General features: G+C 39.9%; 1 protein-coding gene across 1 annotated transcript; it reads right to left on the bottom strand.

Moving 5' to 3' along the window:
- Positions 1-5,588: 5,588 nt before the first annotated feature.
- Positions 5,589-25,537, bottom strand: LOC124052093 (fibroblast growth factor 5-like). The gene is made up of 5 exons (XM_046376004.1): positions 25,490-25,537; positions 25,195-25,222; positions 21,529-22,287; positions 8,508-8,611; positions 5,589-6,548 (listed from the first exon to the last, which is right to left on the bottom strand). Exons 1-5 carry the CDS (start codon positions 25,535-25,537, stop codon positions 6,348-6,350), a joined length of 1,140 nt encoding a protein of 379 aa, XP_046231960.1. The 3' UTR covers positions 5,589-6,347.
- Positions 25,538-52,328: the final 26,791 nt, after the last annotated feature.

The following is a 52,328-nucleotide window of genomic DNA, read 5'->3' as shown; positions in this document are numbered from 1 at the left end:
GCTTCTAGTGCTTTGTCTCAGAATCTTAACCCTTCAGTGTAGACATGACATTTGACCAAATCACCTTTTAAATCAAATAACTTCCAGTGGAGAAAAAAAAATTCTAGATGACAGTCATGTTGCCTTTAAATGAAATCAATATGATAAGTAAAATTATATATTATACAATTTTTAGTTTCTAAAGAGCTGTCTATGTTGCTAATCATTAACAAAACAAAATACAAAAACACTTTTTCCTTTTTGGTGTTTTGCTACGGCAAAAACAACTGCCCTTCTCGTTTGTTTCATTGACTCATTTAATCATTTCTGCTAATTCAACTCTTAAAAAACAAAACCGGGAAAGGGAATGGTTAATGTGGTTTTACTATACACAGACACACACTAAATTAGTCTTTATTTGATCCCATGTCAGGCCCTAATGCCCTGCATGTTGACTCTGCTGTCACACAGCCAATGATCAAGGACTAATAGAGGCTTTCTGCTGCCATAGCCGCTTCCAGCGACCCTGGGTCTAATGCTAAATCACGCCAGTGGAGAGAGAGGAGAGAAAGCCAACAAAAACAACAAATATATTTTAATTTAGACTCTGCAGGCATATTCCTCTGGAGAGGGTGAGAGAGGCTTGGGGGAGTAAAGGTGAGGAAAGAAGAGGAGAGGCAAAGCAGAGCAGAGGAGAGAAAAAAGAAACAAAATGAATTAAGTGAGGCAGAAAAGAGATGGGAAAAGTATTGCAAGAGGAGAGGAGACTAATTTGGGGGTTTTGGCCCTGTCCTGGCTCAGGCTCTGGAAAATGTTTCAAAGGTTTATCAAAACTTGACTAAAATATTAGTATAAAATACATGTTTACATTCTTGTTTTTATCTCTGTGTAGCAAATGCATTGAGATGAAACGCACTCACATTTTAGGATCATTGTGTCAGTGAGACTTTTCCTGAACATTTTTCTCTAATGTGCACACGCTATTAGTTTATCATATTTTTTTCATTTTTATTTCTGTCTTTCCTTCCCTCTCCTGACTCTCCTCTCTCTCTTTCCGAATCGATAAACAGAGGCCTCACCTCAGCGCAGGCCAAGGCAAATGTTTGAGCCACCTGTTGCAGGAAACTTGAAGCCCTCAGGAGATGTGAAGATGGAGCTGGAGCTGAGGCTGCGCTCCAGGTTCAGGTCACCCCTGAACCAGAACAGAAAGGGAGACGGAAAACGCAGAGCAGTGTGTGTTTGTGTCGAGGAGCAGGCGGGGGGTTAATGTGTTGATGTGTGTGTGTGTGTGTGTGTGTCTGTGAATGTACATTTACAAATGAGATGAAATGATCCTTATTTCTATATTTAAACTTCAAGGTGTTAAAGTTTGCTGACATCTCACTTGAAAAAAAGAAGGGAAGGTAGGGGGAAAAAACATTTGGACAAGTTTTTAAATTATTAATATGCCACTGCAGCTGCAAATAACTTCATTAAAGAGATTCTCATATGGTTTCCAACTAAAGCAGATTAAACTGGCAATAGAAAGGCTTTTTGCTTGAACATATCATTATGGAGTAAATGTAATGTAAAGCGTAATGGCTATAGAATAATGGCACCTTCTGCATTTAGACAGGTTGCCTATTAAATTTGTTTTCACAGTGCAATTTTGTCTGCCACCTGAAAAGAAATCTCCCGGGACAATGAGGCCTGACTGGCAGTCTAATCAATTTATTTGCTTTCATGTCTTAATTGTAGACGAAATTAATGAATAAAGTAATCTCATGCTTTGTGTGTTCTTGGTAGAAGCTCCTCTGAGAAAACACAAAGTGATCCAACTGTCCATACAACAGTGACATAATTGTAAATTGTAAATGTATCTATTTCCATCTAGCAACATTTCTAATTTTCCTTGTAATATAACAATGAGATGTATTTATCTCCAGGACAACAAATGGTTGCATGTGAGTGTGTGTGTGTACATAGTATAACACTAGAGTAATGAGAAGGCTGAGAGGCTAGATTACTTAAATGAAAGTACTGGTAGCTAAAGATGTAGATCGCTTTCCCGATCGCTTTCCCTTTTCAGATATCTACCGGGAGAACTTTAATAATGTGAGTACTCTGGAGCAGGTGAGATAATATTCATATATTTTATACTGTACTACTGTAGCATCGCTGTGTTCACTCTTATAACATTAGCTTGCAGCCAAGTACTCACTCAGCCCTGCTGTATTGGTTTTAAAACTCGCCTTGAGTGTTATCACTGTCTGTGGGACTACCTGAGCATATTGGCTCAGCATGAGAAGATGTTTGCGTTAGAGGTAAAAAGAAAAGAAATGACAGGCTGACTGACTGATTTATTGTGTGAGTTAACTAGAGTTTGGCATGGAACTGACAGACTGACAGCCATTAAGACACCAGTATTTCCACTTATTTTCCTCTCTGATTGGTCTTGCTTCAGTTCTGGTCACTTCAGTGTTAGATTTTGCAACGTTGCCATTAAATAAATTAAGTATTTCTAATTCTGATTCTCACAATAAATTAATATAAAACGGTCTCTGGGGCTATAACTCTGATGTCCAGGCCGGGTGACGCCCATAGTGTGACCTCTCCTGTTTAGTGGAAGCTGTTTATTTGGTTGTTTTGTAAAGGCTTATAAGTAGGCTACAGGCAATCCACGATCACTTTAGATCGTGGATTTTTGCTTTTACTTTTTAACACAATGAAAAACTACAAATTCCATTTTTGGCCACTAGAGGCAGAAATCGTAAAACAAGCTGTCAGACACACTGACCGAACATGAAGATGGATGGTGCGTCTCAACTTGGCCATCTTGCACTAGTGAATGCATTTGGAACCAGAGTTTGTGCAGTAGTAATTTCTACATTCAAAATATTGATTTATTCAGCTTTGATGGAAGGGCATGAATACTGACAAAAAAGACAATGACAAAGAGTTGAATTATGAAGGACAAAATGTCCAAAAAAAAGGAACTGAGTGAAAGGAACTGAACATGTGAGGAGGACTCCTGGACTCCTGGTTCAGTTCCTGGGTTCCAGGAACTCCCTTGGTCTGCTTCCAGCGATTGCCCCCATCTCTCTTTGCCTCTGCAAATACCCCTTCAAGACACACACCCCCACCCCTGCAACCTCAAATTTTCTGGCAAGTCCTTTAATCACCCCCATCACCCGTTCTTCCTCTCATCCACTCACCCCCTCCTTTCACCTTTTGGCATCCCGTCCAAACTGCTGCCCTCTCAGCAAACATCTCCCCTCCTCCTTCTTTGCGCCTCCCCCCCACGCCCTCAACTGCCGCAAATGCCCCCAGGACTGTGGTTCTTTTAGTTATTCACCTCTCCTCCCAGCCCACATGTCTCTCTCTCTCTCCCTGTCTCTCTCTCTCTCTCTCTCTCTCTCTCTCTCTCCCCGGGAAGTAAAATATTCACAGCTGCTGCTGCGGTCAGGTCGCACGGCCACAAGACTCTCTGAGCAAACAGAGGAGCTGTGAACGTGTGAAGCCAATGGTGTACGTTTCATTTGAGGTCCGACACAGGTCCGATAGATCCTGATGTAGTCAAAACAGAAACCGCATACTGAGCCTCGCCACATGCCTCAACAAACCAAACACTAACCAAACATACCCAAGCACAACACTGAAAAAAAAGACATTGGCAAACAGTTTTTAGAAACATGTTAGGAGCACTGTAGAAATAGGAGAAATGATGCGTGGCTTGGTGCCGCTGAACAGGCTAAGTCAGATGTCATTGGGGTTGATAATCAGTGTGGAACATCTGTCTTGGATAAATGCCCTGCTTTTAAAGTCTGGCCTCATTATGCATTACGGGTAAAGGCAAAAAGCACATTAAGTCATGTTGAAGTTGCAATAAAAATACATCAAACTTTTTCAAGAGGTCGACACATGATATGCAAACTTGACTCCAAGTACCATGAATGAAGTGATCAACTTTGCCTCAAATATCTAAGTCCACATTTCCATTTTCTAATAAGCACTTAAATGGGATGTTTTACATATGTCGATCTCTGAAGTTGTACCACCAAATAATAAAGACATCTTGACTTAGGAATGCCAGCCCTTGAACTTTATGAGGGTGGAGGAGGGAGGGAAGGCGGAGAGAGATCAGTGTCTTGAACACATTTCAAAGTAATTGTACTTGATATGTCGTTTACAGAACACCCAAGTAATCATATAAACAATGGACTAGATGCCCTGGGAGGATGAAAGGAAATCTGAATCTCCCTCTGATGCATCATACTTACTCACATTTTGACATGAGTGTTGGGCGCTGAGGATTCCTATGCACAAAACGAGGGTCTAGGACCTTTTTGTAATAAACACAGTGGGATGGACCGACTCCGGTGGATTCCATCATACTCGGAAATTAACTTTCACACACACACACTCACATACACACGCAGAAACAGATGGAAGAGAGTTGAAAGTGATGGATGCAATGAACAAATTACAACTGCTGCAGCCCTGGGCAGAGGAAACGTGTGTGCGTGTGTGTGTGTGTGTGTAAGTACACACGTGTGCATGTGATATAACCTTGTTCTGGATCTGATCCTGCTAATTGCTGCATTTTATCTGAACTTTACCGAGACATGACAAAAGTTTTGGACAACAATGAAAATAAACTGAATGTGAACGCAGCGCAGGACTCGGACGGCAGCAACATGACAGAGAAGGAGTTTAAGCAAAAGAAAGGAAAAGCATGAGAAGAATAAAGAAAACATGACATCATAGTTAATTAAAATCAGGTGATAAACAAGGGAGTGATATTTACATTACACCATATGCCCTGCTCCACGTGTCTTTCTGTCTCAGGGGGCGCAGCAACAGGTTTCAGGCAAGTAAGGTCAAGGAGGGAGGCTATCCCCAGCTGCTAGACCACACTGAGGCACACACGTCCTTACCCAGCCCGCCCGCCTTAGTGTGTGTGTGTGTGTGTGTGTGTGTGTGTCTCGGCCATTTCCAAAGCCTGTTTTGTCTTTGTTGTTATCACATAAAAGTCAGTGTTTATCCTCCAGGAAGCCATGTTTTCCATGTGTACTTGTAAGCTTTTTGCAGTGAGAAATGAAAACCCCTGAACTCATCAGCCAGGTTGTCTGTTGGACTTCATTCAAAAACTAATCTCTTACAGATTCCTGATTCACTTCTTTGTTTTTAAAAAATATCCCACTGACTTACCCACACTTTGTTACAGGCACTGATTACTTAGATAAAGATGTTTGTTTTGTTTTGTTTGTTTTTGATTTTGACAAAATATTTGAAAAATTTTGAAAATTTGAAAAGTCTTGGATAGAGTTCAGTCCATCCAGGTAACCTGAACAAAGTCCATAAGATGTAGTTGAAAGCTCCAGAAAAATCATAATAAAACCATGAATTAAAATTATTTTGTTGTGCTACTTTAAATGTCAAGAACGACATTTTTACGCCCAAAGAGTCAAATAATTTGCCAAATTAAAAGTATCACATGGTCCTCTGCAGATCTTTCATCTTTGATCTTTTAATTCCCAGCACTTTGCATGGTAATTATAAGAGAATACAACAAGACAATTAGCTAATTGAAGAATTTCCTTGAGTGATTTCTTTATATAGGTATTTATTTCTATCTCTTTGCCGTGGATTTACAGTATGAACAACCAATAATTGAACTGTGAAAAAAGGATTCAAAGTCAATCAAACAACTTAAAGACAAATATATATATTTTTATATTTATTTAGGTTTAAATGATTAGTATTCAAAAAGAGAAGCATAAATGGTAAAAAAGACAAGAATCTGTCTTTTTCGTGTTTTTGTTGGTTTTGTTAAATATTACACAAAATAAATAAATTTAAAGAAAACAAACATGATAGTGTTAGACTTGCTGTTGTGTTGGTGCTTCCTGACTCTCTTTGTCATCCTTTTCATTTTCTTCTTTTCTTGTCTTTTTTTCTCCTTTGTCTAACAGTAACCTTTCCACCAGTACTTCTTCTTTTCTCTTTGTTTTCCTCTCTTACATCTTCTGTCATTTCATTTCTTCCCAGTCAAGCATTTCACGTGTACACAAATCTAGAAATATGAGTTACTGATCACATTTTGGCACAGAAGTCATTTTCTTTCATATTTTCTACTGTGCCAATGTACTTGATAACTTAAAACTGAAAATAGTATATACATTGTATAGCAATATATCTTATTTTTTCTTTAAAAATAGAAATGTCTTTGTCCATCAGAGATAAAATTCCCATAGGTTTCCATTCTTTTCCTCCTCAGTGCATCATTCAGATCTGATTCAGATCTGTCCAATGTAGCCATCACTGTAACTCCAGAGAGGTCTGATGCACCGCAGTCTGCAGAGCTCCCTCATGGCTGATATGTCCATTCATCGTGGTTGTACCACAATGGGCAGGAAGTGAGTGGCTGTGTTTTTCCTCCGTGTCTTCTTCCCCCTCATTGGCTTGCCGTTGGCGTTCAGTCCCACAAACATGTGCTTCTTCTTGTTGCGCCACTCTGCTGAAGCATAGGTGTTGTACTTGTTCTCCTCGATGCGTTCGATCAGACGACAATCCGGACCAAAGTCCCTCTGTGGGGGAAAGATGAGGAGTGTAAATGACAGCTAGTCAATAAATGAATCAGAGCAGAGATTACATTACGTTACATTCAGTGTAAATGTCTGGCTGTGTGATTCAGATACGTGATGTGTGCTCGTGCAAAAGCTTTTCTTTCTGTGATCATGAAGGGAATATCTTTGGGTTTTTGACTAAACAAAGAGGAATCTGATGTTATCACCTTGGGCTTTAAGAAGTAAAAAAAAAAGGCAGTTATTTAAAATAATATTTCATTGCAAACCTTGCATGAGATAAACTTGATTTTCTAACCAAATTTCAGTCTTGCTGTTTTTTGTCTGGTTGTATTAGTGTTGTTCTAAGGGCCTGGTCTGAGAACAGCAACAGCGTATTTATATTTTACCACTTTTGACAACATGGATCAAAAATTGGTCAGCCATTGAGAGTCCGCAGCACAATCCCCAGTGTAATCATGGCAAAATCTTTAAAATTAGATGTGAAATTCAAATATTTGTAGATGTTTTATGTGTCAGCGGGCTGCAGGAGGGTAGGGGGAGGTGTTGCAGGGCACAGGGGGCGAAGAGGTTAGCATGAGATGTGGCGTCTCTAAGGATCGGGCTCTGTGCCAACAAAGAGCATCGTGACACCATGTTTGTGGCTTACGTTACCGCAGTGACCACCCACTGGTAAATAAAGAGAAAATGATCTGAGAGAGTAACATTTGTCAGTTTACTGGAAGCTGCCCTAATGCTTAAGGCTAACGTCGTTTAAACAGCCAGTTAACTGGATGCGGTTGATATTCACAAGAAAAAATGTACTTGCCCCCAACATGCGCACACAGATGCGTGCACACACACACACACACACACATACACACACATATGCACAATATAACTCAGTCTCTCTCTGTATTTGGCCACAGCTGTTCAAATTGGTTCCAGAAGTAAAACTGAATGTTCCCAAAGCAAAATGAGAATATTTTACAGACACTGTGCAGCTTTCTAAAGATTGCTGGGGTTTGGTACAACCAAATTGTGCGTGTGTGTGTGTATGCTGGCTGCCTTTCAATTAAAACAATTAAAAAGGCAGAGTTAAAAAAAAGAAAGAAACTGCAGTCATCAGTGACATCAGATTACAGTAATGAATCATGAAAAATAATAATGTCATTATAGTTTTACAACGCAACTTTCTACACAGATCTGAGAAAGTACATTTCAACATTAAATACAGAAATAGCTGTTGTACATGATTCATTTTTTCCGGACCACACGGTGAATGTTTCATCCATTCTTCCTTACTGGTTTTCTTTGAAACTTCTATCCAAATTCTGTCATGTTAAAACCTAAAGGCAGTCGTAATCACTTGTGTCATTCATATGTATTAATGGCAATATAATGAAACAATGATTCTATTTGATTAGCACTGGATAAAGAAGTCACTGTGTAAAAGCCCATCAAATGTAACCGAACACCAGCCTCTCACCGCCGCGTTACCATGGCTTGTGTTGCACCGAGCCGACGACGTCATGGGAATTCAGTTTCAGGCCATGCAACAGAATGCCTCTCTGTCTTTTTTTACCGTGTGTCATTTCATCTGCAGTGTGGCTCCACAGAGACGCTGAAAGTCGGGTCTTTCAAAGTCAGAAAAAGAGAGGAGAGAAAAAGGAGTGAGAGAATGAGATGAAGAAACAGACGGGGAGAGAGAGAAAGCGGATGAAACAAGGGGCTGCTCTCCCCAAAGGGACTGAAGCAGAATAGAGAAACTGAAGGATTGTGTTTCCTGTTCCTGAATGGAGGGGAGAGGATAGGTAGATAGAGCCGAGAGGAGAGCTCACATAGTGTCCATCGTTTTATCAGTGTATCTGAGGAAACTCAAAGCTGCAGAGTCACCAGTTCAAGGAAAAAATGTCTCTCTTGCAAGGCTTTGGCTCATTATGCCACATTAAAATGACAGATCGATGTGAAAGGATTACTCACCGCTCCGTATAGCTCCCCCTTCTTGTTGATTGCCAGGTAGTAGTTACTGCTGAGGCCCCTGATGGCCACCACTCCAACATCCACCGACTTGATCTCCAAAATACCTGGTGCAGCAGGGACAGAGACAAACATGTCAAAACTTTGGGTGGATTGGTCCCTCAGATACTGTTGCATCTATGTATATTGTGGTTATCTTTCTGTTGTGCTGACTGTTACATTTTGCTGATACCAGAAACGTATTAATGGCCCAGTGATGACATCTTCTAATTGTCAGCACAATCCAAAGACAAGTGATTATAAACCAGAGGAAAGCAAAACAAAGTTGTGACCAACAAATATCTTTCATTTTGCTTAAAATCCAAATTGTTGTTAAATATTTTTCAATCCATTTACTAATCAGTTGGCATATATTTACATTTACCCAAGAAAACATGAATAATTGTTCCAGAGATTATGTGGAAAAGTTCATAACGGAACAGAGGATTTTCTGTGTGCATTCATCGCCCTTAACTGTCTTCTTTAAATTTTGCAAAATAGCTTAAATGCAGTTTCTTCTTCACAAGTGAATCCCAGTCTTGTCAACTCCGCTCTTTTTTTCATCAGTATACGACAGACAGACCTCAGACCAGCCTCTTGCCCCGTGTTCGTTTGCTGGTTAGCTTGTGGGCAGCATGCTCTGGGACCAAGGTGCAAGCCAGGAAAAAAACATTTCTCCGTTCTATGTTTGTTTTTCTGATCAGGGGAGCTCGGGCGGGCACACGGACAGGATGGAGAGAGGCTCTGTGGTTGCCAGACTGGCGAGAGGTCAAGGTGTTCGTATGAGTTTTCAAACCTGAACCGATTACTGGTTGAAGCTGTGATCGACAACCTTTTCTTCTCTCATCCCAAAGTTAGTTACATGAAGGAATAACACTATCGGGGGTTTGAGAGGATTAGCCAAGTGGTCAGTAGGAAGGAGAGTCTGGCTGCAGGAATAGTAGGAAGCATTCAGTGTCCCTACAGGTCTGTTATTGTCATTTTTTAGATACTGTAAACGTTTTGTTGAAATATTTTTTTTCTTTTTACTGTTTATTTCAGTCAAATATCATTTATTTTGAGTTTAAAAAGTATCCAGATACTTTAAAACAACCAAGCGTGTTTGGTTTTAAGGGTCAGTCAATTACACTTGCTTCCATACTTAAGGTAACAGAGATAAATATTCATATACATAATTTTTGGACTTGTGTTTGTCATGGTGAGGCTCTAGCAGCCCTGAGTAAGTGGAGATACTTCCACCTGAAAGGGTATGCAGTCTTTATGCAAATACATCTCCTGCTTTCTTTCTCCTGCACGATTAGTTTCAGTTCTTTAACACTGCCCGGACACTGCAGATTGATCAGCTTGCCAGACCACAGCGAACTCTCCTGGTGCTCCTGATGGCCAGTCCAAATCTGAACTTGTGCCATGCTGCACTGCCAGCACACAATTTTATCTGTCCAGCCTCTGAACTGATTGGATATAATATAAGGTTTAAAGTGTAAGGCTTTCTTTCAAGACTATGCGCATATTTTCATATTTTCCTCAGGGAGGAATTTAAAGAAATCCTGGAAGAAAACACAACCAGTGTAAGCAAGTGACAAACAGATACAGTATGAGAGGAAGGGTAAGAGTTTAAATAAATGACTCTCACTTTGTTCTTTAAGCTTCAAATATCATAAAAATAATAGCTTTCTTTTCACCAGATGACCCTTTCCTGCCCTCATTCTCTCTCTCGCATCCTAAGACAGAGATTTGCAAAGTCCTCCACCCCGGTTTGATTTTACGTTGGTCGGAGAGATGAGAGGATGAGGAGGCTTGTTGCAGATATAGACATCTGAGACGTCAAATTGTTGTGTTATACAGCTGCAAATCCTCACGCTGAACCTTTTTATTTGTTGAGATATCTTTCTTTCTTGAACTTTTTCTCGCTGTGAAATGTGTCACTCTTGTGTCTGCCATTGTCTATTTCACATAACTTTGCAATAGCAAATAGAATGTTTTGCATTTGGTAATGTATAAAAAAAGGGCATAAAAATTAACTAAAAGTTTTGCAGTGATCAGTAATTTCCTCTTATATATGTTGCCTTGTTTTCTTTATAGTTTGGTTTTCTTGCTTTTCATGAAACGTAATCCTTGGTTGACATAAATTGGCATCAGTCTACGACTCCCCAGTTTGGTCAATAAATAATTGTTAAACTTCAAGAAGATTTTTTGTAGCTCACAGTGCATCATGGTGGCTTGCTATGTTAAGTCCATTACTCACACAGACATGTACATGACACAACACTGATCCATCCGGTTCAAAATGTTCCATCTCGCTACACCACAGCTGACAGTTCTGAGCTGTGATCTGGCTGTGCTGCGCTACAGGCCGGTCCACCTGTTCAAACCCTTTTCCCTCCTCCTGTTTGATGTGGTTTGTCAAAAACCAAAGCACAGGACTCTTTTATGGCCCCTTTACCAGTTACCAGAAGCCGCCCGTCTGCCTGCGAGTTAAAAGGCCAAGCTGCAACAAAAGGCTTCGATTGCAACAGCAGAGTTTATGGCAAGGAGACAGAGAAAAACAGGACCAGAGTTTCTAACACAGACCCATACATCAGGTTTCTACACTAAACACACACACACACACACACAGATGCAGTCATGCACATACATATGGTTCAAACTCTGTTCTAATTTTCCTCTTTCAACACCCAGTCTTTTGGGTGTCTTACCTTCTTTTTTCAAAGGAGGGAAAACAGTTTTTATCTCTCCCTGTGCCCCCTGCATCTCAGCACCACAGTTTAATTATGAATTTATGTTTTTAAGTGCAAAGGAAAAAACAGTTTTATGACCCAGCACTGAAAACACAAATAGCAACGGGTTCACTTAATATGAAAGGCATGGACATTTTCCGCTATCAACATTTTTTCAAGAGTCTACCAAGGGCAAACACCTGTGTATAGCAGGGCAACACTGCAACTTTCATAAAAACAAGCCAAGTCAAACCCAAACCATAACACATAACGGAGCTGCAAGTACAAATAAACACAACCTGGCCTTCTAACAGTAAGAAACTGTTCATTAACCACTTCATAAGGAGCAATGTGATCTTTAATAGGTTTTATAGCCAAAAGTAAACTCCAGCGTGATCCTGTCAAATCCATAAACTTGTATGTAAAGCTGCCCATATACTGCAATACAAACTCACACACATTTAAGCAGGCTGCATATACACAACAGCAGCTTCAATAAAGTCAAGTCATTCTTGATCTACAGCTTTCACTAACCATTGGACGGTTGCAATCCGAGGACATATTTCAATTCAAAACAGCTAGCATTAGACAACTTACTTCCAGCCTGGAAGCATAATACACTTACAGGCCCTCTTCAGGCCACAAAAAACACTCACTGCTGAAGTGATTGGAACACATTTTTATGTCGCATGTGATCTATATGAACATTTGGCAGAAATATGTTTTTCCTTGAGCATAATGTCACATAAAGTTACTGACTTAACCAGAATCTTTCTGAGTTCAGGTGAAGAGACAGCAACATTTTGCAAGCTTGATTACATCCAGCGTGTTTCACGTTATGTCACCCTGAGTGTGACGTCCGAGGAAAAACGCACACATATATACCCAGACCTGCCATTGACCTCCACCAGGCTCGCTTGAAAAGCCAGTCACTGGAGTGCAGCTGAACCTAAAGGTTACAGGAGGTCATGAAAATGTCTGCACTGTTTATCCAGGAGGTTTTTTGAAGATTATACCGCGGTTGTTGACAATTTGACCTCCGCAGGGTGACCAGCTGTGAGTGGGTCTACTGCGTGCCTGCAGCTCGGAGAGGTCTCGCCCTGTATTGTGAAAGATTGTCACTTGTGGACTATTTTGTGTCATGAACTCCCCTAAGTGAGAAGAGTGGAAATGGTTTTGTTCTTTTATTCTGGCTCCAATACTAGTACTATTTGGCTGAACCCCCGTGTTACTCTGCAGCGGCTAGTTCTCTCACTCTTTTTAGATATGAATTAGGAATGTGACATCCAAGAAACAAACTTTTTACAAAGCATAATTGACCCTATTATGTGTACCTTTTAATATCTGATTTGCATGAGTTGAGGTCAGAGCACTTAAGATCATTTTTCTCTTTGAAATGACGGCAGCAATGTGACTGACGACTTCTCATATTCAACGTGACACGAGAGGTTACATTCGTACAGCTGCCAGAGACGAAAAAAAGACAAAAGAAAGAAAAAAGCCACACCAGTGAAAGAAAAATCAAAGAATTAATATAAAAAAAATGGACCACCAATGTTCTTAAATCAGATATCTATTGAAAATATGAATCTGTCCTGCTGTATTTGGCAAAACAGACACAAGAAACAAAAAGTGAAATGCATACAAAACTTCTTGGCCACAAACCCGTCATTTTAACGGGATTAAACTATTTCCTTTACTTGCTCTTTGAGTTTGGTTGAATATTTCAGGCTCTTCACAAAGTCTGAGAAAGAGCAAACACTTGTGGGGTTTGCTTGGTGAGTGCTGGTGAACGTATTGAGTTGGTCTGGAAGCGGCTGTATATTATGTGTTCTGTGGAGAGTTGAGGTATTGGTTTAGACTGATGTGGTTGACAACAGTATCATCCTGCACTAAGTGGCCACATCAAAGCCTGCCCGGCCAACAGTTTAGACCCAAACTGAAAAAAACGGAAGTCTGTTCCTGATTTTCAACATGGTTAAAACTTTCTTTGCAAATAGAATTTTTTGAAAAGTTTTTTTTTGTTTGTTTGTTTGTTTTTTTGCTCATCAGTCAAATTAAACAAATCTGGTGTACAGTTTTTTGAACTACATTCACTGGGTTTCTTAAGTATTTTTTCCGTTCTTTCCGTTGTTCTACTTAACCTGCACTCACTTATTATTCTTCTTATTCTTGCCCTCATAATGGTTTTATTTCCTTCCCTGACAGGAACACTCACATCACTGTATCACTTGTTGGACAGAAATAGCCGAAACAGCACACCATTCGAGCTGCGCGTGATTTCAAAAGTGGCCAATGTTACGAAAAGGAAAACAAACTGAGATTTTTAAAAATCAAACCAAAAAAAAAAAAAGGTATCACCTGAATGAAAACCTTAGATTCAGCTGACAGATAGCGTTAAGTTTCCTGCCTGCGCTGCTCATCGTTGAAATTGCTTTGCTGGGTGCGGCAAGACCACAGCAAGTTATGTCACACACGTTTAAGAGCAGGCAGGAGGAAACCAGAAAGAAATCCGCATTGATGTTAATGGTGATTTCACTGAGAGGAGGAGAAAAAAAAAAACCTGAATCCTTTAACACAGTTGACTTTGTAACATGATAAAGTGCCAAAGCTGCCAGTTTCTGTCAAAATATTTCACAGGCCTGACACTGCAGGAGTTAAGTTTACAGGCACAGAGCTGTGATGGTCGTCTGCATTTCACACATTTTTCATTTACAGTTCAGCTGCCAGTGTGATGTTGCCCAACTGTTGTGGTTTGAGTTGTTGGCACCGGACTTTCAGTTTTAGAAATCTTGTTATTTTGCACCACAAATATTATGCAGGGACATGCACACATATTATTCAGTTTGTCGCATGGATCGCTGCGTCGTTCTTACTTTCTTTGTCTTTCTTTTGTCTCTCACACACGCATTTATGTTTGTACACCTACAGTACAGTGCACGTACGCATACACACACACACACACACACACACAGTAATTAGCTGGCATTCCTGGCTGTGCTGTTTAAACGACCAGGCTGTCCAGATGCCCCTCTGGACTCAACTCTCAGCTCTACCTTTGATGACTCCATTAAGAGCCTCACTTTCATGCAGTGTGTGTTACAGGGTTAGGGGTGAGCGTGGAGGAGGAGTAACATGCAGTGTGTGTGTATGTGTGCGTATTTAGCGAGGGGCTTTTCATGAAGCACGTGGTGTCTATATGGCAGCAGCCCTGGATGTTATCTGTCACAGATGCTGTTCTTCACCTCCCACTGCTTTACTGGCCATGAATTCTGCCCGTTCACATGCACTGGAACAACACCAAGATGTCACTTTCAGTATTGAGCTCCCAGTGCATTTTTCAGTTGCTGGTAGAGAAAGTCTGATAGAAAAAATTACTAGAATGCAGTTAAGGATCATTTGTTTTGTTTTGGTTTTTTTTTTTGGAAAGAAGTTTGTTAGGGACTATCATTTTTGCTGTCAACAGATATTCAGTTTATGAAGATATAAAACGGAAAAGTTTCTCAGTCCATTAATCTGCTGATTGTTTCGACTCTTAAAAGGACTGGATGAAATTTACACCTTTATGTTAATTTAACATGTGTCAAATAGTTGTTCTGTTTCTTGCTACAAGAGGTCACTGTTCAGCCCAGTTTCCAGCATAAAGAGACATTTCACAAGCTTAAAAGAGCTTCTAGCTGGCTCCAACCTTGATAAGATTGCACAAGCTTACAACATTAAGCCATGGAAAAAAAAAAGTGTCTTACAGACATGGCCATTGCTGCTGTAAATAATGCTAACAATTTTCCCATCACTGTTTACTCCAAAGGGATTCTGTTTTGCAGTCTGTTGCCAAATGTAGCGATTTGTTATTTAGACAACAACTGTTGGATTATTGTTACTCTTAATGGAGTCATCAAAGGTAGTACTACCAGATGTATCTAAAACGTTCACGCAAGGTTCATGCAAGTGTATCTGTAAAGCACTAGTTTGTATACATACCAGCTACACGGAGATGATGATTCACACCAAATCTTGTTGGAAATCTGTTTAATTACAGAGATCTAGCTGTAAATCCAAGTTCCTCTCCCCTTCTCTCCCTCTCTCCTGGATATTCATGATTGTGCTCCGCAAGAATCCTCCACATAACATAAACAATGAAAAAGTCCGTCCATCAAAAACAAAGATGTCCAACTTAAGATTCTTTGTGGACAGTAATTGACTCTTGATGTTTGGAGCGATTTTCTCTTCAGAGAGTCGAAGTGCTCCAATGCAGCAGAAGATCTTACAGAAACATAATTTGCTGCTGAAAGACTTTTGTTTAAGGTGGTGCCTGACTGGTGGGGTTTGTGGCAGGGCTGCCTCGGTTTGCCTACAGAAATCTGGCTCTTATTTCAGCCTTGTTTTAGCTGACACATTAATGGACAGGGGAGTGAACTGATGGCAAAATATCAAGTGGCGACGATAGGAAATATGTAAACGGTGATGGAAAAATGAGAGTTATCCTGTCACTGTCCTCAGTGACTCTTGGCAGGAACACCGAGCCTTCAAAAGCAGAAAAACTGCACTTTGACAGTGTAGAAATATCTCAACCAGTTATCTTGAAACTTTTATTAACTGTGGAGAGTTGTCCGGATCATTGTTGGGACTGCACATCCAGACACATCCAAAGCATGAGCACACAAATATGCTCTGTAAAGTACCCCGTCCGCGTTGTTATGGGGGTTAAAGGGCGCTCGTACATCTGGATCTCAGACTTTCACATGAAATATGTGGGGAGGGTGAGGAGAGAAGTTGCATAAAGGGTAATTGTTTTTATTTCTTCTGATGATGCAACGCCTTAGCCATAAATACGAATACTGAACTGTACTGTACTGTACAGTCAGCAGATGAAAATGCCAAAGACTGATATCTCACCCCGATAGATGCAACAGATTTATTTTTTGCATTCTGGAGCCCATTAATTTTTTTTTTTTTTATGTTCTAATATTCATTAAAAGACAGCAAGCTATAAACTTCTAAAGTATGAAAATTCATGACTCATCTGCTTTTTTAGACTACAACAGCCTGATTTCTGGAGTTAAGTTTTGTCCCAGAACTGAAACTAAGCATCAAAAAATATATAAACGTCCAGTAAATATCAGTTAAAGGCTTAAGTTTACAGCATTATTAGTGGGTTGGTTTGGTTTAACATCCTATTAAATAATTTCTGAGTGTTAAAGGCAAAGCTGTCAGTCAGTTATCGTGAAATAACATTGCTCTTACGTAAGCTAACAATCAATATTATGTAATGTTTCTGCAGGACACTGACAACGTTTGTTCCGTGGTTTCCAGTAAAGGAGTCATGAATCAGAACTGACATGATTTGATCCAGACTCTCTCTCTATTAACAAAACATCACCATGAAGAATGCCATATGAAAGTGAAAAGTACTGCATTTGTTCGTCCAAACAATCAGATTGTAGTCTATAATAGCTTAACCAATTTCACTCATTACCTTGAATGGTTTTGCTTGATTTTTTTTGTTTACAACCTATCAGGAGCACTTCCCATTTGTTTCAACCACGAGCACAATTAACAAAGTTGGAGGGAGGTCAGGAGGAGCATGCAGGTAGTATATGTTTACTGTAGATTTTCAGAGAACAGCTGAATGTAATTGTTGATTTTTGGCTCTGGCAGCTTTAGGTCCAGTATTTCTTCAACAAGCTCACACGTTGATATTTGCACACCACTTTTATTTATGGTTGTTGGAGAGAAGAGTCCATGAAGATGTCAAAGTAACTTTGCATGAAAGGCAATGCTGACACTAACCTCTGGTCCATCCAGTACCTCCTCATAACTCTCTTTTATAGGCCACACTGTTACCTTTTCCCACGAGAACCCTAAAGACGCCCATCAAGCGGAGAGCAGGGAGAAAGGCAGCAAACTAAAGGCATACAGAGAAGGGGAAAAGACTGGGACTAATTTCAAGAAGATGTTAAAAATGTTCGAGAAGAGCAAACACTTCTAAAAATCTTGTTTTGCATTAACTTTGCTGAGTCATTGGAGGCTTATGGACACAGAGGAGAAAGATGAGAAGAAGTGGTTTTGAGGACATTATTCAAATGTTTCATTTCACATGTTTTAAAAGAGAAACAAGTTGTCATTACTTGGTGCATTTTGCTTTTGAGTGTAGCTGCAAAAATCTCTATTTCACCGAGTAATATTTATTGTCCCATTTTTTTTTTCAAAACAAGTGGGAAAAATCTGCAGTGAAATAACCGTAACATTTTCAGTACAAACCAAGTAGTGTCTTTTGTTTCTCGCAGAACTTTGCCTGATTTTGTCTCTTTTCAAGCTACTTACTTGTAAGCACATAACAAACAAGTTGATTTGCATCGGAAAAACAGTATTACAGCAATGACAGATTTTTTTTTTCTTGTTTAAAGAAAACTTTTTAGACTAAATAATAGACGCAATGACTTTGAACACTGGAGAGTATGGATAACAATGTATCTCTAGAAATATAAATATATTATCGTCTTGCAAACCGCAATGATTCGTCTCAGCATAGAATATGAAATGTGCATCACCCTATACACATAACTAACTGTGGCAGAGTACCAGAATAGAAAAGAGTGATACACTATGTGTCGGGTTGACCTTTCCATTGAAGCTTCTTGACGTGGGTCAATGGCTAGAGGTCAAACCAGAGTGGGCAGACCTGTGTAATTACCCTGGACATGAAAAACCAGCACAAAATCAGAATAATGTCCAGTGCATTAGAGCCTCCATAAATTACGATGTGCTAGATTAATTCGTGTCAGTGGGTAATGTGTCCACTGTGATTAATGTTAGCAATTAAGCGTGTGTGGCAGCTTTTACAGTCCTGGCGGCTGCAGCAAGAATCAAAGCTCTGGCTGTGGTCAAGTTGGCACCATTCAATGCTAATTGAGCTACGCATGACCACAAGTCTGTGGTCCAACTGCAAACACATGTCCATTTGTTTCATTGCTTTATTCGTTTGTTTGTAAACAAGATGTGACAGTGGCTGGACGGCATGGAGAGGAGGAAACAAGGAAAGCTCTGTTGTTTATGGTCAGTGGTGGGATCAACGCTAATCACGTGACAGCCCGGCAGGATTTCCATATTCAGGCTAGGAGCGCCTTACTTTTAGGGCCTTATGAGGTGAAATCGGATAGATGGGTGTTGATCACATGAACACAGATAAACACTGACATGCATCATTGAGCACATGTTCACAACACAGGCCCTAATCCCTGAATGATGTACTGCTTTGACAAGATGATTAGAAAGGCTCGTCTATGGAGGAGAGCCTCGACCCCGGAGCTGCAGCTGAAACTTCTTCATCACCTCTGACACCATTTTAATGACACTCATTTGCAATTTGACCTCCGGAACATTACCAGGCTACTAGACCATGATAGTAACACCAACAACTGGCTCCTCTCTGATTTTCAGTTGATCTTTTCCTTGGTGCGTAGTCCATTTTTGGCAAATAAACTCAACTTGTAGATGTGCAATGCCTGAGGTTTGTTTGATATGTTGAAGCAATTTTAGTACTCTGTGTTAAGGTTAAGTAGGTACATTATATAATATAGTATGTAATATGTGTAGAGAAGCATGTAGCTTTACATTTTCTCACAGAGCCATGTGTTTTTAATAGAGTACATAAAGCTCAGAAACCTGGTCAAGAAGTAGTCAATCCAAAGTCTGTGTGCAGCTTTGAAGATGTTGTTTTCAGCTTGTTATCAGCTCTAAAACTATGATTTATAAATGAATAGTATTATAATCTGTAGCATATTAACTTATTAAAAATGATGGAAAACTTGCAAAGAAAAAAGCATGATGTCTAGCACATCAAATGCCACATCCATGTTCTCAGTTAGTGGAGGAGAATTTAATTATGTTGTGTTTGTACAGTTTGTTCTCTTCTGACTTCAGAGCACATGCAAAATAGTAGGAGGTGACGATACTACTACGCATGCAGGTTTGTGCACAGATGCGTATACTGTCAGTGCACAGGTGCCTAAACATATAACAGTGTGCACACACACACCCACACACACACACATTATTTAGTCATTAGTTCATCAAAGCCAAATCTCTCCAGTTTATCACCCAATTTCCACCCATTGTCTTTCAATCTAAAACACATTAAACATCTGCTCTTGTTATCAGGTAGATACTCGATAAAATGCCCACTGAAAAGACGAAATGTGACCTGAAAGCTTTGGCCCTCACGGGCGAGTCCTCACATTTAAAAAGATAACTATTTCTCAACACAATCAAGTGGAAGGAGCATTTGAAACTGAAGGATTGCGCTTCTAATGCCACGACCTGATGCTATTATAGTTGGTGACAATTTGCATCCTAGCGGTTGAGCTCTTTATGTACTTGTGTGTAAAAGTATATGTGTGTGCACATATGCATGTGTGCATCAGAGTGGACTGCAGGCAAGGGGAGGGAGGAAGAGACGCTAATTGAAATTCCTTCAGCCATGTCTGGCAGAGCCCTGGTGTCTGAGTGGCACACACACACACACACACACACACACATACACACATATATTCACACTGGCCCTGGCCCTAATAAAAGTGGGCTTTGCCATATGGAGGCCATGTGCAAGACTGGCCTCTCTGTGCTCAAGCGTGCGCGTGTATGTGTGTGTGAGTGTGTGAGTTCTTAGCAGGAGAGGCTTGTATAGCACCACAGCCCCACAGACAGATGCATACAAACCTCTGACATATGTATAAAGGTGTTTGAGTGATAAAAATCCATTTATGATTGTTACATTCTCAGACAAACACACTTTGACATGCCATAACAGAGCCATAGACATACAGTAGACGTAATGCAGAGAGAGCCTGTTATATAACCTTTTAGAAATTAGCTTGTGTTTTGGACGTCACTTATCTAAGTCTGCGCAGGTAAATGTGGGAGTAATGTTCTGTTCTCCCTCAACAACTACTGTCAATGTGCCCTCAGGCAATGTAGCTTTTCTGAGCTGCGCAGACCGGAGGACTGTGGCAGTCCTGGAGAACTTCCAGATGTGTTTAACTGAAAGATAAAGTTGTAGACTAAGGAATGATAACAGCTGATTTTCTGTTCTGGATCAGTCATAAATGATTATGATGACCCTCACAAATCTTTAAAAGTGTTTATATTTGCCTGTGTGCAGATTATATGCTTTGTTGAGGTTTGCATGCTACCATATAACTATTGTGTTACAGTTTGGTTTTTAAGTAAATAAAAACAAAGCTTTTTTTTTTTGGTAAGCACATTTTTAACATGCTTTTTTTAAACCAATTATCTTTCATTCATGCAATCATATTCCTCCTCTCTCTCAAAAATTACACTTACGATATCTCAAGGTCTCCTAAAGACACCAGTGGAGTTTCTCAGTGACCCACAGTGGAGGACTAAGAGCTGAGAGTCAGTGTGAAAGAGTGTAACTGTTTAAATGTGAGGCTGAGTGGTGCTGACAAAACAGCATGTGTTCTCAGTGATCCTTCTCGGGATAAGTAAAGGTTAAAATCATATTACGCAGCCCTCAAAATGCACAACCAGAAAAAGGAACAGGAACGACATGGTTATTACTTTACATGTGAATCTGTATAACCTCATACTTAGCATGTGCCCACCACTATTATGGCTGCAGCACAAAAGCAGCAGGGAGTAAGTGTACTTGTCATTCTCCCCAGGGGTTTGGTAATAGCTGTGTTTTAGATATTTCCTCAAAGGAGAAGAACTTTCTCTGGGCAATTTCTAATTGGTTCCAGTGGATCATCTCTCTTTTTTATCTTCCTGGCTTACTCATTTTGTTTTTTCCTCTTTCTCTCCCGCTGTTATGCTCTCCCTTCCCTAACTTTCTGTAGTCTCTCAAATATGCCTGCCTGTACATATGGTGAAAAGGGCTGAAAATCATGCAGCTCAGTTATTTGTTCTTTTGCCCAGACACCTGTCTTAATACGCATGTTCAAGAGTGGAAAACCAGAAATCTGTCTTTACACACAAGGTGCAGTGGGGAAAACTCAGTGCATCCTTTGCCATAGTGTTAGAAATATAAAAATCCTTTATGGCAAACCTCATGAAATTGACCTCTCTCTGTGTTCAGCTGTCCTATTATCAATTTTCAGTGCAATGAAAAAATTTAAGAGCAGATAAAATACCTCAATATCCTGGAAAAGCATAAAAAAAATATCCCAGATTGCTTTCAAAGCTTGAATACCTTTTAGAATGTAAAGAAACAAGGAAACACATTCAAAAATGTACCAGAGTTGACTTACTGTATGGATCGTCCTCACTTTTGGTGCCGTTAACTTTTCCTTTCTTGTCAATGCGAAGGAAGAATTTCTGGTAGGAGAACAGTTTCCTCCTGCGCACATCTCCTTGCAGATGGTTGTAGCTGCTGCGCACATGGCGCCCAACGACCGTCGCAGAGGACGATGATACGTTGGTCGCCCGTGGCAACCTGGCAGAGGATGCATGCAGCGTTGGGGGTGATGATGAAGGATGTGGCAGATGTGAGATGAAGATATTAGGAGGAGTCCCTCCTGGCACATTGTGGTCCTTCTCAGAGTCTGACGATAAAGCGGACAGGGGCGAGGATGAGGAGGGTCCGAGCAAGAGAAGCAGGAGGAGGAAGGTGAGGGACAGGAAGAGTGAAGGAGGTCTGCAACAAGGGCAGGAGGAGAACCAGGCGACCGGTGCACCTTGTGTCACTGTCCATCTACACATGGTAGTGGAGCTGGGAGAGCTGTGGAGGTGCTCAGGGGCTGGGGCATGCTGAGCTGGGTGCAGGGAGAGGGAACGAGAGTGGGAGAAACTCCCCCTGACTGACTGACTACACCTCCTCTGTCTGGGAACCCCCAACCTCACTGGGACTGTAGGTGTTAAAACCTGTAGACTGACTGGGGCGAAAACAAATCCGACTGTGACTGTGGCAGCAGACGGAGAGTTATTACTAATATTGATGGTGATGACGATGCAGCTGCTGGTGGTGAAGCCTGCAGTGACTCTGCTGTAGTCCCCTGTGCTAGTTATTCCTCAGCAGCGCCGCAGGAATGCATCAACATCCATAACTCAGATCACCTCGCAGTGGGAACAACTGGGGGGCTCGCCTTTAAGACCTCTCACCACCTCCACCCTGTCCTACCAAGACTGCCACTGCACACACTCACACACACACTCTCTCTCTCTCTCTATCTCTCTCTCTCTCTCTCAAAATCCCTTTTTAAAGTTTAAATGCACGCCTACACATCTTCACACATCCAAAGACAAAAACACACATTATCATTTCATTCAGTGTTAAAGTCTTCTCTCCACACATGCACACTCACACACACGTCCCAAACCATTTATCTTCTCTAGTCCAGGGAGGTGGATAGCAGGAAGGCAGAGGAGGTCTGGATACAAGTTGGCAAACTGCTCAGTACGAAATGAATAAATAAAAACAGGAAGTCAAAGAAAGGATTAATGCAGCTTCTCATAAAATGTCCAGAGAAATCCACGCAGGGCAGGCCACACACACCAAAAAAGAAGTCACAGAATCCAGACTTTCTTCTCTTCTTTTCTCTCTTTGTTTCTCTTGGTTTGTCGGAGATGGTTTGAAGTTACTTGAGTGTGTAACTGAGCGCGGGAGCTCTCGTCTTCCTCCCCTCTCTTGTTGTGCGTGTTGTCAGTGAGCTGGGCTCCCTGTCTCTCCTCTGTCCTTGCCTCTCGGAGTCTGAGTGCTGGAGCAGCGCGTTGCCTCTCTTCTTTCCTCCTGTGTGTGGCTCCCTCTCCTTTGGCCCCCTCCCTCTTTCCTTTGCCTCTCCCTCTCTCCTATCTCTATCAGCAGCGCTCTCTCTGGTTATCTGGAGTTTCTCTGAGGTGACTGAATCTTGTCTTTCCTTTCACCTTATTTATCTGCTGCAGTCCCCCAGATGTCATCTCTTAGTGTAATTGGATGTCTATGAAAACCACTTGGCTTTGAAGAGCTATGTGCATTTGTGTGTGTGCGTGTGTGTCTGCACTTGTACGTGTGTGTGTGTGTGTGTGTGTGTGTGTGTGTGTGGTGGGGGGCCCTGTCCCACCCCGTTTTCTTTTTCCCTCCCTCTCCCTTTTTTCTCTGTCTCCTCCCCTTTCCAGACAAAACCCCACCAGTTGAGCAGAGCAGGTCCAAAAGAAGGACCGAAAACCCTTCCTTTGTATCTCTCTCCTGTTGCAGTTCTCTACAGCCCATCTTTCTAATACTTCTGTCACTTGATTACCTCTGGGTGTTGTTTGAAAATTTTCGATACTAGTCCTGATAAGACATGTGAGTTTTTGTACTTATGGTACCAAGACAGTCCTTTTTTTAAAAATGTTCTAATTTGTGAAATATGAACAGGTTTCTCTACAAAACTTCTTCTTTTTTTTTATTTAACAAATGAAGCCAAAGATTTGAAATGTTACATGTTGTCTAAAGGCAAGCATCTGTCTAAACAAGAATGTCTAAACACAACAGTCTGAATTTGGCAGGATCTACCGTATCTGAGGAAGAGAATAAGTAAGATTATGACTGTGGCATTTTTTTTGGTCCATATCAAAACAATATTTAAGTTAAATACCCAGGTCATTATAAGGTGCATATCATAATCTCTAGTTTATCAGTAAATATTAATTAATTGGGATACAAATTAATGGTGTTCCCTTGTTGTGACTGCATTTGCTCGGCTGCTTTATTCATGCTTCACAGTCAGTGGTTCACTCACAGCTGTATGGCCACCAGCTGACTTGTAGCATCCAATCATATTCATTCAGAAGTACAGCGCAGCCTTTATAACACCTCACCCTATTACTCCCTCTACCACCCCAACCTCCCCTCCTTAGCTAAGATTCCATGTGAATGGATGTGTTTATTAAGGGAAGGCTTATTCACCCACACGCTTTGTTCCTGTCTGAACGATTCAATCAAGCAGAAACATTTCTGCATTTTTAAATATATTTTATAGCCATTTGCTATAAATGGTCAGTTGACTGACATGAGCATCTCTGACCTATTGGGCCTTCTTTGATTGAAAGGATGCTCCTTCGTAAAATTACCTCCTGTAGCGTTCATGACAAAGGTTAAAATCTACAAATTCTCCGTCCTCCGTGATGTATGCTTGTCTACACCTGATAATGGCCAAGAGTTCTCCTTTCTGATCTGAAGATGCTCAGAACAGTTTTAAGTCGAGGTCCCTCTCAGCTGTTTTGATAGATGCTATCAAATGATTTCTTTACTTGGGGCTTAATCTTTAGATAAACATCGCTCTCTGTTTGGATGAAAGAAACTGTACCTTACGTGTGTTGCTGTGCTTCACCTTTGAAGAATCTAGGTCTGCTGTCTGGTTTCAGCATTGTTTAATTTCCTTTTCACATTGTCAGACAACAGCCATATCTCCGCTACTGCCTCTCCTCTCCTCTCCTCTTCTAAGCTTCTCTGTTATTACTGGAACCACTGACTCCTGTCCAAGGTATGCAGCAGATAGATTTGAACTATCACGTTCATCTGTATTCCCCTCCCTCATTTAGTTCCTCAGTGTCAACCCATCGTACATTAGAACTTTGGGATGATTTCTATCCATTCCTTTTGTTGATGTGCTAACAGGACAGAAATAACAATGCATAAAGAAAGACCTGTCCATATGGAGTCGGCCAGAATTTCCTTATAAGGTGACTGACTGTAACTGGGATTAGACAGATGCTGGGTGTTGCCAACAATCTGTCATTCAGCCTCCGCTTTCCTGCTGAGAGCCTGACTTTGCAGATGGTTTCAAGATTGATTTGCTGGAGAGTAGACCAACTACTGTGCAGAATTTTACAGCTTCTGTAATAATTCTGTAAAGATTCATGTGGTTATTTCCGCATTTGATGCTTGAGAAATTGTGTAATTGGCTACGAGAAAGCAAGCTATAAAATACATTATGTGTATGAGTGAGTATTTTTACCTTCCCTTGGGCTCATTTTAGGCTGTTCCTACCAAGTTAACAGCATGAAGATAGCAGGAAATGAGTGAAGAGCGTGAGGTGGGGAATGACATGCTGCAAAAGTCCCCAGGCTCATAGATGTTGTGGCTAATTGTTGGCACCTTAACCCTTAGGCCACTGGGCTAACCTCCATCTGCACCTATTTGGATTATCTGTTGATCTTTTAAGTTAATTCTTCCAGCTTGTCAGTTGTCAGTATTTGTTGTTTTTCTTTCTTATATGACAAAAATAATGTGTACTTGCAGGAATTACATACCTTGGAAAAACTGTCCTCCTGGCCATCTGTTCGAGACTTTCCACACATGCCCACGCGTTTGCAATTTAAACAGGCCCAAAGACAGATTAAATTAATCAGCAGCCCTTTAGATGATCAAATAATAGTTTTCTCATATTTTATGAACAAAAAACTTAATTAAATAATTGATTAAATAATCAACAGATCAATCAGTAATAAAAAATACTCATAGCTGTAGCGCTAAAGCCTTTAGTGTAACTTGCGATCTTTCCATATTTTTCTGTGGGTTAGTTAGTGGGTAAGGGCAGAACACTGGCTGAATGAATGAATGAACGAATGAACGAATGAATGAATGAATGAATGAATGAATGAACTTGTGAAGCAAGAAAAATAGAAACTAAAAGAAAGCACAAAAGAGTGAGAAGAATAGACAGAAAAATCCCAAGAGATGGCATCAGAGGGAGAAAGAGAGAAGAAACATCTGGTCAGTGGATCTGTGGCTTGAATTCGGGGTGTAGAATGGCAACACACACAATATGAGACATGCACAAACACACTAACAAATACACACAGTACGTCTCTGACCCTTTTATTTCACAGAAATCTTAAAGCTGTTTATACATTACCGTGTTTATTAGTAAGCACGACTCACTATTGAACTAATTATCGGATACTGATGAATTACTCACTGATCTCTTCATTGCTTTGCCCTGCAGTCTTGTTATTCTGTTTAACAGTCCTAACAAGACTCAGATGTTGGAAGTCAGTTGTCCGAGAGGGAAAAAATGTTTCGTCACACCAGAAAACAATTTGTTTGATGCAGCGGAGCACCACATATTCAGTTTTTGTTTTTTTTTTTGCTTTGAAATCCTCAAGGAAGCTGAGGGGCTTCCCTCTCTGGAGGTGACTGTCATTGGTGTTTGCTTTACGATACGTAGCACTCAGTTTATATATATATATATAAACTATGGTACACAACAGATAGCATGTGTTCAAATCTTGATATTCACTGTGATTACAGTGCCCCTAATCCACAGTTGCAGTTCTTGGTATTTTGGATGCGAATATAGAAGCGTGCCTGTTTAATGATGAATAAATATTTTTTTTAGATGTGGCCACATTTCTCAAAATCTTTTTTTTTCCTCCTCGTAGGAAAAAAAAATGAGTCAGTCTCATTGTCTCGTGGTTTTTGGCTTAGAAGTGCCTTTGCAATCCGAGGCCAAACTTCAAAGTCAAGCAAAGAGGAGGTGCTGATCCAGGGTCAGCACCCAACATCTAATGGCTGTGATCGTTACACGTTTCCAAGGACCTCCTCAGATTTTAGATCAGCATACATGAGCAGCTTTGTGGATTCCAGCCCAGATGAGCTGACATGGGTCCCCTCTGGTTCCGTTGGTCATGTCTTGGATAAATCTTGATTGCTCATGCCTAGGAGGAGAACGCCATTAGGGACCAGCAGTTCGGCTCACTGATTCTAATTGTTTCATTGCGTTTGAGCTGGTGGCTTTGAACGCATTATGGTCTTCAAACCAGCTCTGCAGAAATGACCCTGGCAGTTAACTTTAATTACAGACACATTAAAGCACTTATAGACAAAAAGGAGGTCTTACGATAAGCTTGCAGATACTGTACACTGCATTTATGGTCAAGCTGCTGGATGGATAATTCTGAGTGACAGCATGAATAATCAAAAGGGGTTTGATTGCGAATTGTTTAGGACAAGCATTGCGATCCAAAGAGTGAACAACCTGTTGATTTTAAATTAATCAACAATGAATCATTTTTAAGGCTTTATTTTGTTGCCTTTCCCTCATTAATTTTGTCATTCCACTGGAATGTACTACATGCACTTGAAATGGAAACAAACATGGATCAGCACGTTAGCTGTAGCAATAAGAGAAGCACAAGTAAACACCTCTCTGTCAGGCAGCCTCAGAAGGTGTGCCAGACTCCTGAGTGAAAAGACACGACCTTCAGATTGGATAAACAAAGATGTTCTGAGACAGTGACATAAAACAATAAGACCGGTGCTTTAGTTTAAGGGTGTTTTATGATTCACAGATATTTCCATCTTTTTTTTTTTCTTTTTTTTTTTAAAAGCCAGTTTTATAATCATGAAGAAGCGTCTTTCAAAGCTGTCTCCAAGTAGTGATACATTTCAATTAAAGTCTTAAAGATTGTCACATAGAAAGAGTCTTGAAGATCTGTTTTCTGTCATTCACAGGATTTTATTTTATCGTTCAGAAAGTAATTGATGCAACATCATATGAGGAACACATGAGTATTTTCTTCTAGGCTGAACATTTTCGTCTTCAGGGGCTGATAAAAATGATTACTGGGTGAAGATATCACAAGCGATCTTTCACAAGGGAATTCTTGAAACAGCCCGATCCTTTGGAATAAATGCACCTGAAGGTCAGGGGATTATACTGTTATAGTGGAAACAAACAGCAGGGAGAGCAGTCTGATGCAGGGCTGCTGTTCTTCTTCATCCACAACTGTCTTCTAAAATTAGAAGTGAGAGGGAATAGTTTATTTCTTAGAGCCATGCTGTGAAGTTATGATTCAATATGACTGTTCTGATTGTACATCTGAAAGAAAGTGCTGCCATATTTTGATTTTTAAATACCAAACCAAAGCAGACATAACCCTCTGACATCTGCCTTACAGATAAATCCATACACCAACAGAACTGATGCCATAAAGAGCCATACAATCAAACAAAGAGCAGAAACCTCACAAAACTTCACAGAACACATAGGAAGTGTATCGAGCAGGTGTTGATCTTATTAATGGCTGCGGACCTCCTCTATCTGTCGTATCTGTCGCTTCTTTTGTGCGTTGGCTCGGTAGGGTCATTATAAAGTAACATCACCATTAGCCCTGGATGTAGTTTCGGATAAAGAATTACTGTTTGTGGAAACACAGCGCCAGCAAGGCAGTGAGACAGTTATGTTGAAGCAACAAGTGAACTCTACTTTGGACTTAGGTTCACAGTCTGACATCACAAAACCTCATTTTCTCCATCGGCAGCCAGTTTCATACTTAATTTGTCAACTATAACTTAACTACGACTCAAGTTTACATTTTGAAATGTAAATCTAAAATTCTGAAATCTTGCCCAATACACTACTGATCATTTCTTCTAGTAGTGTTGAGATAGCTTCCATATTTTAATAATGTTACCTACATGGAAGTAATTACAGTGTGGCCAGTGCAGGAGACTTAAAAAGCTGAAACATTAAACACAACTGCCATTGGAATGCTAATTCTCATGATACATTTGCAATGGTAACAAATAACATTTCATTACCACATAGATCATTTCCATCACTTGCCTGACTGTTAACTTACTGGCAGCCACTAGTGTCAAGGAAATAAACTCACTGACCCAAATTTTAGGAAATGTCTCCTTTTCTTACTTACTTACTTTACTTTACTTACACAGGCCCACTGTGTCGGATTGATGGCCAGAAATGGAATACAATATTCAAAATTGCATTTTCATTAGTGTAGAATCATCTGAAACTAACAACTGTGTTTTCATACCTTAGAATGTTTTTTTTATTATTATTATTTCTGGAGAGGGAGCGGGTCCTCTTCAACAAAGCCTGCCATGTTTCATTTTTCACATTTCTGCAGCAGCCCAGAACCGACAAACCATTTTTAGTGGCCCGTATACAAAGGTTGAGGAGAGGGGTGTTTAGTTGGTTGCAATTTGCAACCACACCAATAGATGTCACTAAATCCTACTGGACCTTTAAGACATATACCATATGTAATAAATATGGTATATAAAGTAAAGATAAATATTTAAAATGTCGTTATAGTTGCATATAGAGAATACATTTAAATTGTTGTCAAGAAACCTCACCTTGTTAATTTTGAACAAATTTACCTGTATGCTACATTTTGTCTGCCATGCACTGTACCAACATCCACATCCAGTGGGGGTGTGTGGCCTTCACTGAAATATTGATGTGGGGATTGGGAGCGTTGGTTCCAGGTGAATAATGCAACAGGTGGATTAGTTCTGGTTTCAGAGAAAGCGAGCGGATGGATAAATTAATGATCATAGATCCTTCGACCCACCATTAAAGGCAAAAAGAGGAAAAGAGAAGAAGAGACAATGCTTGTCCTACAAATCTGAATTTACGTGCTTTACTTAAATGTAGAGAAATAACAGATTGTCTAGAACTGTTGTAGTCTAAGGTCCAGGAATAATTTGTTGCAATACATTTAACATTCTTAAGTGAGAACATTTTTACTTCCTTTGACCATAATGAAGTCTGACATTCAGCATGAGCTGGCTGATGTACATCACAGCCCAGACATTTATGTAGTTAAAGAGAGACTAAATAAAGGTATACAACATGAGTGGAAAAGGAGACTGTTTTGGGCTGGGACTGGAAAAGAGGGAGAAAAGAGGAGGGGGAGAAGACAGAGGTAATTGTCTTTGATGATTGATTGTTATAGTGGCTTTCTTGTTTATTTCACCAGGCAGGAGGTTGAAAGCAGAGTAGGCCTGCGACCAATCAGCGGTCAACATTAAAGGAGGGATGAATGCCAGAACCAATCAAATGCTGATTCATTAGATGATGGGACAAGTGAGAGGCAGTCATGTTGTCTGATGGCACGATGAGACATGTTGGTTTATGTCTGTAAAACTCTTATATACTCTTGTATCTTTATGCTATCTTTCTAATGCAGTTTTGTATCATGTTATATGCAGCTTACCATTTGTAAAACAGGTGATTCAATCAAAACCTTTAACTGTGTATGTTTTTATAACCAAATATCTGCAAATTCCCGTCATCCTCAGCTGTATTTCAGGTTTGATGCTAACAAGGAAATGCTGACACATTAAAATAAGATGGTGAACATAGTAACAACACCTACACCTACCTGCTAAACATGAGCCATGTTAAACTTGTCAATTTTATTCCCAAAACTAATCACTAGACAGGATACCTGCTGTGCTTGAAATTAGCAATCGAAGTAATGCTATTTGCTTAATAGTTGCTTTCACATTGCTTTAATTTAGGATGCAGCTTATTTTCAGTATTTTCATTATCAATTTACATGTTTTCATCACCAATTTATGTTCTTAATTAATCACATGCTCAGAAAAAATGCCTGTTAGAATTTCTCAAAGGTGTTGTATAGTTTGTTTTATTTGATCAAATGACCAAAACCAAAATAATATTCAGTTTATTTTCGTATAGGCCCAAACAGCGTCCGCTCCTCACAGTTAAATAAACTAGAACCAACAAGCTGGTTTGGCGTTTTTGCTTGAAAAATGGACAAATGATCAACTAATCAGATCAATCTAATCAATCAAAACTGCTGTCAATTGGGTTTCCATGGATCAAATATTTCACTCATTGTTTATCTTTCACAAACACAACTAGTGCTTCAGTTCTGATGCATGCTGCCATTCTTCACAGTAACCAAAGTTCACTCGGGATGGTTGCCATGGCGTGCAGGATTGCATGAGGCAGGAGGTAAAATGGAGGCCAGGTGCTAGTGTGGCTCAAGAGTTATTTTGCCAAAATGCTCCCAGACCCTTTAATGGTGAAGAACATCCTGTTTTAGACATCACAGGGTGGCACTCATTTTTGATGGTTTTAAATAAAGCTTTCAGTGTTCTCTTGACCTTGATGCTCCTCCAAACCTTACACATTTACTTACACATAAGCACAAATGCAAACACACGTGAGCACATTTACATTTATGTAAAGGTCGAATAAGGGTGAGAGGTCAGAGGAAAGAGTGAGACGTGGGAAGTTCTATCATTGCCTTCCTAATGTTACAGAGGATTTTGTAATCTCCCACACCAACGTAACACACACCAACCCGCCCCCTGCCACCACTCATGTCCATTACTTTGGCCATAGTTGGAACCAGACACCTGTCCTCGTCCATGTCCTGAGGTTGTATTTCAGGTATCAGCTTTAAGTAGGCCAATAACCGCCTCCCCTTCCCTTTCCCAACCTTTCTGCACATGTTCAGTTAGCAGGTGACCAATGTACCTGTAGCTTTATCCTCAACAGGTAGGGACGACCAACCCCCGACCCACTCACACACACTCACACACACTCACACACACACAACACATTAGTGAGGAGAAGAGAGGGCGACGAGAGTTGAAAGACAATTATGTCTGGTCTGTGATGAGAGAACAAACTCAGGCAGACAAAGCCCTGTGATGTGGTGAAGCCATCCAACCATGCCCAGGTACACAGGTAGACAATAGAAGGCCAACTGAAAGCCCCCTAAAATGCATTCTGTCTAGACATGCCAACAACCCAAAGCAGAAAGAGTCCATACAGACATTCATCTGTAGGTGAGACAAGAGCAAAAGACTGTTGAGATGAAAATACTTTGAAAGTACTTTGAAGCACTTCAATTGCAGTTGAATGAACCTGTTAAGTACTTGTCTCTGTAGTGGGCACTTCACTTTAGAGATGAATCAATAAAGATTATTTTACAGGAGTCTTTATGTTCAGAGCAAGTATTTGAAACCTTTTCTTCTTTTAGAGAGATCACTGCTCTTTTTTGTTTGTTTGTTTTTTTATTAACTTAGTAAGATTGCAGAGTCTTGATTTTTATTTAATCTCCTCTGAATTGTATCCAGTTTCCACATATTGAAACTAAAGCTGCAACGCTTAGTCATAACCACCCCCCCCCCCCCAAAAAAAAACACTATTTTGAGAATTGAGTAATCATCTTTGAAGCAACAAAGCCAAACATTTGCTAGTTCCAGCTTCTCTGATGTGAAAATTTGATGGGTTTTGGATGAATGAAACAATATTAACACATCTTCTTGGGCTGTGAGAAATTATAACAAACATTTTTTCCCCTTTTTTCTCGCCAAATATAAAGACAAAGCAATTGATCGATTAATAAACAAAATAATCAGCAGATTACTTGCTAATGAAATTCTTCACCAATAAATCACTAGATACGCTTCTTATGGTGGCGTTTCTCCACAACATAATTAAATAAATGACATCATTGCCCACTAATGCCTACCCATAGTTCTGAAGCTGCATGACTTTAGTGTTTCAATAATTTACAATCACGGAACAGTCACATGTTGCACTGCTATACTGACTTTATATGGATGTTTTGAAACAGGCCTTGACAGAGTTTTTACCCTGTGATTGGAATTTATTGTAATTATTGTAACTACAGCTGCCTTCATCCTCAAAAGAGAAAGCCGTAATCTTTTCTAAACCAACTCCCCAACAAGTATTTGAGACTTAGAAGATTTTCAGTGGAATATTTCTTTATTGTGCTTGTGAGTCAAAGTAAGGCAACATTGCAGATCAGATCTTACACTTGCTTTCTCAAATTCCATTGCATAGCAAATAGAAAATTTGCCTTCACAGGACTTATAAGCTTAGTGCACTACTAACTACCAATTAATAGTCTGTACAGTCAAAATAATCTTTCTCTGTCTTTTGTGGATAAGTGTTGACATTAACACCTGTAATGCTTTCTCCGTTAAGTCTAAATTTGTTTTGTGATAGTTGAGTGTTGATATAAGACGGTACATAAGACAAATTACAATGTCCGTAATAACTGTGTTGCAAGTTTTTGCAAGGCCAGCATAAACACCTGCGATCAAGTGCTCCCTTTGATTCCATGATGGGACTCCCAACTACAAATGCATTTACAGGGTTGCTACTAAAGATGGCACACACTTGCACAGACACACATAAGACACACACATGATCCTGCAGTTTTCAAAACCACAACAAACACTTACTCCAGCACAAATCCCATGTCTGTATGTAGTGTTTTCTCCTGTTTACACTCTCCTCTAATGATAGGGCCATTAGACATGAGACTTGGTCTCACATGAAAGGAGTCATCATGCTTCATCATCACAACAGTCTGTTGCTTGTAATGAGGATGGTTAGGCTGGGCTTCCCCTTGTATAGCAGCTAATTTCTTGACTCATGGGTTCCCACAGCAGTTGTCCCTCACATGTCCGTTGACTCAAGGTAAATCCTGTTCTATACTCTATCTGGCTCAGGATCAATCAGAAAAAAGTTGTCAAGATGAAAGAAGGAACAGCATATTTCTTTATTAAGTTTCAGTTTCCTCGCATCCAATCTTTGCTTTTATGTTGTGCTTTAGTGGATTATTCATCCAAAAAAAGCAACAACAAACAAAAAAGAAACTGTACATATATCACTCTTTGATTTAACTTATCAGAGCAGCTTTGCAAACTGTATGCGGCCTCAAGTAGACATTGCTTTCTTTTAGTGCGTCATACGAGTCTCAGCAAGTTAAGCACTGCTTAGCCAAGTTCATTTTAAATGTTGCTATAAATAATTTTTAATGCCTCAAAGTTTGGTTTTGCTAGGACAAGTCTGGCAGTATTTTACATGTAAATCTTACTATCAACAAATCCTGTGGGGGAAAGAAAAACCTAACAATGTATTGATCCTTCTATCATAACTATCATCTGCCTGGGCTAAGCCTTACTAACTAAACATTACTTATTTCTCCATGCTGCAGATTGTTGTCTAAAACCTATTAAATAAAAAAACATAAACACATAAATGAGCCATAGTTTCTACAGGCTCTCTGAAAAATGCAGTATTTACTACTGTTTGAGCAAAGAGTGCACTGCCCAGCTGTGCCTGAGCCTTTTTTAAAACAAGTTGAAGCCATGCTTGTGGCTCTGTGACGCCATAAGCACATGAGCTAAATGCTAAGATCAACAACATGCTCACAATGACAAAGTCACATGATTACAAAAATCATTATTTTTCTATTTGTGGAGAAATTCTGGTGGTGGACAGACCAACGCTGTCATGCCTGCTAAGCTATGCAGCAAGTCAAGTTAACAATCCAGTCACAAATGTGGATGTGATTCACTTTTTGGATAATCTTTCTTTTATCAGAACAGTTTGACGATAAAGAGCTATTACAAAGTCCAAGCTCTCTAGCAGATATGACACTGACATGCAGTATTTGGAGCTCACAAACATCTTTGTGAATTTCAAAGGGCCTTTTTCATATGGTGGCCAGTGCAAAGTTGACTTCCCTGTCATCGCTGTCAGCATGTGTCAACTTTGGCCAAGTCACTCATATGGAGGCAACAAAATATAAACAAAATTTTCCCTCTCTCTGTATCTCTGAGAGACTCACTGGGTTGGCCATAGCTGACACCAACTCCCTCATGTAGAGGCAACAATACACAAATATCTTTGATGTTTTGAATGCGGTCCCAACTTGAGTCCACATGTTTCCCAAAGGGATGATTAATGGCTAATAGAGCAGAAAAGGATTAACAAGCATCGCCACAATACAGGTCATGAACTTTCACTACACAACAAACAAACATGTCACATTGCGTTTGTTTGTAGAGTGGTTTTGATTTTTGGTCTTGTCTGTGATGGTGACGAGTGATGATGACATAGCGCTTGCATATGTGGTACATCAACAAAGTTAGGTTTACATCACTGCTGTGGTCCTAACAAGGGACTATGGCTGAATTAGTCAAACCCATAATACATTACTTTACACTTACAAGTATTAATAATATAATACTTGTACCTGTAAATTTACAGGCTACACTAATTATTATATAACACATCATACCCTCATGATGTTTATTCTTCGCAGAAACTGAGATTTTTCAGGTAATTTTCCCTGGCAGGTAATCATACACATGCACTAACTTTCCCTTCTTGAAAAAGAATTTAGTCCTCTCGTCCATTTCAGTAGAGCAAGACCCTTGATTCAGCGATGACACCAATATGAGGGGTTCTCCTGGGAAAAAAAACAACAAAAAAAATAAATAATTAAAAAAAAAACCTCACTGTTTTTCCGACAAAAAAGTTGAACCGGGTTTGATTTTTGCTGCAAAAAAATGCAATCATCCAGCCATGCATTGGCTTGGCAGATACATGCAAACACATATACATGCGAACACCATATTCCAATTATTTATCTCATGATTGTGACTATTTATGAAAGATAAAATACCAAAGATGAAATGGTTGATGCTGTGAAAACTTCTACTTTCCAGAGTTTGAAAATCTTGTCACTCAGTGCCACACACAGTTGTGCAGTGTTTTGGCATCTACAAAGCCTTTAAATGCATAAATCTGTTACTCTAACCGGACTTCTTGGATCATATTTCATTGTTTCACCACCACATGAAACAGCTTGCCCTAACCAACACAGACCCTGCAGCTGTTTCAGTGTAAGGCTGTTTTCGGGCAGATTATAGATTTCATGTCGTATTATTTCACTGGCATGTTTGAAGAAGCCCAGAATCTTTTGACACTTTGTGTCAAGGCCAATTCAGTTGACATGTTTGGATCAACAACTGAATGAGACAACTCATCTGAAAAATAAATGTACTTTTAGAGCACAGTAACTAGAAACAGAGAAATGATTTGGATTTTGTCAGCATTTTATTTTTATTTCATCGTCATCACTATCCTTTCTGAATGCTGTTAAGATGTGACAGGATATAAAATAAAACAATACAGACAGAATGCACTTAGCAGCGTATCTGTCATGTGATCTGTCAATCCGTCTTTTGTGAAGTAGGGCACATCATTGGTAGACTAACAAGCTAGCATTAGCTTAGCTTCTAGCTGAGACATGTGGACTAACAGACTGAGACAGCTGTGCAGGCTACAAAATTAAACCCATCAGAGACACATTAACCACCTGCTGCTGTCGTGGACAAATCTTTTCTTCAACAACAAACTCCGCAGACAAAGTGGTTTCCTTCTCCTCAAAAGTGTCGGTTCTATAATTTCCCAGAAGCTCAGCTGAACACTTGTAATCTTGCTGTCAAGAGAGTTTGCATTTTCACACATACAGTAGGCCTCTAGTGAAAGCAGCACTTCCTACAAATGTGCAAGCAAGCTGTGGATTAGTGGGAAATTTACCACTTACAGCGGGCAGAGAGGGAAATGCATGAAAACTAAAATGTTTGACTGTTTTATTTTCATGTGTCTTATTTATGTTCCTTTTAAACAGGCAGAACTAATTCCGCTGTTTTGCACATACGCAGACAAAAAATATGCATCTACAAATTCCCTCACTCCTTCCTCTCTGTCTGTATCTTTTTCACAGCTCGTAAGCTCCATGACCTGAGTTCCTCTTACTAATAAGTCTGCTCATCCATCTAACAACACCACCACACAAAAAACGCTCGTATTTCAAGGACAGTCATTCTTTGCTCAAACATTGTGGGCCATTTTAAGATTTAGTCACACGTGAGCACTGACTTCTAGCAGACAAACACAATTACTAACTAATCAAGCAACTAATTTTATTAAGTGCTAGTCTTTTAGAAGAAGATGATAACATTTGGTTGTCGAGAGGCAACAAGCTAATCTGAGAAATAACACTACTGGAGCACTCAGCCGTTTCCTGCTGAGCCTAAAACAAACACACGTGATTCGATGACTACTCAACCCTTCACTGATGGAGTTTACAGTACTTTGAAACCTCATTATATCGTCTCTGATTATGGATTTAATCCTGAACCTGACACTGACTGGTCCACTGGACCGAGACAAGACGTCCGCTCACTCAGCAGGAGGGACCTGGAACATGGTCCACTGAAACTTCGTCTTGAACTGAACTCTCGAATTGAGACATCTTTCACTTATCAAGATGATAGACAGTCCTGCTAGCATAACAAATTTTACCAAGTACACTTTGAATTCTTAAAATAATCATGTTTTACCACATTTAGTACAAACAATACCTCGCTGTTTACAAATTCAGCGCAAAAATGAATGCCTGGAGGGTTTGTAGTGAACCCAAGTGGAACATTAGTAAATCAGGCTTTCATGGAAGGAGACTAAAGCAGAAAAGTCAGAATAGTTTTTGACTTTTCTGCTTTAGTTTCTTTTTTGACCCCCCTTCACAACAAAAATGGCATCTCAAGTTGTCATGCACACTACATGATATCTTACTGAACCTGGCCATAATTTCTGCCTTAATGGTGGCTGTGGGTGCAATGAAATGGGATAAAAGGATCAAAACTTTCCCAGTAGTGACAAATCAACTAAGACAACCTGTCATCGAATATCGTAAGCTGTACCTCCAAAATAAATAACTGCATCAGTCATTTCATGGAAGGCTCAAAAACAACATCTGTTTATGTTCAAGTGATAAAGCCCTCTGGTCATAGGAATTATGAATCTTGTCTGTCAGAGCGAAGGAAGAAATAGCGTGACGTTACTGTAGAGTGACGAAGTCCACAGAGGGAGCAGCTCAGATTGGACATGTATTGGCCAACCAAATGCTGAACTCTGACAATGCAGCAATGATTTGTAACAGTGTTGAAAGGCACGTTTGTGCATGTCATTGTGAGTGGCAGTTGCAAATTATGCATTTTGTCATTAAACTGTTGAGCATTATAGATTGGAGTGTATAAGTGTACCAGCACACTTGAATATTGCAATATCATAGCATGTGATAGTGTACCAATTATCAAAAACGCTATAAATTTTTAGTTAATAGTTTACATGGAAGGAGTTGTGGCAGTGGGTCAGTTCGTGTTGTTTTTAACCACTAGCAACTATGGCTCTTCTATCTATAGATAGCAGTGTTGCAGACGGGAAGAAGTAAGCACACTTCGCTGGTGTGAAAACAAAGAATACAGGCATGTGAAACAGTAGATTACTTCATACTGCCTACAGTGTCATAATATTTTGCAATATATCAAATTGTAACCTTGCATCATGATACGTGTCGTATTGCCAGATTCTTGCCAATACGCAGCCCTAGCTGTGGCCGTCATTTGGTCGGTTTCAAGCATTTGGTCTGTAGGAGTGCAGCCACCACCTGGACATTATTTCATTGACAGTAGACAGTTTTCAGTTTTGCTTGACTATTGACTCTTCATGTAGGGGGGAGATTTGCCCTTTTCACATTTTTAGCAGTTACAGTGACTGTCAATCATGGTGAAACCTCTTGCACAAAGTCAGTTAAATTGCATAACATGCCTGGTTTTAATTTTTGAACCCACACTGTCCAAAAAGTTTTGGCAATTTCTGTCAGATTTTAAAACCAGCTGTTTCAGAACCTGGTCAAGCTTGCTTTGTTTGATCACATAGTTTATGGATAGAGTTCCATAATATAACAGTAAGTCCAATTACTCCAGTAGCGCTCTGTTTATTTTGTTTTATTTTTTTGTGGGAATCATAAACTTTTCTTCATCTTCACCACAAATAGTTTGACAGAAATGCAGTTGATGTTCGACAGTGTTCCATTCTTAAGATTTGAGAGTAGTCTTTTCCGATGAAAAGTAAATCAGGACCACATTTAGAGTGTGGATGCCATGTTCAGCAGCTGTTCGCCATATATTTTAACGCAAAAATGTGCAGTTACGGTTGAAAGAAAAAAAATATTTCAAAGCAGCTGGCAGTTTAATGTCTCTACTTGCTCAATGGTAAAGATTTCATTTAATTTTTGATTTGGATTAATGATAACATAACAGAGTTGTTTGGCCTGTGTGGAGCCCATTAAAGCCAGCATGCAAGGACCTCCAGCGGTGGGTCATACCTGCCAGTGAGCTCAGTAGGAAAGGCTGACCCACATTTTGTCTGTCTGTCTTTCTTATTACCTTCACTTTTTTTATGTGACAGAAATGGCTCAGTGAGAGGTGTTTTGCTGGAAGTTTGAATGCAGTTTTCCATTAAGCCACTTTGCTGTTATTGCTTCTTTTACCATTTGTTCCTGGAAAAGAGACCTGTCATTAAAAAGCACAAAGGAAGCCTATAACATGTAGATAATTTTGACAGTAAAAAGACATTCATCCCTTACCAGGTAGATATTCATAAATAACATCAACATCAGGGTTGCTAATAAAAGAATCACTTCAGCTTCATTTTAAATGTACTGCTTGCTATACTCTGCAATGAATCCTGAGAATTGCACAGAATATGCTTAATCCAGTGTAATCTGAGTTTGGTTTGGCCATTTCTGCCTACACTAAACCTGTGTCAACCTGCTTTTTTGTCTTTTCTTTTCTTATTTGTTCTCTTATTTATCCAATCAACCCAAAACTCCAGTTCCCAGCATGCTCATCTGTTCCACTGTTAACCCAGTGGATGAAGTGATCCGCGCGGTGGTAAATCTGTCAATATGTCTGATGTTATATACATCTGCCTTTCACATCTAGCATATCCAGCCACTAGCGTGAAATTGAGAGGAGTCTACTTGATGTTAGGAGGTGGAAAAAGGCTGTTACTGATACAAAAGTCTCAGGATCAAGATGTACGATTTTTTCCCCCCAACACTAGCTTGACAATCACAAACTGGAACGCATTGTTTTATTCAACAAATTCTTTCAGAAATTCCAAATTTTTGCAACTTTTACACGTTTATTAACCCAACCTTTGATTTACTTGGATTATATGGGTAGGATTTTATGTCTAAAAAGGAACCATCCCAATGAACAATAAGAAAGATGATGACTAGTAATAAACTAAGCTATGAGTTGAAGCTTTTAGGGATCTAGGGGGATGGGCGGGGGGGCTGGGGGGGGGATTGAGAAGAGTGGGTGGGCTGTGATAGATGTAACAAGCAATGATGTCATGAGAACAATTTGTCTGGGAGATAAAGACGAGTGGTGGAGTTGTTATCTAGGAAAAGTGGAGAGAGAAAGACAGAGAGAGAGAGAGAGAGAGAGAGAGAGAGAGAGATACGCTATGAGATAACCTCAGTAGTGTCAGACTGAAAAAGGGAGAAACAGGGGGAATAACATTTTTTATTTTGTTTTGTGGAACTCACTGCTTTTATTTTGTTACTCTTATTACTGCTGGCAACTTTCATTATTATTATTAATGACAACTGCCATCCAGTGTCCAGCAGAGTTTAGGAGCTGAGATTAAACAATGTCCTCAGTCTTTGATATATTAGGTATCAGCTTATATCAGCTTATTACTGTCCAAGAGGTTTTCTGGCCTGTTGCAACACTGCAGCGCTCTTGCATTTCTGTTTTTGTCACTCCCTTTGCGGAGCAGCGAGATCTTGTAAAAGTCCAGCTGTGAAGACAAATTCCAGAGCTTCCAGGAAAAATGCTATCAGACAGCATTAGCCCAAATAATGTTGCTGATTAATCATTCACTAACAGGCTCTGACGTCGCTTCATATGAGAGACATCCAAGGGCTAAGGCATTACTCACACCGCCTGGTGTTTCTGGTCACACACTGACAAACACAGACGCACACGTACATGCAACAGAAACACACTTGTGCATGCGCGTACAAAAAACATGCATACCCTCATGCGCAAAAGCACTACTTGAAGCTTATACATGTGTGCATACCGCTCTCAAGCTCCTTTGGCCTGTTAGCTGACTGTAGCTCACAGACCAAGTTTGGTTTGTAATTCAACCCCCCTCCCCTGAACACTTGACAAGCAAAGCTCCAGCAGGTGACAGAGACAGAGAGCATGACACGTACTGGAAAAAAAAAAAACACCAAAATGAAATAAAAGCTGGTGTTTTTTGTTTTTCGTTTTTTTATTTCATTAACCTTAGCCTGATAAACTGTGATTAATTTAACTGATCAGAAACACATGCTTTAACAGCAGTAAGGCCCTAATGAGAAGAGACTCTAAGAGCCAGATACTCGAGATCTAATTCGTTACTGTGAGTACATGTAGATTCACTGCCTGAGCAACATCAGTGGATCAAAGGAATATCAGCAGATTGGATTACTGAACTTACAGTAATGATGATTGCTTTTTACAGTGCACAGAGAGAAATAAAGAGGGTCAGCATAAAGGAAGGATAAAAAGGAGAATTTGATATCTCTTTCTCAGTAATCTGTTGTGCAATGACAACATTATTTTCATGCTGGTGTTTCCCTCATTACACTAAACCAGAACATATGTACGTGGTGTCGTTTGTTTGCGCTTGTAATTAAAGACCCGTCACTTAGAGACACTTAGGTCTCCCCAGGCCAAGACACACACAAAGAGAGATGTCTGTTGTATAATAAAACTAAATGAATCATTGTAATTATTGTCAGACTGGTGCTGGGAGGGAATATCTTAGAGGCCAACATTATAGAGTCACGTAAGCACAGGCATCACTTTAGTTTTAAAGCTGAGTGTGTGTGTGCGTGTGTGTGTGTGTGTGGTTTTACAGAATGAAAAAAAGCAGTTAAGGGCTCTCTAAATGCAGGTGTCAAGCAAATGGCAAATGGCAAAGAATATTATGGACTCATCTGAACAGTAATTATCCTCATAATATGGTCTGTGCTCCAAGAAAGTCTCCAGATATTTGATGGCATACCTGCTAACATATCATTACACAAGACAAATGGTTTAAACAGCCCTGAAATAGTTTTTCAAAGAAGGAAAAAGACACATAAACGCTGCAGGCCAAGTTGATTCAGCTACAAATGATATTTTCATTTTCATTTTTTGGTACTGCGGTTGGGTAAAATCCCTCGGCACAACTGCTGCAAAGCCATCTGTCCACGAGGAGAGTAATCAGTGTCAGGTGAAATAACATGGATGGACCATGAATCACTGGAAAAGTTCAAATGTTGATTAAAAATCTGTATTGGAAATCCTAAGCAATGCTTTGGGCAGCTCGTATGAAGTCGACTATTAGAGAGTTTTCCGTCTTGTGACTCAATTTTTTTGTTATTTTTGAATTTTTACCTGCCACTATGTGCTGTTTTCTATAGAGCAGAACAGTTTAAAGGTCTGTTTGTGTAAATGTTTAATGGGCATGGATTACATCTGTTATTTTCGCCCATAAATTTGGGTCTGTATCTTTTTTTAATGTAATGCTTGCAGGCTTCAAAATGGTTATTCGAATGATTTGCAGATTTGTTCATTATACAGTTTCAACTCACAGATCTGCTGAGTTGACTTGGGCCTTACTTTTTACATGTGTAGAAAATGTAACAGATTTGTGAGTTCTCATATTTATTTGTTAATTCATGTAAAGGTGTTGGTTAAAGCCTTGTTTTCTGTCCTTGTTTGTGTCTCAAGATATTAATTAATATTAGCTCCTAACTATTTATTTTTTCGTAAAATCTGTTTATTATAACAGTGAAGGGAATGTCAGACAGTAAAGAGTGTGTATCTGCATCTCTTCTCTGATTATTACATGCTGTTATTTTTCAAACGTATTTTAAGAATTTAGAGATCTTAACAGAAGAAGTACCAAGAAAAATTAAAAATTAAACAAATCCAAACTTGGAATGGTAATAAAATGTCCTGTAGTAATTCCTCATCTGCAGTGAGTCTTTCTGCCACAGACTAAAAGTATTATTAATAACTCTGCTGAAGATAAAACAAAAACATTTTTGATTTTTTTTTTTTTTTTGGACCCCACTTTTTACCGAAATTTATATAATCTTTCTCTTCAAAACCTGCTGGGTGAACAGACAGTATATGATCATTGTCAGGCTACAGCTGCTTTTCTTACTGACCAGAAAGTGTAGGTAATGGAGACGCGAGGGTTTCACCCAACAGCAGCGATATGTGACTGTGTCTCCACTGGCTCTGGAGTGTTTAGTCTGAGAGCTCCACTCCCCCATCTGCTTTACAGCTGCCTGTTAGAGGGTCTAATTAGAACAATGATAATGTCCAATCATCTATGCTACATTAAGCTAACATCTAACACAGCCAATCCCGAGGTCAGGGAGCGTGAGGGCTGCAAGCTCATGAGAGGAGCTCTTACTGTTAAAGAGCTTCTATGAATCACTGTTTACTAATGTTGACCTTCTAACAAATAGAAAAGTTTTGTTTGTAATTATGGGGAACAGAGTTTTGCTAATTGACCGGAAGAAACTTTATTAAGTTTGTTTAGTGTGCGATGCTCACGCACGACATGTTTGAGGCTGTTCAAGTACCTGGAAAGTCAAGTAAAGTCTAAACTGGATCTGAAAATATTAGTTGTTTAATCAGTTAGTTTAATCAGCACATGTATTTAATCTACTGTAGGTTACCCTGCATAAATACTAAATTCTCACCCAAATTACATCATGTGTCTGATTTCTTGTAAATCCACCTAGCCCACCAATAGCTGATGAGACATTTCTGGACCAAATTGACAGACTGAGTTGACCAAACTATATTGCAGTCCCTAGAGCCATGGCACTAGCATTGCAGCACGGTGTATTCTCTCAGTGCAAACTGTATCTTTGCCACTTCCAAGTATCACATAACTAATGAGTACTTGAAAGTACTTAAAACTTATAATAACAAATGTTCTCAGCAACAGTTTGAAGACAAGGAACAAAGAGAAAGAAAATAAGCCACCTTTCGTTCTTCACTATTTTTGTAACTTACCTCTACGCTTTGACAAAAATATCCCTCACCCTCTCTGATTTTCCTTGACTTCTTTCTCTTCAGAGCATCTTAAAATTATTGCTATAACCCCAACACTACCATCCCCTGAATTCTTCCCTTTGCCTGCTATTCCCCTGAGCCCCCAACACCAGTTACAGTATCTTTACCTCCTCCTCCTCCTCCTCCTTCTCTTTCTCTTCATCCTTTCTCGCTCCCATGCCCCTCAGCCCTGACACCAGCGCCCCTTTGAAGTCCTCTTTTAAGAGTGCAATTAACCCCCTCCTCCAGACACTGCACTCACTTCTCACCTTTTTAATAAGGCACTCATAGACAAGTGTCAGACCTTTTTTTTTCTTTCTTTCCCTCACTCACACTCAGTCACATGCACACTCGGGTCTACAGGTCCTTACAACATGCCTGTAAATTCTTTGTCACTTGGCTGCAAACTCAGAGACCTCTTCCTGTGTATATGCTGTGGCACTGTATGTGTGTGTGTGTTTGTAAAAGAGAGGGCAAATGAAAGAGAGGCAGAGGTGGTTTTCTGGTGGTTTGACTCAGTGTTAATGTCGTTTCCGGTGCTTTGATACAAAGTGAATCAGTGGTGACTGGGGGTGAAAAAAGCCATTAAAGCAGTAGACCACCTAATTGTCGCCCAGCGTGCACTCTTTTGTGAACGATATCTGTTTAGTCCAGTTTATGAGAAATTATTTTCAGTTTATTTCATCAACGTACACAGACAAGTTTTATTCCAAAACCAGTGATTTTTATGCTCCTATAACAGTGTAACAAAAGCTAAACTTCTTGAAAAGGAAAAGGTCACGTCCATTCTGCTGCAATTTGCCCCCCATACCTCCATGATCTGTACATACTCAGCGCTTCCTGCGCTGGCGGGATACATGGCCTTAGGCTCCTGGAGTAATTCAGTGCAGGTGAATCAAGCCTTTGTGACTCAGCCTGTAGCACAAGGATGTTTTCCCGAGGTCAGGGTGCTGAAGAGTATTGCCTGATAGCAGTAACCATAATGAAATAATAATGAAACAGCTTCTCTGCTTTATGTTGTTTTGTCTTAGTGGGAGATAGAATTTGTAGATGGTGATTATTGCCTCTAAAACTCAGACCTGGGTGCAGTAAAGTAGTCAAAATCTTCACTCACTCCCATGAAGCCAGTGAGGTTGAGCACACCAAGTCAGAAAATTCTTTTTTAGAAACTGCCCAACTTGAATTAGACCAGATGGACAAAACAAAGACTGGCCTAATACTATGAATGAGTCTAAAATATCTTAATAAAGTAAGTAAAGTAAAATAGAATAACAAATGTTTTTCTTAAATTGGCCCCTGGTTGCAGTTTGCATTTCAGTTGATCCTAAAGGATGTTGGGTGGGGATGAGGGCCAGTTCTTGCACTCAGGCTTGCCACCATAACCTGCAAGCTGAAACTGTTCAAGTATCATTGAAAACTGTCATATTAAACTGAAATGAAACTGAAAAGCAGTATACAAACAGGGTGTCCACATACTTTTGGGCACGCAGAGTACATCTTTTCATCAGAGTGCGTGAGGGTCCAGAGTTCAGCGGCTTTAAGAGCTGTGACATGGGGCTAAGCTTGTCAAGTATTGAGTTAGATTGAGAGGATATTCCATATGCAAACACAGACTTGTTCCCTTCCTATAATAACTTCCTCAGAAGCGAAGGCAGCTCAGTGTTGAGCTATTTAAGACCAGCAAGCCCTTTGAGGAGGGAGGATTTTCCTTCCCCACTTCTCTCTCTCCCTCCCTCCTTCCCTCTCTTTCTGTCATTAATAATATGATATTGTCCCATCTGTCGGGGGAGCCAGCGTGGAGCACGTGTTTCCAGTTAGACTCATCAGAACCTGATGTGGGAAGGCCGGAGCGAATGAGAGGGAGTGGGAACTGGGAAGCCCGGCCTATAGTGGGAACGGCGGTAACAGGGCAAAGTAATTAAATCACAGAGTGCAGGTATACACTTCAATGATATATAAAAACTCACAAAGTCTGACTAAGAAGGACTCTAGGGAGAGATAGTGTGACCTGCAAAAAGTTATTCTGCAGCATGAACAATAAATGGTCAAATTAAGTTGTTTTCCTCAACCTCCCCTGCACATTGTGCAAAACATTTTCTCTTCCAGATTCTTTAGTTTCATGGCTCTCTGCCAAGTGTTTACATGCACATATTTTTCACAATATACAAGTGATCACGTAATTATATTGTCTTACATGACTGGTTTATAAAGTGTAGCTGCCTGCGGACACAAGTAAGTTTGACATTACAATTAACATATTTGTAAGATGTCATAATGTAAAACACAAACAAGAAAATATACTGATCAAAGGCCTTGTTCGGCCCACTGCTATTACCCCACCTCCAGACAATATTGCTGCAATCATTCTGTGCTAAATCAGATGCAGAAATAAACATCTCTGTTTGGATCTGGAGCCAAAAAACTCTTGGACCAGGGACCTCATCCAACTATCCCAACATCTATAGAGAGGAAAGACGCAGCTCTGATCTGGGACGCAGCACATGATTATACACTATTGGATATCATTAATACACATGCAAAAACTTTGAAACTGTTGAACTAAGTTGTGTTTAGGAACCACAGGGGAAAATCCCAAATAAAATAAAATTCACAAACATTACCAGATCAACACATTATATTAAATTGTATTATCATAATCATTATACGACACTTCACAATGACCCACCCCCCTGCAGTGGTTTAGTGATTCTGTGCAGGACTCTGTCGTGAACCTCTCTGTGGTTTGCCATGTTGTGGTCTTCCAGAGTCGAGACTCATGTAACCGTATCTCAGTGACCTGGGTTGCTGTCGCCGGCAGAGCTGCATTCAGCTCAGTGATGTCAGTGAAAAGCATCAGCGTGCCCAGAGATGGTGTAGTGGTTGTAGAGAAATACCACTCAATTGAACAAATCACATCTGCTATCATCACGGTAGAGTAACATTATCAAATCACTTTTTCCTCAGTGAGAAACCAGAGAGCCGAGGCCGCAGTTTGTGAAGTCATCCTGATGTGCTGCCGGGGCTGACAGTCCAGACGAGGCTGAATTTTGTCACTTTTTTGTAATCTTTCGGTGATGTTAGTTTTGAGTCTTGAAATGTATGTTTTCCCGTAGGAAATGTTCCAGCGTACAGTTACAGTCGCCTTTTCCAACTTTCCCAATTGATTTTTTATGGACCCGTGCACGGTCACAGTTTCTTCATTGTTTCTGACTGCGAGGAGCTGTGGTATATGTTCACATGCAGTGTATGAATTTAACCATCACAGAAATATTATATTGTAATGGTGTAATTCAGAGGAACTCCCTTTGTGGCTTCAGGAACACTACTCAGTTATGAGATCAAATCAGGCTCTGTCACGGCTCTCTGATCGCTCTCATCATTTCTACTCATCATCACCATTTCTAGATTTTCTATTCTGCTTCATGCTACTAACAGCCAAATGTAGATTACTCAAAAGCATCTTTGCATTAATATCATCTTTTATCCATTAGACTTGGGTTCAAAGACCTTCTTAGGATGCCTTAAGGAAGCAAAACCCATAGATTTTGAGTCATTTTGATTTGGTTTGATTCCATTTGGTTTGCCTCAGAGAGAAGAACTTGAATGTTATCCATCAAAGAACAGCCTTGTAGTAGAATTAAAACCTTGCTTTTCACTAGTAAACAAACAAAAATGTTTCTATGAAGTTTGGGCCAGTGCTGTGGCAGAGAGTGAAAAATCCAGCCGTTTTGTAACTTGGTAACACGTTTATAACCATTTATGTTGTCTTAACTGCATTTACCATATGTACGCTTGACTGTGTGTTTGCCTGCTTTTTTATGTGTGTATGTACATGCTTTCATGTGCATGAATGTGTGTGAGTGTGTTTGTGGGCCACAGTAGGCTGCAGGCGAGGTTACATCTTGCAGCAATTAAGCTGCATGCGTCTCTTACGCCCCTCCATTCATCTACTGCAGGGTCTTGTTTCAAGGCCAGTCTGCATAAGACAAACTGAGAACATTTGACGGCTTAGTGGCTGAGGCTAGAAGGGTGAACATAGCAACAACATATTGCACTCATTAGTTAATTACTACAACAAAATGTGGTTGTATTAGATGGTACGTAAGCATGTTAACAATGTTGACAAACCATAGAGATGTGCATCAGAAGGAAGAGATGAAAAGAACGAGGGAGAGGAGGAAGAGGTAGAAGGAATGCAAAAGAGAGTGAAGGGGATAGAGACACAGTTGAAGTGAGAGATTAGGTGAAGGCTGTAATGTGATGACAGTTGCTGAAAAATGGTTACCAGGAATGAAAAAAGTATATATTTTAATCTGGAAATGTGTCAAACCTACTTTATTTCTCAGTTTCATTCTTTCACTTCCACAGTGTTAATTACCTTCAGACCTCCCATCAAAATACACATGTAAACACCACTGTGGTCTCAGTCTGCTGCCAAGGAGAGAACCGCGGATCAGTGACAATCGCTCTTTTTCTGCCATAGAGATCCCCAATGACAACATGACTGTTATCATGGCAGTGATTACTGACATACCAAAACCTTCCCCTGTTTATAGGAGCCTGGATGCCAAAATTCAGTCGTCCCCAGCATTGCTTAGAGGCACTTAGCACAGCTAAATGTCACAGTATAATTACTTTTAACTACAGTTCAACAGATGCTGAAAAGGCCAGGGCTAGCTCTTTTTGCCTGTGTCATAGTATGGAGACACTTCTACGTTGCCCCATGAAGGTAGCTGCTTGGTAGCTTGCTCATTATATATTCCCAGTGTTTGATAAATTGCTGTGGTTGTATTAGAATACAGTGGAATTTGGTTGGTTGGTTAGGCCAGGTGTGTGGCATTTGAAGGTCAGTTTCAAATATCAAATGCCTTCTAAACAATTCTAAAACATAATAATACTCTGCACTCTGATAAGACTGATGTAGATGGGACTCATGTGCAGGGGGCAAGTCGATGCTGAAATGGACAACAAACAGCTTAAAAAAAAAAGGTTAATAATCACTAACAGCACTGCTAGAAATTAGTAGCACTGGAGGAACTATTATAGCATGTAACAGGTGGTCCCCAACTGCTATGCTAACTCACTCTCTCTCTCTTTCTGCCTGCCTCCTTTTTCTAATTTTCACATCTATTACTAAGTGATTTAGTAGTTGCTTGAGCAATTTTTTTTAGTGGTACTTATTTAACTTAGCAATTACTTACATAACTTGTTGTGAGTATAGATTCGATCTGGTGATTCTAGTGCATAGAGGGTTACCATGGCAATGGAATGAATCTAAGCTAGCTGACAAAATATCTGTATAAACGTCTTGTAATGTTTTGGTGCTGCCACAGTGAGGCAATCAGAACTCTTGGTGGTTCTTTGGCTCCGCTGAGCACCACCCTAACGCCGACTGGCTAAAAGGTTTTCGAGATGGTTTGAGGGCTCCGTGCGATCCAGTTCTTAAGAAAACCAGCATCAGAAAAAGTCACCCAAATAGGGATGCCTGCATACTTTTTTTTTTTTTCTTAATAGAATGCAGCCTGACAGTCTGTTGACATTGTCCATGGCATAGCAAATGGGAACAATTACGTGCTGTGCAAATTTACATAATGCCAGGTTAATCCATCTTCCCACTGGATGAAAATGTTTTGAGCCCTGTAAAATCACAGACCTACAGCACTGTGATACATGTGATGGTGTGTGTTTTTATGCACATCTGTATATTTCCAAGGGTGGTTGGAGATCGCAAACCACAGTGGAGTGATGCTCTTTGACAGTCTTTCTGACATTGCATTTTATTGTGAGTACTACTAACCACAGTCACAGGGCAGAGTTCAGCTGCAGCCCAGATCCTTGTCAAAATCTGTCACCAGTCTGCAGAGTCTCCCAGCTTTTGAAGGCTTTGGATGTAGGTTGTAAGCTGCTCTGTCTCATATATAGCAGACATATATAACAGACACTACAATGTATATTAATATTTAAACTGTATATGTGAATATGTTATAATTAGCTTAACGATTTCCAGTCCAGATTTTTTAAATGGCAGCCTAAAATAATAGGAAATACTTTAATAAAACAGCAGCAGAAACAACACATAAGAGCTACTTGATGATACACGTACCAGCACTTGATCGGATAACGCAGGTCTGCTCTCTGAGCCCGAGCATATGGCCTATGACGCACATTAGTGAGAAGCCATTCAACAATATTTACTAAGCACACAAACCTTGATTACTAGGAAATACACAGTGTAAACAAATAGTTAGGAAAGACACAGACTGAAAAATTAAAAAACTTTTCTAAAAGTTGCAAGTCAGCGAAACTGCAGTATTTTATTGCTTCCTTGCTTAATCATTAGTGAGCCGTGGTTGTCATTAAAAAATTAAAATTATCAGCTCTTCTTCCCCTCCCCAGTTTGTTTCTCTCATCCTTCTGGCAGCTGATGCAGATTTATATGCTACTTCGGAGGAGTCTCTTAGTCGCATATTAGTCATCCCACCGAATGATTCAATATATACACTTGTCCCTTTCTCCTGATCTGCTGCTCTTGCCTCTCCATGTTTTTTCTCCTGGCCACAACCTGTTCTCATTTCCTCCCTGAATGGACTCCTTTAGCTGCAGTCTTCCTCTCTGTTATGACTTCTTCACATCGTCTAGTCTGTCTCCATACATTTCATGCATGAGGTTTTTTTTCTTATCTTTTCTATGCGGAATTATCCACTATCTGTGCATATCTAAATAAATCAAAAGGGAATCAATTTATTTGGCTTTACTTTTATTGGATTCATATATTGTAAAGCACCAGTTACAAATTACTGGGGTTCCTCAGGGTTCAGTTCTGGGTCTCCTCATCATTTGCTGCCCATACCTAAATAGACTAAACCCATTATTGGTTTAAACTTCAGTGTCTCAGCCTACAAAGTCTCTTCTTTATATTCTAGACCAGATGAGAAAATGTGTAAACATAAGACACATCGTGCTGGAAAATTAAATGTCAAATTACATGCTATGATATTTACAATTCTCAACTGGATGTAGTAGTGCAGTCATACAAACCACAACATGTGGTTTTGAACATCTGAATCAAAACAATGTTGCTTTGAAGAGCAACTAATGGTTATTTTCATCACAGATGACTCATTCATTTTCAATATGTTTTAAATGTTTTCTGAAATTTTTCTAGAAAAGTAATTGTTTCATCCGATCAACAGTATAAAACCCAAAGATATTCAGTCATGTAGAATAAACAGAAGCTGTTGACAAGCTTGAAACATGATTTAAATAATTGATTCAATTTCGATGATTAACCCTCTTTCCACTGACAATCGTTTAATCGTTTAACTAATTGTTTCAGTTCTGCTTTCCTTTGAAAACAAGCAGATAAAGAACATGTGATAAACTTTTATCTAACTTTAAAGTAACTTAATCAAATTAAAGAAAAACTCTGAAAGGTCAATTCAATCTCAGATAAACAACCAAATGAAATACAGGAATGACTATAAAAAACCTCCATGTTTGAACATCCTTGTCAAATACCACTAAATTGAATATTTCAGTTGAGCCAGGCAGAGTTCATCCTGCCATTCAGACTCCCCAGTTTTTGCTGCAGCTTAGGTTGCTTGACAAATATGGGCCCTAGCTGGATTAGGATCACAGCACTGGATCTCTCTCTACTAACCCCCGAGGCCTGAGGGCAGAACGTGTGGGAAAGCAAGATTGACAGGAAGTTGTCGTGTAAAGGCAGAGGTGTGTGTGCTTTTCTTTGCGTGCATATGTGTATGTGTGTGTTTGACCAGCGGGCAGAACACAGGGCCAGGGCAGGAAACGAAGTGGTTGTGCCACCGGTTAGGGGAAACAGAACGGCAGATAAATTATCCAGAGTTGGGCTGGCAGGACTTCTGAGAACCAAAGCTGAGTGGACATTGAGGGTGGACAGAGTGCTGACATGGAGGTTGGTGTGCTGACCAACAGGAAGATAAACAATGCATATTTTTTAAAGTCACCCACTGAACTAGTTTAACTACATTTTGCAGCTTGCCAGGAGTTCAGCCACATTTATGTTTTTTTCATAGTGATTCTTGTAGTTTAAACTGTGTTGTTGTTGTTGTTGTTTTTTGTTTGTTTGTTTGTTTGGTTTTTTTGCCTTTTTGTAGTTGATTAAATAATGAGACTGCAAACGATTTGGGGCATAAAAAGGAATGTTTTTTTTTCTTTTTGTTATTGCTTCTATGCTAATTCAAAGGTGACATTCTTTGCAATTGCCAGTGATTACTGAAGGATTTTATTTTAGGTATGACCTATGAAGAAGTGGGCACCTTTTGCAATTAATTTAAAAGAGTGGCATTTTTTGCAGGCATGTGACTTGATTGTGTTATGTGGTATTATAATTCATCATCACATGCAGTGTGAGCTTTCTTTTTTTTTTAAGTTGATTTAGTTAAACACACCAAATTTGTCCCTAGAGTAGCTTTGCTCTACCTTCCGATGTGAACTGGTACCTCGCAAAGCTATGTTTTCAAAGTA

Source organism: Scatophagus argus, chromosome 20 (assembly GCF_020382885.2).
Source record: "Scatophagus argus isolate fScaArg1 chromosome 20, fScaArg1.pri, whole genome shotgun sequence".
Classification (NCBI taxonomy): Eukaryota; Metazoa; Chordata; class Actinopteri; family Scatophagidae; genus Scatophagus; species Scatophagus argus.
Note: the sequence above shows the minus strand (reverse complement) of the source record. Positions and strands in the feature narration are given on the sequence as shown.

Bases quoted from the DNA above. Each gene is read 5' to 3' on its own strand.
- LOC124052093 (XM_046376004.1), bottom strand. From the start codon at position 25,537: ATGTGTGGAAAGTCTCGAACAGATGGCCAGGAGGACAGTTTTTCCAAG. The intron at 25,223-25,489 runs GTATGTAATTCC...TTAACTTGGTAG, and splicing joins AGGAGGACAGTTTTTCCAAG to GAACAGCCTAAAATGAGCCC. The intron at 6,549-8,507 runs GTGAGTAATCCT...TTTCCCCCACAG, and splicing joins AGGGGGAGCTATACGGAGCG to AGGGACTTTGGTCCGGATTG.